This window comes from Mixophyes fleayi, chromosome 7, assembly GCF_038048845.1.
Source record: "Mixophyes fleayi isolate aMixFle1 chromosome 7, aMixFle1.hap1, whole genome shotgun sequence".
NCBI lineage: Eukaryota > Metazoa > Chordata > Amphibia > Anura > Limnodynastidae > Mixophyes > Mixophyes fleayi.
The window spans coordinates 58235045-58295992 of NC_134408.1; the positions used below are offsets into that span (position 1 = coordinate 58235045).

At 40.9% G+C, this 60948-nt stretch overlaps 1 protein-coding gene across 4 annotated transcripts; it reads left to right on the plus strand.

Moving 5' to 3' along the window:
• Window positions 1-35930: 35930 nt before the first annotated feature.
• Window positions 35931-55714, plus strand: EEF2KMT (eukaryotic elongation factor 2 lysine methyltransferase). 4 transcript variants are annotated; one of them, XM_075179853.1, is made up of 9 exons: window positions 35931-35992; window positions 37111-37244; window positions 38289-38345; window positions 39562-39642; window positions 41252-41353; window positions 42633-42766; window positions 52399-52700; window positions 53673-53822; window positions 55295-55714. In XM_075179853.1, exons 2-9 carry the CDS (start codon window positions 37140-37142, stop codon window positions 55399-55401), a joined length of 1038 nt encoding a protein of 345 aa, XP_075035954.1. In that variant the 5' UTR covers window positions 35931-35992; window positions 37111-37139; the 3' UTR covers window positions 55402-55714. The 4 variants fall into 4 exon arrangements, with proteins under 4 accessions (XP_075035954.1, XP_075035953.1, XP_075035956.1 ...); XM_075179852.1 differs by having other exon boundaries at window positions 35949-36031; XM_075179855.1 differs by lacking the exons at window positions 35931-35992; window positions 37111-37244 and adding an exon at window positions 36014-36031.
• The last annotated feature ends 5234 nt before the right edge of the window (window positions 55715-60948 follow it).

Genomic DNA, 60948 nt, shown 5'->3' on the forward strand with positions numbered 1-60948 from the left:
TTGGGTGTATATTACACCCAAACATTATTAGTGAAAATTAGGAAAAATACAGTTTAATCCCTGATAGGGCCTCCACCATCCTTTGCATGTTAATAGTAGGATTGGTTGGAGTTATGGTCAAGGTCACACATTTTTTTGACAAATCCTTCAAACCAGCCCAGATGTCAAACTGTTGTGGTCTGCCACCTGCGTCATCCCTGCTTGTGTTTGGAAAGTGCATATTGGTGCCAGAACCTCACGTGCCACACTGCTGCAGGACTTACACAATCAACCGCATCCTCATCGTCGGATACCCAAATCTCCCCCACATCCTCTTCTACAGACAAAGTGTCATCCTCACTTGGTGTATCACCGGCTACACTCAGGCTGTTCAGGCACACATCAGCAGAACTGCTGAAAGGGCCCTACTTTATGGGTACACTAATAGAATGCTCACAATTAGACATCCCACTGTTGGATGGCCTCTACACAGGGATTGGTGTCATTTCTGATTCAGAGCAAACATTATCCTCTAATGCCTTACTGTTATCTGGCAGCTCGGCTTTGACCCGTAACAGTAGTTGTGCACCACTTGTAGGCTCGGTAACATTTTTGGATCTGCCACTAATTGCCAAAGGTGAAGGCCTCATTCTCTCTTTGCCACTGCGTGTGTAGAATGGCATGTTGGCAAAAAAAAATTATCGGCACTTAACTTTTGCTCAGTAACGCTTCTTTTTCGCTTCAACACAGTAAATTTTTTGGGGGGTTTTGGTTTTTTGGACTGATTTCGAAACATTGTGTAGTTTGACATTGCCTTGCCCAGATGACATACCTGGAACACTAACATCAGGACTGGTGACAGAACCTGGTTGCTCATTTTGATCATATGTGGACTGCTTTGAATCCATTCTGAGCGCAAAGCACTTGTAGTGGTAAAAATTATTTTGTAGATACTGCTGACAGATATGACTTTTGACAGTCAGAAATATATATGCACAATTATGGGGGACACCCCAAAAGCACTGATGAGTGCTAAAAATTATTTTGTAGATACTGCTGACAGATATGACTTTTGACAGTCAGAAATATATATGCACAATTATGGGGGACACCACAAAAGCACTGAGGAGTGCTAAAAATTATTTGGTAGATACTGCTGACAAATATGACTTTTGACAGCCAGAAATATTTAGGCACAATTATGGGGGACACCCCAAAAGCACTGAGGAGTGCTTAAAATGATTTGGTAGATACTGATGACAGATATGACTTTTGACAGCCAGAAATATTTATGCACAATTATGGGGGACACCACAAAAGCACTGAGGAGTGCTAAAAATGATTTGGTAGATACTGCTGACAAATATGACTTTTGACAGCCAGAAATATTTATGCACAATTATGGGGGACACCCCAAAAGCACTGAGGAGTGCTAAAAATGATTTGGTAGATACTGATGACAGATATGACTTTTGACAGCCAGAAATATTTATGCACAATTATGGGGGACACCCCAAAAGCACTGGGGAGTGCCAAATATTACAAAAATAAAATAAACCTCTATCCTCCTCTCTTTTCTAGCGATTTTTGTTACAGCAATTGGAATAAGAATATTGTATTCTCTGTCTAGCTCTAATCAGCCTGTGACTAGACCCTGCTCTCTCCCTCTGTCAAATGGCGATGGATTGCTGTGGAGGCAGGTATTTATAATCTTGAAGTATCGCTAGTAACGAGCCACGAGATCCCACAACGTCACAATGACGTTCGGCTTTGAATTGGATTCGGAGCGGGCGGGAGAGTACCGAGCTACTCAGCTCGGTACTCGGATACCCAAAGTTCGGGTGGGTTCGGTTCTCGGGGAACCGCACCTGCCCATGTCTAGTTTTAAACCACTACTAAGCTGTGTCAAAACAGGGTACAGACTTTTTTGGTGCAATAAGCTTTCTCATGTGCAAGCTTATCTTTAGGCATATAAATCTGCAAATATGTGTTTGTGAATTAATTCCTTAGAAATAGTTGGCATGGCTCAGAGGAGCTGTTTAAATCAATGTGTTTTGTTTAGGTTAAACTATCCAGAAGGGGCTGGTGGATGAGAGCCTGGATCCATTGTAGCACCTTGTATCATTTATGGCAGGTTGCAAACGTGAAAGCCTTTGAAAATATCTCTATCAAGACAATGAAATCTAACACATGTCTGGGAGACCCCAGACATGCTGACTGCAGAGACAAGGTTATTTGTTAATGACAAATGCAAGTCGAATAGGGTCACAGGAAAATATATCATTTTCTCCAATATCATACTTACCAGAGGCATGTGTGGTATGCAGATGAAGGGGAACATATGACCTGTTGTGTGGAGGTAAAATCATGTTTGTAAGTCATACTGGTGAAAAGTTAGGAAAGGGTAACAAAAACCTGACTTAAACAGTGTTTCTCCAGCAGAGTCATAAAACCCTTTGCATTTTCACTCACATCACAGGAAGGGGGGCTTTGGGCTCTGCAGCTTGGTTTTAAAACTGCACTGTGACTATAAGGAATTGTTCACTTTTGGGCGTTAATCTGATATTGAAGAGTGTCCCATTTTTCCTGCTTCTCCTAGCACCAGAAACTTTATTATAAGTGAGTTATCAATTCTGGGTTTTATCCTTTTTATTTTATAAGAAACAATTTGTATGCCTTTTATTACCTGTTTTATCTTAAGCATTGTGGATGTATTTTCCATATTAAATTACACTTAATAAGTTCAAGTCTCTGTGTTCTTACGAATTCACTTTGGTTAAGACGATACATAATTGAAACTAGGAGAACATTTGTGGTTTATGTTAACTCTGATTAAAGTAAATTGTGCTAGATTAATTCTGGGGAGAACCGAAGGCTTCCTAAATAAGAGTGTCAGCTCTTCATAAAAAAAACCTTGGTGGTGGCATAGTTGGTACCACAAAGCTAGTGTATGGCATAGATAGGGAAGGATTTAATCATTTTAGACAGACCAGGTGGTTGTTTTTTCGTTAACCCTGTGTCACACACGCATTACGCAGGCTCAGGTGAGTGCTGTTCGTAACAAGCTTACCATCATCACTGCACCACAATCCTGTGTGGTCTGGTTCACATCATCTCTGCTTGCCAGCTGGAGACCTTCTGTGAAGTACAAACTTTTTGCATAGAGATTAACATTTGTTCATTGTTCTTTGATGTATAATGGTATTATATCCCCCTTCTGTTGGTCTCCCTACCTGTAATTCAAGGACCCCATAGATGCTTAGTGGGAACGGTACTAGCCCTACATTATTTTGTGGTTTAAGACCTTAACCACCAAGAAATGATAATCATCTAAGGGATGCCCGCCCAAATCCAAATTACTACTGGACCGACACCGCTGGATGCACCTCTATTCAATTAGGGGGTCACAGTACCTACAGATGCAATATTTTTCAGACAATGGCCCCTCACACTGTCTCCGAGCTCCAAAGTTAGCAGACCTTTTCTTTACCCCTGAACTGAATAAGGCAACAGGCTGTACTGATGTTTTAACGAATTCTTCTTCATCTCCACCTCATCAGTATCACTATCGGATCCAGACTCCATCATCTGACCACCATTGCAAGAATAGAATGTCCTGGAAAGAATAAAAATAAGAAAAGCTCTAGAAAAAGAATAACAGAAATACTGCCACTCTAAGCTGGGATTATAGCTGTTGCAACGTTCTTGGCTCGGGTGTTAGTAACTGCAGTCTTTAGGTGTCCCAGAACAGATTCAAGTGACAGTAATGGGTGTCAGCCTCAGCTTTATCTTGTACCTTCTCCGGATTGTTGACTTCTCTGCAGTGGGTGCAATGGATTCAAGTGTCTCTTTCTGCTACTTTCAGAGATGTAGTGCTAGTCATCAACACTTGGTACGGGTCTTCCCACCAGTCTAATAAACAACCTAAGCATAAGGAAATGCGGATCATGACATATTCCTCAGGTTCAACATAGTGACAGTAAGTGTCTGGCATACCCGGTGACATTATTTTTAGTTTCTGTTGTTGCTGTCTTAACTGCTTGCTCATCTTTATGAGGTATGAAACAGTCACTTCATTGTTACATTTTAAATCATCCTGTGGACCTATCATCAAATGAGCTTGTCAACCAAAAGGGGACAAATTAAAAGGTGGTCTGGGAGTGGTTCGGATGCTATGGAGGACTAGTGGCAAAGCTTCTGGCCACACCAATCAGTTTCAGCCATTACCTTACTCAAATTTGTTCTTAATAGTACCGTTTACCCTTTCCTCCTTCCCACTGCCTTGTGGTCAGTAAGGCGTATGAAGTTTGCTAACAATTTCCATGAATTTACACGTGTTCTGAAAGATATCACCAGTAAAATTAGTACCCCTATCACTTTCTGTAATTCTAGGGATACCATATCTGCATGCAAATTTCTGGGAAAAATTTTTAGCAGTAAAAACAGCAGTATTAGTGGCAGGCAGAAATGCCTCTACCCAGTTAGAAAATAAATCAGTACATACTAATATATATTTGAGATTCCTGCAAGGTGGTAATTAGATAAAGTCAATTTGTATTACCTGGAACGGTCTGTCTGTAGGAGGGATATGGGATGGCTCCATTGGTATTGTCTTTGCAAAATTTTTGCTCACACAAGTAAGACAAGACATTGCCTTCTTACTAGCTTGAGAAGAAAAGTCTGGTGCACACCAGTATGGTCTAAACAGCTTACACATACCTTCTTTATCCAGATGAGTCAGACTGTGTGCTGCCTCAGGTAGGCCTGGGAAATATGCTCTGGGAGCCACAGGCCTACCTTGTCCATCACTCCAGAGTCCAGAAGACTCTTTTCTACACCCCTTCGCATTCCAGACCGCTTTTATCTGTAGGGAACACAAATCTTGTATTTCAATAAATTTTTGTGTGCTTGTTGTTTGGAAAACCATCATATTGTCAGTTGTTATGTTTACAGTTAAACCAGCTGCCCATATAGGAGAAAGCAAAGAGGTACTGACAGTCAGGATCAAGGGAAACAGAGAAGAAGGCAGAACAGAGATCAATTACCGTAAAATGACTGGCAGATGGTGGAATCTGCATAAGGATGACAGCTGGATTGAGTACTACAAGGAATTGACTCTCAACTAATTTATTAATTCCCCTTAAGTCTTGCACTAGTCTGTAGCCCCTCCCCACATTCTTATTCACTGGGAAAATTGGACTGTTAGCTGTGCTGGATGTACAAATTAGAATTCCTTGTTGCAACATGCTTTCAATCACAGAATAAACACCTAATTCTACCTCCGGTTTAATGGATACTGTGGTTTTTTTGGAGCTTGCCTGACACTTTTTAGATGAACCATTACAGGGGCTACATTTGCCATCAATCCAGTGTCCTGTCCATCTTTGGTCCATAGGGGACCTGGTATTTGCGATAACATTTCCTCTTACTGAGATGGACATTGATCTAGAACGGTAGATTGCAGAATTATACTTAGTCGGGTGTCTAGTATGTCCTGCACTTCATGCACAAACTTTCCTGGAATATCCAGAAATACACCAGGGGTGCAGTAAATAACACATCCCATTTTGCATAACAAATTTCTTCCCAGTAGTTTAGTAGAAGCCATTGCAGCCAGAAGAAATTAATGTTTGGTATGCAGGGGTCCAATAGTAACCTCTGCAGGTTTAGTCAAAGGGTAATGTAGCACTCTTCCCGTTACTCCCATAGCTGGAACAGTTTTGTTAGTGACCTGTAAACTTAAGGGAGATGTTGTCACTGACCTGGCCGCCCCTATATCTACAAAAAAAAATTGTGTTACCCCAGATACATCAACTGTCACTTTGGGTTCTTCCTTAAGATTTTCAGTTAATCTAACTGGTTAAGAATACAGTTATGACCTATCCCCTAATGATGGTCATTGTTCTCCCACAGAGCATGTGCTGCTACAATGTGTGCGGGCAACTGATGGAAGACCTCAGAGACAGGTGTACCTATCCTATGTTGGTACCCATATGACTCTCTTCTAGTTGGGTCAAATCTCTTCTATTGTCCCATATTCCCCTCTTACTGTCTCCCTACAATTCTTTGCTATATGTCCCTCTTTAGAGCATTTAAAACACCACACTATCCTTTACCGTTTTTGTTCCCTTTATTATGTGTTGTGGGTCTGCGGTCATGTATGTAGTCCTTCTAGTGCTTGGATACTTACCATCATTAACCTTTTGCTCTGATCATCCATTAGTACTGTAACAGCTACTTCCCTGTGATGCACATCATCTTTTATGTCTGATACCCCAGTATATCTGGTCATTGCTATCGGGGCTATGGAAAAATAATCTGATGCAGGTTCACCATCCTTCTGTTTAATAGTGAAAATTTTGATCTGGTTCTCTACTGTAATACCCCATTCATACTGCACCAAAATCCCGGGTTTTTGCCGGGGCGAGCTCAAACGACCCGGGTCTTGGTGCAGTATGAATGGTACAAGTCAAAAATCCCGGGTCTAAATACCCAGGTCTTCAACCCGGGATTTATCGAGGGGTAATTCCCGGGTCGGACCCGGGTTGCCTGCACTATGAATGGTGCAACCCGGGTTTTTCAACCCGGGTTGCACAGAAAACAAGCTGATTGGCTGTCTGACCTGCAATGCTCACAATATTTACATTAACTGCATACATAAAACCAGGAAAAAAAAACTTGAGAGGAAAACAACAGTATGGACTGAAACAACTACTTCTATCATCCACACTATAAGAAACAAACGAAAGAGAAAGGTCACACATACTTTACATAGGTGACTAAAGTAAAGTACGGAGCGGTGAGCAGTACAGAACGGAATTGGTGGAAACACTGAAGAAATGTCTGATTGTTTACAAATGATACAATGGAACAATAAAAAATTAAATATCTTATAAGATACACTCACACACCTTTATGGACAAAACAGCAGAAAAGCAGACTATTACAAAAAAAATAATGTTTTCAGCCAATGAAAACTGCTCTGGTGATGACTCCCACAAATTGCCAGGGCACAGACTTGTGCAATATGAATGGGGTCAACCCGGGAAATTCCCGGGTCCGAGGTGCAGTATGAATGGTGTTTCTGAGCTGGGACGCTCCGAGCCCCGGCAAAAACCCGGCTTGAAAAACCCGGGATATTGCCGGGGCGGCAGTATGAAAGCGGTTTTAGAAAGTATACACCCAATTGGGAGGGTATATGTTTGATATTGGTTTGAATATCTTCATTTGTTAAGGACTTATCTTCCTCCAACATATAATTCCTAATAAACTTTTGTAAGTCAGTATGGGGAGGAAGACAGGCCTTCAACATTACTCACCAATCATTATTAGTTGGTTCATGAGCATTACCCAAATCTGCAACAAATTTCTGACATTTGGACACATCTTTCTTTGGCGCTGGGAAATTAGACATAACTGAATGCAGTTCAGACCTAGCCCATGGACAATGCATTGCTAGATGTTTTATGGGAACTACATGATCTTTGCCTGCTCTCCCATTAGGAACTGCTATCGTACGGACTGGATGCAAGTCCACTAAATTACTACATTCAGGACTAATTGATGGAAGCACTGTTTCAATACAATGGATGTTCCTCACAATATTGATTTCTAAATCGATCTCACCGGTTTCAGCCACTGCCCCTGCTGGTGGGACCGCTCCCTTACTTTGTTTACATGGCACTTATTGTATATTAATGGCATGGGCAATGGCTGAAATAACAGTCATTCATATCATCCATTGTTCTCATATCCAAAAAATACCTTACTGCCTGTAGACCCTGTTCATGAATTATGTTTCAGTATAGGGACTCTACATCAAAAGAGGCCAGTCTCGTTGTTTCATTAATGACGATTTTGTTGATTTTCACCAGTACATCCGAAGTGTCCCTTACGTAGGAGTCAAGACTTATAGCAAATTATCGTAATTGTGTATCAATAAATTTGCTGGCATTTTCGGTAAGGTTACCAATACCGGAAACTATTGGTCTGCCGGGTAAGTTTTGTTCATTCTTGTGCATGGGTTCATATGTAGCCATTAGTTCCTAAATACGCCTAGTGTGATATATCAAATCTACATGCGAACTAAAGAGTACTCTCCTCACTAGAGTAACCTGGAGGATACAGGCTGAATAGCGGTGCACATTTAACATAGTAACATAGTAACATAGTTGATTAGGTTAAAAAAAGACACCAGTCCATCAAGTTCAACCTATTTTGGATCTCCTGCGATCCTGCACTTATATTTGAAATTAATCCAGAGTAGGCAACCGCCCATCTGTTTCAATTTTGAAAATTATCCCAGACTCAATATTGCAATCCAATTTTTACCCTATATCCACTACTATCCTTTATTTTAAATTAACGGTCGTATCCCTGGATACACCTTTCCACTAAAAATTTGTCTAACCCCTTCTTAAACATATCTATTGAATCTGTCATCACAACCTTCCCTGGCAATGAATTCCATATCTTGACTGCCCTTACTGTAAAGAACCCCTTCCTTTGCTGGTTGTGAAATTTCCTCTCCTCTAACCTTAGGGGATGACCACGAGTCCTGTTTATGGTCCTTGGGGTAAAAAGTTCCCATGAAAGCTCTCTGTATTGACCCCTAATGTATTTGTACATAGTAATCATATCTCCCCTTAGGCGCCTCTTTTCTAAAGTAAACATGCTTAAACTGGCTAACCTTTCCTCATAACTTAATGACTCTATACCCTTTATCAATTTTGTCGCCCTTCTCTGAACCCTTTCTAGTTCCAAATTATCTTTTTTATAGAGTGGTGCCCAGAACTGTACTGCATATTCAAGATGAGGTCTTACCAACGATTTATACAGTGGCAAAATTACACTGTCTTCCCTTGCATCTATGCCCCTTTTTATGCATGCCAATACTTTGTTTGCCCTTGCAGCTGCTGCTTGACATTGAGCACTATTGCTAAGTCTACTGTCTACGAGCACTCCCAAATCCTTTTCCATTATAGATTCTCCCAAATTAATTCCATTTAATTTATAGATTGCGTTCTTGTTTTTGATCCCTGAATGCATAACCTTACATTTATCTGTGTTAAACCTCATATTCCATTTAGCCGCCCAATCCTCCAGTTTATTTAAGTCCCTCTGTAGAGAAGCTACATCTTGCTCTGATTTTATTACCTTACAGAGTTTAGTGTCATCTGCAAAAATAGAAACTTTACTCTCTAAACCATCACCAAGGTCATTAATAAATATATTAAAAAGGAGTGGTCCCAGCACGGAACCTTGAGGAACTCCACTTAAGACCTTTGACCAATTAGAAAATGTTCCATTTATCACAACTCTCTGTTCCCTATTCTCTAACCAGTTTTCGATCCAAGTACAAATTTTGATTTCTAGACCCAGTTCCCTTATTTTGTAAACCAACCTCTTGTGTGGCACTGTATCAAAGGCCTTTGCAAAATCTAAGTAGACCACATCTACTGTCCTGCCCATGTCTAAGTTCCCACTAACTTCCTCGTAGAAAGTAATTAGATTAGTTTGACATGACCTATCCCTCACAAATCCATGTTGATTCCCACTAATAATTTTATTGCGTACCAAGTAATCCTGAATACTGTCCCTTAAAATACCTTCCAGTAGTTTCCCCACTATTGATGTCAGGCTTACAGGTCTATAATTCTCTGGTTGTGATCTCGTCCCCTTTTTAAACAACGGCACCACATCTGCTATTCGCCAGTCCCTTGGTACTGAGCCTGATGAGATTGAATCTCTGAAAATTAAGAATAGCGGTCTAGCTATTTCCGAGTTTAATTCCATAAGGACCCTTGGGTGTATGCCATCTGGACCTGGAGCTTTATTTATCTTAATATTCTTCAGTCGCCTTTGGACTTCTTCCTCTGACAACCAAGTATTAATTAATGGCATGGTTTCATTTCCATTTTTATGTATTACTCCTGCCATTTGTTCCTCTCTGGTAAATACTGAAGAAAAGAACGTGTTTAATATCTCTGCTTTTTCCTTAGTATCATTTATCAATTCACCCATCTCACTTCTTAGTGGTCCTATATTATCTTTTTTAATCCTTTTGCCATTTATATACTTAAAAAACTTTTTGGGGTTTGTCTTACTTTCTTTTGCAACGTGCCTTTCATTTTCTAATTTAGCCAATCTAATTTCCTTTTTGCATGTTTTATTACATTCCTTGTACCTATGGAAGGACTCCTCTGACCCTTCAGACTTAAACAATTTAAATGCACGCTTCTTCCTTTGCATTTCTTCCCTTACCTTTTTATTTAGCCACATTGGTTTAGACTTAATTCTTTTACATTTATTTCCCATAGGAATGAACTTATACGTGTATGTTTCCAACAACATTTTAAAGACAGCCCACATTTCTTCCGTATTTTTTCCTTCAAAGGCTTTGTCCCAGTCTATGCTCTTTATAGACTCCTTTAGCATATTAAAATTTGCCTTTTTAAAGTTTAAAGTCCTAGTTGATCCCTTATACTGTTGTTTCTGGAAACTAATTTCAAATGAGACCATATTATGATCACTGTTTCCCAAGTGCTCCTTTACTTGAATATTTGATATTACGTCTACATTGTTTGTTATTACTAGGTCCAGTATAGTCCGGTTCCTAGTTGGTTCCTCAACTAATTGGGACATGTAATGGTCTTTTAGCGTGCTCAGAAACCTATTTCCCCTAGCTGTACCGCAGGTCTCAGTACTCCAATCAATGTCCGGATAATTAAAATCCCCCATAATTAAAATTTGACCTAGTTGTGTAGCCTTTTCAATTTGCTGTAGAAGTTGGGCTTCCTCAATCGTACTAATATCTGGCGGTTTATAGCATATCCCTATCAGAAACTTCTCTGAACTTTTTCCTCCGCTGGATATTTCCACCCACAATGCCTCTATATTATCACCAATATTCTCGTATATAACTTCCTGAATACTTGGTTTTAATTCTGGCTTAATATAAAGACATACTCCTCCTCCCCTTTTATTTACCCTATCCCTCCTGAAGAGAGAATAGCCTTCCAAGTTGACTGCCCAGTCATGTGTATCATCCCACCAGGTCTCAGTAATACCTATAATATCATACTGCTCATTCATTGCTACTAGTTCTAACTCCCCCATTTTACCTGTCAGGCTTCTTGCATTTGCAACCATACACTTAAGTCTATTGCCTCCCTTAGGTATTTCTTTTTGCTTTAAAAAGGGCCGCTCCTTATCGGCTATGCTTCCCTTTCCCCCCTCTCCACCCCCTTTACTCTTGTTAAATTCCTCCTTACTACTCTCAATGTCTATCCCATAAATACTTGCTTGCCCCTCCCCCCCGGAGCCTAGTTTAAAATCTCCTCCAACCTTCTAACCATCCTCTCCCCTAGCACTGCAGCCCCCTCCTCATTCAGGTGCAATCCATCACGACAATAAAGATGGCAACTGACCGAGAAATCAGCCCAGTGCTCTAAGAATCCAAAACCATCCTTCCTACACCAATCTTTTAGCCACGCATTAACCTCCCTAATCTCCCGCTGCCTCCCTGGACTAGCGCGTGGCACAGGTAGTATTTCTGAAAATACTACCTTGGATGTCCTTGCCTTAAGTTTGCGACCTATGTCCCTGAAATCATTCTTTAGGACACCCCTTCTTCCTCTAACTCGGTCATTGGTGCCAACATGCACCAAAACCGCTGGGTCATTCCCAGCCCCTCCCAACAATCTGTCCACCCGATCCGCAATATGCCGAGCCCGAGCACCCGGGAGACAACACACTGTTCGGCATGCACGGTCCCGGTAACAGATTGCCCTATCTACCTTCCTAATAATTGAATCCCCTACCACCACAATCTGCCTGGGTCCCTGAGTAACTTTGGTCCCCTCTGTGCTGGAGAGACCATTCCCCTGGTTGCTAGAGGAAGCAGTGTCATCCAACTCTACCAATTCTGAACTGCCTTCCACAGTATCTTCATCCAATCTGGCAAATCTGCTGGGATTGCCTAGCTCAGAACTGGCCTGCCTCTTCCTCCCTCTGCTACCCCTAGTTACTGTTACCCAGCTGCCTACCTGTGCATCCTCCTCTGTCTCTGCTCCACCCTGCTCAGATAACGCATCAACATTTAAAACTATATATATGCGCGATACTGCACCTTGCTAATTTATTATACTAAAAGGCTATACATAAAGCCTGTTATTCTTATAGGAGAAATCTATGGAAGCTATATAGTAATATTTGCAAATGTGTGAATTAAGCAAATTTTGTTTTCCCACAGCACCTGTATATATTTGATACAGTTAGTTTACATAAGCCTTTGCTTTATTGGAGAAAGATAATAAAAGGCTCCATATGGGACAATTGCAGATATAGTACTAATCATATCTTTGTTAAACTCTCATAATATTTTCATTCCCCTGTATTACTTTAATTGCTGTATGACCTACCCTACAGATCAAAAGGATTTTCCAAGCATTAATTGTAGGGTATTACCTTTAGATGTGTATCATAAATATAGAACATTATCATACTGAATACTTAAGCCCCTGCTATGAAATCTATATATCATTATAGGGAGGACGGCGCGTTCTAGCAGTATTTCTGCTTGTTTTATCAGTTATTGTTAATTCTGGTTATTCATTTCATTTACACTTTTTAACATTTCACTACTCTACATGCGATTATATATTATGACATTATTTTTAATGCATATTAATAAACTTTAAACGTTTTATACTACTCCATTATCCTTCGAGATACACATGTTTGCTCTCTGTGAATCTGTATGTCTAGTATTTTGTGTGGGTGCACCACTTCTAGGCTGTTGGATTTACAATAGAAATTATTTCAATAAATTTAATCCATCCCCTGGAATATGTTGGATTTTCCTGGTGCGATATATGTGTTCCTTTTAAAAATTGGTAAATTTTAGGGGTGCTTATTATATATCTGCACAGGATCTACTATTCCTCATAAAGGGACTATATAATAATATTTGAAGAATTGGACCCATGGCAACCTTTAGTATAAGTAATGATCTCTTAAAAAGACAAGAGAAATGGCAAGGAAACGCAGATGATGAATTTTTCTGTGACACATTTAGCTATAATAACAGAAATGGCGATTGGACACAATTATTGAATGATTTAAAGAATATAATGTACAAACAAACAATGTTTTTTTGGAACAAGACTATGTTCAATAATTACCTTAAACAGAAAATGATCCCAAGGGGTCTAAGACCAAAGATATACCCGGTATTTGAGTTAGTTAATGAGGAATTGAAGAAAAAGTGGGAAGAGGTCCTGATTAAATGCTCTAACGATCTGATTAATATACTCATAGAACATGACAGTATACTTCTACAATCCTAGTCAGTGGAAATTACATCTTTGGGAGAAAAATTAAAGCAATATGAGGGTATAGAAAAATTTCAGAAGTCATATGACAAATTTAAGCAGGATCTTGATCAGTCTGAAGGAATGATCATAGATAAAAAATGTCATAAATTTGCTAGAGACGTAAATGACTATCAGAATAATAGAGTATTTAGATGGAATATCTCAAAAATCAAAAAATCGGGATTGGGATATAGTACTTCGGAAATGGAATCGTCCGGTAATGAAACCTCTGACCAGTCCCCAACGACCAGGGATAATCAAACTTCTATGCATGATTTTTTAGATTTCAATCCAAGGCGAAGAGAGGGAGGAGGCACAATAAATACAGGAAAATACGGAGGGGGGGAAGGGATACCAGACCAAAAAAAAAGGAAGACTTTGGAAGAACAAGATTTCCCGGTATTGCAATTACCCCCCAGGAGACACAATAGGAGACCACGTTACTAAGTGATAATATGAAAATAGTTAATCTGTCTAATATACAAATCACCCTGGACCAAATTTCCATTTTAGAAAAGGGTTTATCTTTCTCACCCTCAAGAAATCTCAACAGATTTGAGTGGGAGAAAGACCTTAAACTTTTCTTGATAAAGTCACTTTTAAAAAAATTCTTTCTCTCGAAAACAAAAGAACAGGCGACCTCTCCAGATTTGTTTGTTAATCCAGAAAATTTAATGTTAGATTCAGCTGAAGGGTGGCACTTCAAATTTTGGAGGAGCTTGATACATCAAATTTTCTCCCATCTCCAGATAATGAACCAATTGAGGATAGTATACCACTCAGGCATAAAAAAAAATCCATGTTTACTCCTGACATTGCTATTTGAAACCAGGTTAAAACATATAAAGATCTTGTGTCGAGGGATCTGGACCATTTGTACCAACGAAAACAGCATCGATTTAGAGCCAAATATAATCTTACTGAGGGGGAATGGAAAGCACTTAAAGAATTGTAGAAATGGGAGAATATAGTGATAAAGCCGTCTGATATTGGCGGAAACATTGTCTTATGGCCCAGATCTCAATATGTAAAGGAAATTTACCATCAGCTGAATGATACTGGCTGTTACAAACGCCTTATTTTTAATCCGACAGCCAATTTTCAGCTAAGATATGACAGACTAATACATTATGCACATGCAAGAGGTACCATCTCACGCTCTGATTTAGACTTCTTGGTAGTACATCATCCAAGAGTGGCCACTTTTTATGTTCTCCCAAAAATCCACAAAAATGAACTAAACCCACCCGGCAGACCAATAGTTTCCGGTATTGGTAACCTTACCGAAAATGCCAGCAAATTTATTGATACACAATTACGAGAATTTGCTATAAGTCTTGACTCGTACGTAAGGGACACTTCGGATGTCCTTGTGAAAATCAACAACATTGTCATTAATGAAACAACAAGACTGGCCTCTTTTGATGTAGAGTCCCTATACTCAAACATAATTCATGAACAGGGTCTACAGACAGTAAGGTATTTTTTGGATATGAGAACAATGGATGATATGAATGACTTCATTCTTAATTTATTGAGGTTTGTTCTGACTTGCAACTATTTCATTTTTGAAGATAAATTTTATCTGCAAATAAGAGGAACCGCGATGGGCAGTGCTTGCGCGCCCACATATGCCAACCTCTTTCTCGGTTGGTGGGAGAGGGAGAAGGTTTTTACTGAGGAAAACATAATGTATACTGACCATATTGTTTTATGGTTAAGGTACATCGACGATGTATTGGTCTTATGGGATGGTGAGGAAAGTTTTTTCTCTGAATTTGCTAGGGTCTTGAATTCCAATGACCTAAATCTAAAGCTTACATATGAAATACACAAGGATAAGATTAACTTCTTAGATTTAACCATTTCCAAAATACCTGATGGACACCTCAGTACTGATATTTTCAGAAAGAAAACTGCTACCAATAGCCTTCTTCATTCATCTAGCTCCCACTACCCTGCAGTAATTAGGGGTGTTCCCAAACAGGAGCTCCTCTGGATGAAGCGTAATTGCTCAGATGAACAAACTTTTATTAAAAGAACAAATTAGCTCAAAAAACGGTTAAAATCTAGGGGTTACAGTAAGCGTGTTATACGTAAGGCTGAATTGTCTGTTCACAAAAAAGATAGAGAAACTCTCATCTTTCCATCCCCTAAAAATAAAACCCAGGATTCAAAAATTCGCCTAATAGGCTCCTTTTGCTCTGAATAGCAACAGATCGCTGAGATTTTTCAAAAACATTGAGAAGTACTTAAATCAGATGATGATCTTCACAAAGCCCTGGGTGACAGAATATCTATAACATGGCGCCGCTCAAGGAATTTAAGGGATAGTTTTGTACATAGTGCCTTGTCCCCATTAACAAGAATCTCCAATAGACCCATTGGTTTCCACAAATGTGGTCGATGCCATGCTTGCCAATACATGGTTCAAACTAGGGAATATAGGGATCATTACCTTAAAATATGGATGATCAATGAATTCCTTAATTGTGACTCTCCAAACCTGATATATTGCCATACTTGCCCTTGCAATTTACGCTATATTGGCATGACTAGTAAACCCCTGAAATGAAGGGTGTTAGAACATGTAGGAAATATCAGAAGGGCAGAAAAGGACATAAAAAATCTTAAACAAACCACAACGGTAGCAAGGCATTTTGTTAAGTGTCATCAAGGTAAGCCATTAGGACTCCAAGCATTTGCTATGGAACAAGTCCATATGGGTTTGAGAGGTGGCAATCTTAATTTGGAACTCCTCAAAAGAGAAACGAGGAGAATTTTTCTGATGGATAGTTTGACTCCGAGGGGTCTTAATGATCATAAAAACTTCATGGTATTTTTATGATTGGTGGCTACAGAATGTAGTGATTAGGTCACGGTGGGATATTCCTTTTTATCTATACACTTTAGTATTATAATCAAGTCTTGTAAACTCTTTAAATTCGATATGATTAATGTTTCATGAGATAGTTATCTCATAGGCAGGTTTCTCACTCATATTTTTATTGCACTTTGGTAATATATGACTTATCTTTGAGCATTTATTGTGCTCTCTTACAATGTATACATATTTTTAGTTTTTGAAATAACAATTAGTATTATTATATTTTGATGTTGTGTTTTATTCATAATTTTGTTTCTTTTTTGCACTTTTGATATTTGGCAGGTTTATTTCACATTCTATTATTTTTGTTTTGGTATTTCATCTATATATGTTTATTATTTTAATGTATTGGAAGACTTTTACATATAACCCATTGTATCTGCTTTCCACATAAAATTATATATAAAAAATTATATTAATAATAGGAGTTCTAATTATTAAGGGGTTATAATACACTTCCTCATTTACCATACTTACCGTGTTTTTCTGAAATATAATACACTTCCTCATTTACCATACTTACTGTGTTTTTTCTGAAATATATGATCCCTGTATGTATGGATCCAATGAAACTAAGTCTGAAGAATTATGGTACTTAGTAATGTCCTGGTGGATTAGATTGTATCTTCTTTTTTCATAAAAGCATTACTGATACTGTCTGGCATTACCACAGAAAGAAGCATCCAAACTGTATTTAATAATGATTATTTTGAGAATAGTATTATACCATTCTATGATTCTATGTTCATATAAGTTGAACGCTATCAAACTAATACAAGCGGATGTTCTGCGTTGCGATAAACGGTTGCTAAGCGTGACATCATGTAGTGGGAGGTTCCCAAACTATAAATAACCTATCGTAGGGCCAATTCGGGTTGCCTTGAGAAAGCTTAGATTAGTGAAATGCGCAACAGCGTCTCACGCGCCGTCTCTCTCTCTACAAACATTATTGTCTATATAAAAGATGTTTAAGGGTTTATACAGCTATAGGAAAAGACTCTTAAATTGGTTTATTTCTTTATATATCCTGGTTCATATGTAGCAATTAGTTCCTAAATACGCCTAGTGTGATATATCAAAACTACATGCGAACTACAGAGTACTCTCCTCACTGGAGGTTACAGGCTGAATAGCGGTGCACATTTAAAACTATATATAGGCGCGATACTGCGCCTTGCTAATTTATTATACTAAAAGGCTATACATAAAGCCTGTTATTCTTATAGGAGAAATGTATGGAAGCTATATAGTAATATTTGCAAATGTGTGAATTAAGCAAATTTTGTCTTCCCACAACACCTGTATATATTTGATACAGTTAGTTTACATAAGCCTTTGCTTTATTGGAGAAAGATAATTAAAGGTTCCATATGGGACAATTGCAGATATAGTACTAATCATATCTTTGTTAAACTCTCATGATATTTTCATTCCCCTGTATTACTTTAATTGCTGTATGACCTACCCTACAGATCATAAGGATTTTCCAAGCATTAATTGTAGGGTATTACCTTTTGATGTGTATCATAAATATAGAACATTATCATACTGAATACTTAAGCACCTGCTAAGAAATCTATATATCATTATAGGGAGGACGGCACCTTCTAGCAGTATTTCTGCTGGTTTTATCAGTTATTGTTAATTCTGGTTATTCATTTCATTTACACTTTTTAACATTTCACTACTCTACATGCAATTATATATTATGACATTATTTTTAATGCATATTAATAAACTTTAAATGTTTTAAACTACTCCATTATCCTTCGAGTGTCCCAGATACACATGTTTGCTCTCTGTGAATCTGTATGTCTAATATTTTGTGTGGGTGCACCACTTCTAGGCTGTTGGATTTACAATAGAAATTATTTCAATAAATTTAATCCATCCCCTGGAATATGTTGGATTTTCCTGGTGCGATATATGTGTTCTTTTTAAAAACTGCAGAAAGAGGCAGAGCAGAAATCTACTTAAGATTACACATTCTTATAGCACTTTTTGTAGCAAGCAAAAAGATATTACACCTGGCATCATATGTCTAAAATAATTGGGACAATAAATCTGTCATGATTTTAGCCTTAGAAAGTAAATTTCAATTAACTATTTACAATGTTATCTAAAATAAATTCTCTTCTTGTATCTACTATTTAATGTTTCACACACCTCCTGGAACATTGCCACGTACTTATTATTTTTCCTAAAATGTAATACATTATATTTGAAGCATTCATAAGATACAATACACATTATTAAATGATTTCTATATTCTAATTTCTCAAAACTGACACACATTCTCTCTCATACTCGTTGGCACACACATTTCTCATATACACTGACACGCAATCTCTCTCATACATACTGACACACAATCTCTCATTCACACTGTCACACAATCTCTCTCATACACACTGACACACATATTTCTCCTACACACTGACACACAATCTCTTTCATACACACTGACACACAATCTCTCTCATACACACTGACACACACACATTTCTCATACACTTACCTTTTCCTGTAGTGCTTCCTCCATGGCAGTGTGGGTAGGGGGCGTGTCTGTACTCTGATTGGCTGAGCGACTGTATCAGTCAATCAGAGCACAGCAGAGGCAGTGAGGAGTTTCTGCATGAGCAGGGAACTCCTCTGCATTACTGAATAGCACAAGCTGCTCCTACTCTGCTTCCACTGTGGGGGCGCTTGTGATTGCAATCTGGCCCCGCCCCTTAGGGAAAGGGGGTGGGGCAGTGCAGCTTACTGGGGTTCTCACCGGTATCCTTGTGGGACAGTCTGACGCTGCATGTCTTCCTGTACCCTCATCTTCAGGTGGCAGCAGTCTCAGTACTACGCCAACTAATTCATTGCCCGCTACTCCACAGTGTAGTATTGGACGAATCAGAGGTGGAAGACAGCAATCCACAAGCCATGACAATGCACCAGAGCCCACTGCCAATAAAATAAAAAAATAAACAAATTTGAGTTAATAAACTTGGCAAAAAATAGAAAGTGTCTAGATTCACCTGCCCACCTCTCACATATAGCTACTCACACTATAAGGTTTTATCCAACTAAAACCAATATCAAAATCCAAGTAAAACATAAAGTAGTGCAAATTGTGCTTGTGGAAACAAACAAAACATTTAACAGAAATATAAATAAATCAATTAAACAGTGTTGTATTTACTGTGTCCAATATTGCAATAATATAAGTCCCAATGTAGTATCTCTCCTCTTGATATGAATAACACTCTTTTTCTTTTACCCTTGATGTGACGTGAAAATTATTTAAAATAAAGAACATAATAGTGCAATCGGCATAGGCAAGTTTCTTATTGTTTCTTTATATCCAATAAGACTTATGGGCATAAGCACAGATGAAATACTGACAATGGGTTTTGTTCTTATCTACCACCCTTTTGTGTGACATATACTGTCTTCCTTCACATAAAACTTGTGTGTAATAATTTTTCCAACTCCCTATCACACAATAGTCATGTGAAGTACTTTAAAGACATTTTCGTCTTTTGTCAGAAAAAACAATATGGATGTTTAGATTTCTTAATTAGAATCTAAGAAATAAGAACATGCTTCCGACTTTCTCCTTATTAGCCTTTTGATCTTAAAATATCAATTAAGTAAAGAGTTCTCTGCAGTCTGTTATTGCAAAGTGCTGGCAAATGTGTGGAACAGGATTCAGCCCAATCTGTGTGCAATCTATGGCCCCCAAGATATTAGGTAATCCTGAAAGCCTATAGAAAGCTCCCTTCAAATCATGCCAATCAGAATCCGGGTGGGGGAAGCAAATACAGGTAGACACCAGTTTGAGGACATAACACTAATGTTAAGTGCCTTGAGAATGTTGCCTGTGTGAGCCCTACAACCTGTGAGCCCACAGAATGGTATAAACCAGTTGCAAAAAATAATAACAACACATTAATTGTTGCCTCCCAGTTAAAGTATGGGAGCGACATGTTAATGGCTTTAAATTAGGGTGTAAATGCTCATACAGCTGCAGGAGATTTGCTCTGTTGAGTCTAAACATTTTAATAATCTACTGCTCAGAGAAAGAGTGCAGACTCAAACGTAATCTAAAATCATGTGGCCTGTTTAGCCTAATAGGAGCCTGGTACTGGGGATGTTCCTTTCTGTGCTGACTCAAAAATCTCATTTTCCTTCAAAAGACCCCACAAAAAATTCCCAATCAACTCCATTTTCATCCATCCTCAGATTAATTACATTTTGAGGCCCTTTTCATATACATCAATAGCCTGCATAGACCAAAGCAGCGTGTTGATGCTGGTGTTTTTTTTTTGCCAAAATCACGGCAATATGGAAAATCACAGCTTCATACATATGGCGACTTACATTGATAGAGTGGCCAAACATCCTTCCAAATCAGAACTCATGCATTGTTTAAACCAATTAAAAATGTTGCACTGCTGAAGCAAACATGAATTTCCTTTTCCATGTAAAGGGCCTTTAACCCTAAAGTAAAAGTTGTTTTATATAAAGGAGCTACTGCATACTTGACAACTTTCTAAAGTTGGCTTCCGGGAGCCTGCCGGGGTAGGTGGGTGTGATGGGGGCGGGGATCAAAAATGTGCGCCATTTTGGACCTGCCCCCGTGACGTAATGACGCAAACGCGTCATTTTACGGCAGGGGCGGGGCCAAACACTGCGATTCCCGGTGAATTGCAACGTTTTGGACGTAATTCTGTCCACTTCCTAGTGAAGTGGGCAGATGTGGGAGATTGCCACACTCTCCCGGGAGTCCATGAGACTCACACGAAATGCGGGAGTCTCCCGGACATTCCGGGAGAGTTGGCAAGTATGAGCTACTAATGACATTCAAAAATATATATGCAAAAGTTTCAGGACTGAACATATTTTAGATACATATGTGAATGTAGACAGAGTAGACTTCAGCCAATAACCCCATTAAAGGACATTACAGCTGGTCTGTAATAGCTGATAACGTAACTGATTGCACACAGATACACACCAATACAATGTGAATGTCACTCACCGGACCGTGAGTGCCTCTACGCTGGTGCGTGGCTCCCTAGCCTTCCTGCCGGCGCCTATCTTGAACCACGGCCGTCCGCCATCCTGATGGACTGTGCATGCGCAGCACCCAAGAACTCTTGTGATTGTTGCTTTTAATCTAATTGGTTGATCAGGCAACTCTCCCTATTTAAGGCACCTGTGCTCATTACCTCATTGCCTGATCTTGAGTCTCATTCCCTGTGAGTCTCTGAAGGTGTCTCCTGTGTTCTACTAGTGTCTTCAGTTTCCTGCTGATTCCTGTTCTACTCATCGCTGGATTCCATACCCGCTACTCTCTCCTGTGTTCTACTAGTGTCTTCAGTTTCCTGCTGATTCCTGTTCTACTCATAGCTGGTTCCCATACCCGCTACTGTCTCCTGTGTACTACTAGTGTCTTCAGTTCCTGTGGATTCCCTGTGCTACTCATCGCTGCCTGTGTCCTCAGCTGGACTCTGATTACCGGATCTACTCACCTGTGGTTCCTACACTCGTCTCTGCCGTTCAGCGTCTCTGCAGTCCCTGCATCTTCCTGTGGACAGACTGTTCTACTGAATAGCAGTATGCCTATCTGTTATTGACTTTCTACGTTTACTCTGCATATCCGCTAGGACAAGTTTCCCCTCTCAGCAGTGGTATCCATACCCGCTATAGACTGTTATTGTTACGCTGCATATCTGTTTGGAACTAACGGTACTACTCAGTCGTTATATGCATTATTGTGATTGACTATCCATTATTGGCCTGCATATTTGTGCTGAGCAAGTCTCTACCAAGCAGCGCCACACATACCGTTATAGACTTTGCTGGATACGCTGCATATCTGTTGGGATCAAGTTTCTCTGTGCTCTCAGTGTCTGCATCCTATTATCCTTTGTATGCCTCCACTCATCGACACCTGTACACATCCTCACCTATTAAGCAGTGGTACAACTTGCTGTACGCAGACCACTGACTTACCCCCTACCTACCTGCACCTGGACAAGTCTTCTCACCATAAGCAGTGGTACAACTTGCTGTACACAGACCACTGACTTCCCCGCTACCTACCTGCACCTGGACAAGTCTTCTCACCATAAGCAGTGGTACAACTTGCTGTACGCAGACCACTGACTTCCCCGCTACCTACCTGCACCTGGACAAGTCTCCTCACCATAAGCAGTGGTACAACTTGCTGTACGCAGACCACTGACTTCCCTGCTACCTCCCTGCATCTGCTCACTCCATCCTGATCTCCGTGTTCAAATCTGCCTTTCCACAATATCAGCTAGTCGCTGACTCATTGACCAAGATTGCTGCAAGTCACTGACTTTCCTATTCTTTATTGGCATTCTCTCTCCATCTGCTGTGATATATGTTCCGCTAGTCACCCTACTACCAGAGGACTGTTTTGTGAACTTCACCACTCTGGTAAGCCCAGTCATCTGGTGAATTCCTGGGCAAGACTCCTAGTGCCCGTGACAGTGAAATAATGCAAGTCTGTTAAGGAACTTTCTCACACATACATATACACTTAGTGGCTACTTTATTAGGTACACTTTCTCTAGTACTGGGTAGGACCCCTTTTACCCCCAGAACAGCATGCAGGTTGTTGGCATGGATTCAAGAAGGTGCTAGAAACATTCCTTCCAGATTCTGGTTTATATTAACATGATAACAACAGTTGCTGCAGATTTATCAGCTGCACATTCATGCTGTGAATCCCCCATTCCACCACACCCCAAAGGTGCACTATTGGATTGAGATCTGATGATTGTGGAGGACATTGGTGTACACTGAACTCATTGTCATGTCCGTTGAACCAGCTTGAGAGGGCATTAGCTTTCTGACTTTGCACATTATCCTACTAGATGGGTAAACTGTGGCGATAAAGTAATGCACATGGTCAGTAACATACTCAGACAGACTGTGCATTTAAATGAAGCTTACTTGGTATTAGAGATTATTGTGTACCAAAAAAACATCCCCCACACTTTTACACCACTACCCCCAGCCTGTACAATTGACACAAGGCAGGAATGATCTATGGATTGATGTTGTTTATTTCAAAATTTGACTACCATCTGCATATCGCAATAGTAATCAAGATTCAGCACACTAGGCAATTTTTTCCAGTCTTCAACTATCCAGTTTTGGTGAGCCTGTGCCCACCGTAGCCTCAGTTTCCTATTCTTAGCTGATAGGAGTGGAAACCAGTGTGAGCTTCCACTGCTGTAGCTCCGCCACTTCAAGGTTTGATGTGCTGGACATCCAGAGATGCTTTTCTACATACCACTGCTGTAACACATGGTTTAGAGTTACTGTCTCCTACCTATCAGCTTGAACCATCCTTGCCATTTTTCTCTGAATCAGCCATTTTCTTTCACAAACTAACCTACATCGCACCAACAATCATTCCATCAAAGACACTTGGCTCACATTTCTTCCCCATTTTGGAGTATAGTCTGAACAACAACTGGACCCCCCCTTAACCAAGTATATATATATATATATATATATATATATATATATATATATATATACATATACACATATATACTGTGTATATATATATATATATATATATATATATATATATATATATATATTTATTTGAAAATAAATAAAAAGGAATAGGGTGCCGAAATAGTGTAATATTGTTAAGATAATAACAAATTTATATCAATTTATATGTGCCAAAAAATGGTTTAACAGCTCCTCATGCACCATAGTCCATACAGATCCCAATATCATAGCACCTTAAGAGGAGAGAAAATGTGCAAAACATTAAAAAAGTTAGAACGGAGACCTTTGTGGTGTCACCATGCACTGAACCCATAGGTGAATGTGCGTACCAGAAATAAAAACTTTATAGCTTATCTGACGTAGTTCTGCAGTCCTCGTATATTCACTGCCACTTACGGACATGTAACATCAGAAAAAAGGACCCATATAGTGTAGTATTTTTAGTATACAGTTTAATACACATAACAACAGTAGGTATTGCACTCACATGGTATAAAAAAGGATAAGCTGTATTGCTGCATATGGAGTCCTGACAGAGATGGATCCTTGATTGAAATACACCAGTCAGCTCACAGTATATAGGAAAAGCTCTCAAACAGATATCCCATATATTCCAAAGATGCACCTCAACGCGTTTCGTCTATTAAAAATATATATATATATATATATATATATTTATTTATTTATTTATTGTGACACAGGCACCCCTCTGTGATGGATGCTCGAACAACTTCTTGCTGAGCAAACAATGCTTTTATTGTTACATCCCAACAAAAGAGCATATTCTTTCGTCAGGATGACACCAGGAAACCTAGCACTGACTAGACATGGTCCTCCTGTCTAAACACCTGCAACTATCTAGCATCGGTCACACTGCACATATGCACAATACAGATTTATATACACAAAACCCCTCACTTTGGTCTAATTACTGAATTAGACCACCTGTGTACAAGGACTTAACTGTCACGGCTATGAATAATTATGGATCCCCAGCCTCTACTTAGATGGTGATAGTAGAGGGTGGTGGAGACAGAACACGATGGAATTGAAGTTCTTAACTTGAGAGCATCACAGGGAACAATAACGCAAACGATGATGGTAGTGTTGTAACTTGGTATATTAATAGATGGTACAACAGCAGTAGTAATCAAAGGTATGTACAACTCAGCAGAGCTGAGCACACGGTAGTTCATAAAATACAGTAATAATAACAGAAGTTGGTAACCAATGGCAACAGCATGAGAAATAGGCAATATAACAGTTTAACGCTGAGATGGTAATTAGAACACTTGGATCCTACACGGAACACACAGCAGATGAAAGTGAACCACTGATACAGCTAAAAGTCCAATGAGAGTAGAATGCGACTTGGCTGATCCAAACAGAATAATATGATTCACTTTAGCAGGTGGTTATAGGTATCACAATAGTTCATATTAGCGGAACAGAAAACGTTATATGCTGTCCAAGAACTTGGATATAACTGGTAACATGCAATAAGGTGTTGCCTAGAAGTAGCAGCGTGATAAACGAAATCCAAACTGAGCGTGGAACTACAGGTCACAGATGATCCGGTTAACAGGGAAGCGTGAGTTCATCACCAATAGACAACAGCTGATAATGCACACAACTTGAGTTGAGGAAATGGCTCCGGGCTTGGCAATATATTCATATTAACAGTCCAGCAATAATAATCAGCAGAATAATAATAGCCGTGCCAGACATAGAACTACAGATGACAAGAAAACTTGATTGTAGTTCAATATAGAATATCGCAACATAGACAGCCGAGTAGAGTAGTACTTGAGCCAATCAATATGAGTGCAGGTGTAGCAGACAACTCACGAATAGTTCTGTGTGCAGATGAACAACGGCAAGTAACTTCAGCTTGTAGATGAATCACGAACTGGCATGCAGCGGAGCTGATGGAGAGCAATGATGACAGGTAACTTCGGCAACCGATAGTATCCAGGAGATAAACAGAAAGTCAGATATGCAGCCAGAACCCACAGCAGTGTGAGTAACATGAAGATCAGGCAATGAGTCCCTGATCACGGGAGATTGAAATAGTCCTCTGAGACCAATAGGCTTCGGAAGGAGGTCCCAATCAACATAGCAAGGAACACCTATGAAAAGGTAGTGACTCTGAAGCAAGAGCAAGCACCAACATAGTTCTTAAAGGGCAAGTCACAACGCCAGCACCTAACTATGGGACCGGCGTGTGACATTAACCCTGTAAGCAAACTTCCCCTGGAGACTGTAAGCTGAATAGCTAATTCCTCTCTTAGAGGCCTGTGGAAAACCACTCCCTTTGTCACATATTCCTCCCACTAGCATCAGTAAGTAGGCTGGTTGTGACAATTATGTATTATGCCTAATTACTGATTGCTATTTTCCCCTTGAATTCATGTATGACAATGTGTATATTGTATGTAACCTTTCAAAGTGTGCTTTGCTGACTGACCTAAGCGACCTGTGCAATTGAGAGTCTTTTGAAATTAGCCAGGCCCAGCGACAGATAAGCATCTCTGAGGATTTTGTGTATACAGAGGAAGTGGAACTGACCAGCCGGACAGAATGAGCAGAGGTGAGAATCATGCCCTCTGAGATGCCAGACATATGTCTCAGGGAGAGATAACTCACTTTGAAAGCCCTGTGCCATTCTGGAAATCTATTTGTACTGTTTGAGTGCTACCCTCCAAAGGTGGGGGTGAGAGCTATGTGATATAGGTTTAAATCATCTGCCTTACATACTAAGAGTTTCCATTTTCTAAGAGGAGACCTGTTCCTAGATCAGAAGTGTGCATTCTCTCCCAAAGTGTACTTCTCTCATGCCAAGTCTTAGACTATTTGTTAAACTCTGGTCTTAATTCTTTTTTTATTTCTGAAACTTATTTGTGCAACTTATTTTGTATGTCTTGCTAATAACTGTTTTGTATTAAGCCTTGGATACATATTTCAGATTAAATACATTTAATATAGCATATTCTCTGGGATTCTTTGTCAATTTACAAAGCCAAACGAGGCTCATAACTCCAACACCAAATCAGGCGCAAAGGGAAAGAGGCTGTAAAAAATAAACTATAAAAACATAAACTATATTCAATATATATATAATAATAATAATATAGAAATGAGAATCCCCTATAGGGAAAATCCAATCTAATTAGAGGGTCAGGCTGCTAACACAGAAAAAGGCTGCCATACCTATCAATACAGAAAAAAAACACAAAAACCATTGTCAGCACTCTGAAATCCTCTATATAACTTATGAATCATACACAATGAGCGGAATAACCTTATGGACACAAGCTGCAAAGATAATAAAAATTTAATAATTTTATAACATAAAAAAATGTTAATCAAGTATACTACATATTAATCAAGCATGATAAATATATACCATCAAGTGACATCACTAGAATATAATAATAGGAGCAAAGGTATAACCTAATATATCTAAAATATCACTAGAAAGGATCCAAGTATATGCAGAAAAAATAGATCTTAAAATTAGGGAGAAATATTCCACAATCTTGTACATAGTTTCTTGAAACCACTTACATTGTGAAGTAGTTGTAAAATCAATTATTTATAATCAGCACAACTGATAGAAAAACAATGCAATATCAAAACAAACACACATATACGGGGCGCTGGTTACCCTATATCAATCGATCAAGATGCAGCTATCTAAACGGGATCTGGATCCGTCAAAGGTATAAAAACTAATATGATAAGATAAGATAGCGCAAAACTCAAATCGATATGAAAAATTTATTACAAATACATGTGTATCAACAATAAAAATAATAAGCAAATTGCTTCAATGTACACTCTGGTTAAATTAATCAAATATCGAAGGAGACTTGACAATCATGAGACTAAGTCATTGGCATAATATCGTTACAGATGTCATAGTGAAAATATATATCACTGAAACAATATCACTTAATACTTGTAAAGTGTGTCACACAAAACATGTAGCCTGGTTCAAAAAACCCTCAGAAACTGATAAATGTCATCAGCATCATAGGAATTGGCTTCCATAAGGTTATTATTGTAGTGATTAACGCTATGCAAATGTGATTATTCCTCATAAGGATGCATCTACTATCCAATTATCAGCATGCAGTAAACAATGAAGATAAACAAATAATGCCAATTGGCAAACGTGCTTAAATGGCCTCCAATTAATACACCAATTGAGATGTAAATTCAGAGAAACCACAGAGGGCTTCCGTTTGAGTGTCAGTCTCGTTAGATTGATTTCCAGACTGATTTGAATATACACTTCGATATAGTCAATCTCCTCAGAATGTCATATGACAATTGGTAAGTCCGAGTTAATGAAAAAATATAGCATGCTGAAAAAGGAGCATATGATATCAATTAATGAACGGGTTCAGCAACCTGTATTCCCCGCTCTAGAGGCTCATGGGGATGATGTTGTAGCAAACAATACTAGGTTGTATAAGCGAAGGCATAGACATCAAACCTGCACGTCGGGCTCAGTGACCTCCAGCCAAGGCTTTAGCCGTATCAACGTCCGTTCGAGTGGATCACAGAGAGCGATGTATATACGTCGGGCTCAGTATCCTCCTCCTACAGATTTAGCCCTATCGGCAGCCGTTTCAGGTAAATTGCGGAGAGCGATGTATAATCAACAGATAGAATAAACTTGATCCAACCCCGGGATGTGGATGAAAAGATGCCACGTCTCCAAGTCTCCAGTAAGTGAAATTAAATCCACCTGATGCGCACTAGCTTGCCGTTTCCTCAGAGGCAATGAAAAGATAGAAAAACATATGGGGTTCCATAGGAGAGAGTATCCGTACTCACGCTTCTCCAACTCTTTAGAGGTTGTCCCACAGAGAAAATATCTCCAGTCTTAGGAAGTATTAAGCCTATTGAATACCGGAATCAGATACAGTGGGAGAGAACAGGTACACAATCCTCACCCGCTTTATCTCCAGTGGACTCCGATCAGCTGATTCTGTATGATGGTGCGCATCCAAATTAACTGCCCGGGCAACAATGGAAATCAGACGTTCCTAGAAGATTAGTTCTTCCCTCAGTACAGAAACATAAGAATACTGCGGTCATCTGGATCCAAGTTGCTCTCAATGATTTTTTCTGACGCGTTTTGTTCCTCCTGAACTTTCTCAAAGCATCCAATAAATCTTTATTAAATTATTACATTTTTATTATCCTTGCAGCTTGAGTCAATAAGGTAATTCCACTCACTGTTTAGAATTCACAAGTTATATAGAGAGTTTCAGAGTGCTCACATTGGTTTTGGGTTTTCAAGTGAAGCTCATGCTACATGTGTGTGTTATTTAAGTGTGTAATATTAATAAGTGGGTTTGTTGAATGTAAGGACTTCATAGTAGATCCTTTGTGGTTGCAGAAAAGGTGTATTCATTGGCAAGTGACCAAGGTAACTCCAGTCACAGTCAGCTGTTTCTGAGACAGGCTGGGAGTTCGTGACAGTGGCGCAGACTTTGCGAGGAGCGCAAATTTGTATGACAATGGATCAGCAGTTTTGTGCAAAATCCCCGGTCTATGTTCCATTCTATTTAACTAAGGTTTGACCATCTCTTGTCCAAAAACATATGTCAAATGTTTGGCCTATACCACCTTAGGTGTCCTCTCAACCTCGCCTACAAGCGTATGAATGGGTATTTTGTCTTTTGCCACTTGAGAACACTTTTCTGAAACAGCCTCTCTCTCTCTCTCCCTCTCTCTCCACTCTTGGTCCTTATTTTTGTTAAAGGATACTTATGAGCCCTTTCTAATTGTGGCTGTTCTGTGACAATGAGATAGGTTTTCTGGCATTCAGAACAAGCCCTACAAAATCTTTTTATGGCTATGTAGATTCCTTGGGTCAGTAAAAAATGCATAGATCTTGTTCCCTCTTTCTAACTTCCCCTAAGTGTCCGCCACCAACCTGAGTGTGTGCAGCTTTCAACGCTAAGGGTACATGAACTTGTGGAACTACCAACTGTTCTACCTTCCTCCCCTTCACAGCAGCAATTCTAAACAATTAATTTTTATGACCATATACGATGGGATACAGCTTGTCAAGTTGACAGGTCTTGCAATATCTCTAGCATTGCTAGGCAATTTAAAGACATGCAGTAAAGTCACATAATTTCTTTGGTCATGTGCAAAGTTTGGCACATGCAAAAGTTCTTGATAATCAGACCAGTCTATGCCCTCACCAACAAGCAAGGAGGTCTCCTATGCAACATCACCAGACAATGCTGCTTTTTACTGTGCAGGCTTCTGTGAATGGTGACATTTTTGTGGAAGTCCTGCCATGACCCCCAGGTTAGCATCCCGGGTTGGAACTTCCCAAATTCCACGGTCCAAACACCGTGGTTTTTTAAAGCAGATTCTTTAAGATCGACTGGTGAATCAGTTGCCGACACATCTGCATGGTCTTGCTCACAGAGGACCTCTTTAATCAGTGAGAAGTCTTGTCCCAAAATAAGCAGATATGGCAGCTTAGGCACTATGGCAGCCACTACCTTCACGGTTTGGCCTTTGAGTCTAATGGCCAAAAGAGTCCTTTGCAAACTCTCGGCTGTTTCATGTGTGCAGCATAGTTTGAATCTGGGCAACCGTGAGACCTTGGCTCTAGCCAGGACAGAGCTGGAGACCAGTGTTAGTTCACTCCTAGAGTCCATGACAGCCGGGACAAGCTTGTTGTTTTCCCGCACAGTCCCTTTAATTAAAGTGAGTTCACTGGTTGCGAAACTCCGGGTGAAGCAATACAGAAATACAGGCCCAGCTTGGACAAGCTCTTTAAAGTGTCCAAGTTCTCCACACTTGAGACACCTTCGCTCAGACACCCTTACAGCTGGACCTCGACAAGCAGCAGTGCTCTCTTTGAGGAATTGGACTTTGGGTTTACGCAATTACATGCTCTCATCTTTGGTGTTTACTAAGCCCCTCATAGAGAATACAAAGGCCACCGCTTTGTAACATTCCTTTGCATGCTTATCAGAAAGAGTATTTTCTTCATGGAGCAATTGTACATGCTTTAGAGCCAGATGAAGCCTCTCTAACTTGCACTCGACAAATACCTTCACAGACTCTGTTAATGTCTGCAGCTCTTACAGAATCATGACAAGCTTTTGTTTTAAAACAACAATTTCTATTTATTTCTCTGCTGCTGTATCTTTAAGAGCTCTTGTAGAGATGTCCCCAGGAGCTACGGATCCGGTGCCCGCGAAGAGGGCGAAGATGGAGGCTGCCACTGTGCCCCTGGAGGGGATGAAGATGGCTCTGGCTGCTGTGTCCATGAAGAGGGTGAAGAAAGAAGAGGAGATTTACTCACCATTCCAACGATCCAGCATTGGAAAGTAGTTCTTCCTTTCTGCAGATCTTAGCAGCGGAGGAAGTATGAGCCAATCAGGGCTCACCTTTCTCCGCTGGCCAATCAGTGGCCGGATAGGTGAGCCAATCACGGCTCACCTCTGGCCGTTCCAAAAATTGGCGCTGCGGCGAGCCAATCAGCGCTCGCGGCGGCGCCCAGTGATGACGTCACGCCGGCGGGTATATAAGTCGCCGGCCAGCGCCATCTTGCTAGGAGCGCCCCCAACCCAGAAGAGAGGAAGACAGCGCCGGAGACGCTGGAGGAAAGCCCTTGTAAGGGCTGAGAGCACCCCCGCCCATAGAGCTGCGGGAGACAGAGCGCCGAAGAGGGGAAGAAGCTCTGCCGGCTAGAGGGTCTGGAACACCCGGTGGAAGAAGGATGCGAGGCAAGCTGAGTATCCTGCGCAGAGCAGGTAAGTATACTCAGTGTAAAGTCGGGCACAAGGCCCGTGGCCACAGTCGGGCGCTAGGCCCATGGGCACTTGGTAGGGGCACAATGCCCAGGGAGCTGGGCACAAGGCCCTTAATTATAAGTAGTGGGCTTCAGGCCCAAAAGGTACATAGAGGGCACAAGGCCCTTGCAGTCAGTTAGGGAGGGCTAAAAGCCCATAGTGCATCAAGAGCACAAGGCCCTTGTAGTTAGGCAGTGGGCTAGTGCCCATAGTTAGGAAGGCCACAAGGCCTAGTCAGGCAGGGGCTAGTGCCCGTAGGTGACAGTGCACAAGGCCCTAGTTAGTGGGCTCAGAGCCCAAGATAGAGAGGGGGCTAAGGCCCATAGGCAGAGCACTAGGCTCTGGAGTCAGCTGGGCTGAGAGGCCCATGGTGTAGGGCATAAGGCCCTGGGTGTAGTCAGTGGCGTGAGAGCCCTGAGCAGAGTAGGGTGCTGTCCTGTTTGTGTGTGAGGTGAGTACACTAGGTGGAAGACAACAGTAGAGCAGAAGGCTCCTGTTAGTGCTGTAGTAACCGGCTGGTTAGCTAGCAGTTGTGTACTCGTGTGGTTAGCCTGCCATGTAACAGTTTTAATCCGTCTGTGTGCCGAATACTGCCTTGTATATTGTATTTTGGTGTGCTGTATATTTCTTTCCAGTTGCAAGACGTCAGGCCCCCATTAAAGGTAGGCTCTTGTTTCCTGATTGTTTTCCTGCATTAACCTGTACTGTGGGGACAAGGTGTAGTTACCAGCTTACACATAGTCACACACCGTAGTTTTCCCGTCCCATAGGTCCCTGGGGTTACGCTGGTTTCCAGAGGGGGTGATTGAGTATCTCATTGGCAGTGCGGCACAGCTCAATTGAGTTCTAGGGGCGGCCCGTGGTTCTGGTTGAGTGTCCTAGTCCTCAGTTCCGCGCAGGTTCTCTGGCCGTTCCGGAGTGGGATACGTGTTCCGCCTGAGCGGAGGCAGTCGTCGCAGTTTCGGTGGTGACGATCAGTGGTTCCATGCGGCAGTCGACACTCTGGTAGGTGTGCTGTTCAGGTGAGCCTCTTTTGTGCCCTGTGCAGCCGGTCCTTAGGATCTCGTGGGTGACCCCATAGCAACAAGACAGTCTTCTTGGTACGACCTGGGTGAGGGTGTTATGGAACAGCCCTCCGGAATAGACCGTGAACACCGGCTGGTGTTGACCCGTAGAGTACAGTGAGTAGGTCCCGATAGTAGACCACACCGAGTTAGTTGTTGTTATATAGTTGAGTTGCGTTACCAGCCATTAGTAGTTGTTAGGGTCTAGTCGCCTGTTGCAGTAAGTAGTTTTGTGGGTGTACATCTTAACCTCACTGGTAGAGCAGAGGGAGGCTGCGTGTTACAAAAGTGGAAGCTGCTCAAATCAATTTATAGGCCATAACAGGTGCTTGAAAGGGTGGGGTTATCCTGCAAGGAAACTACACACAACATTTTTTCCCCCAGCACACTGCAATAGCCAGCAACAGATCTGCCATTTCTACTGTAGATAAAAATGCAAAAGTCTTTGTTGCACACATTTGCAAATGTATGTTTAAGCCATCCGCCACGCCAAGGCGCTTTTGCTAATAGGATGGTCCTACTCTAAACAATGAGAGTCCCATATATTTGGGCCATACATATACCAGCATAAGACTTTTGCAACTCATCTTTCAAGGACTCAACAAGCGCCATTTGGGAGAGGGACAGAGAATGGTTAGGTGGCAGAAATAGAGCAGCAATAGAGCAGGAAGAGAGGAGTATAGAGGAGGCATTTTTCCTAATTTACTCTACAAAGTGTTTGGGGTGTCATATTCCCCCCCGTCTACAAAAAATATTTTCTGACTGCTGAAATTCTAATATACCAGCACTATATATTTCTGAATTTGCACTAATAAGTGTAGGGTGTAATATACACCCAAAGAGAAAAGGCTGCTTTTTTGTAACTTTCACTGTAAGTGTAGGGTGTAATATACACCCAATTGGCTTTTTACTTTGGATTTCAACAGCTCTTTTTAGTGCATTGTCTGGCACCCTGGATTGGTGTGTGTCTGATAAAAGCACACATCCCGGGGGGTCTGCGCTTGTTGACATTTAATAGCTGAAGAATTACCTCACTTATCCAAGAAACAGGAGGAGCAATCGATCGTTCCCATGTAGTACCTGTATAATTACCTCACTTATCCAAGAAACACATGAAGCGCTCGTTGCAATGTTTCCTAGATTTGATAGGAACTGCCGTGTGCTTGAGTCATTGCTCTGTCGCTTACCATCCAGTCAGATTGCTGCATTATTTGGCTGAAAGTGTATGAAAAGCATATTGTGACCTGTGAGAGGGTCAAAATTTAATGGAAATGACTGGAAATTAGTGTTAGTGAGGTTAATAATAATATAGGTACAAAATAATACCTAAATTATATTATTTTACCTGAAAAAATTTAATTTTGTAAAAAAATAGCAAAACCAAACCAAACCAAAACACAAAGGTAATCCAGATCCAAAACCAAAACCAAAACACGGGGGTCAATGAGCATCTCTATATTTAATACATTTCTCTGACCACCATTGCATCTGGTTGGTTGGGTGGACAGTTGTGCTTTGGCTGTCCTTTGCGATCTCACTTCTAACACCACTTGTGACACGGGCACCACTCTGGTGATGCATACACAAACAACTTCTTGCTGAGTAAACAATGTATTTACTCTGTATTTTCAACTTCTATATGTAAAGCAATATAATACTTAAAATAAGGTGGTGGAGAGTGAGAAAGTTACCTGTGATAAAGGTAGGGGCACATGGAGAGAGTGGACAGACAAAGGAACAGATAGGGAAATAAGAAAGGACACAGGGAACACATTATGCATACCTCACAACATAAAGAGTCCCAAAACCCCGGTCCAGCCAAACTTCGTCCACAAATGGCACATTTCCGTAATGCTCAGCCCACTTTCATGCTAAACCTCACCCCTTTTGCGGTCTGCAAATTGGGTTGTCCCACTAATATTGGGACAGTCGGGAGGCATGTATAGAGGTATAGGGGTATGTAGAAGGAGATACATTAGTGGAGAATATATTCAGATGGGGTACGGGGGATATAGCAGGGTGTGGGATACATTAGGGATACAGAACATATTAGGAGTATAGGGGGATATAATAGGGGTACAGGGGTATGTAAGAGTGGGTGGGGTACATTAGGGATACTTGACATTTTTATTAGGAGTATAGGGGGATATAATAGGGGTACGTAACATGTGATACATTAGGAGTATAGAATATATTTAGTAGGGGTACAGGATGAGGGGTACAGAGGTGGGATAGATTAGGTGTACAGAATATATTTAGATGGGGTACAGGGTGATATAGCAGGGAGTGGGATACTTTGGGGGAACAGGCAGAGGGCAGGAGTCCCTGTGCAGTTGGGAAAGGACTATATCTCCAATCATGCTCTGCGGTGTGGGCCAAAGTGGCGGTGATTGGCGGGCGGGCAGACCAGTGAGAGCGCTCGGTGTTGGAGGGTGCAGCAGCAGTAATAATACAGCAAGATGGTGCTGTAAAAGTACTATGGTGTGACGAGTGCCTGGATCTCTGGCGGAAGGGGCAGTCGGGAAGAGGGGTGGTGTACAGGGGCTTATCGGGGCAAATTGTAAGGCGGGCAGGACAGTTCACGGAAATCTGGACTGTCCCGCTAGAATCAGAACAGTTTGGAGGCATGCATTATGGAAAGTTGAGGGACACAAGAGGTTTGAGGGAAAATGTACACAAAAGAAACAGGAGAAATAGAAACATTGCACACATCAGGGTATGGTGAAGACACAGGAAACTTGAAGAGGTAATTGGACATAGAATAGATGGGGAAAACTGGGTCAGTAGCCTGTATTATTTAATGTGTTATAATATACTATACAGTATTCAAAAGTGTGTGCTTTTGCATTTTAAATAATATTCAATAAATATCAACTTCTAGAGGCTAGACAATAATAGATGACGTAGCAGAAATAGAGAAATATTATTGCGCATGGGACATTTCCAGGCACAAATCCCTAACTTCTGAAAATAGAGACAGCTGGTAACTAAAGTACTGTATAATAGGTGTCAATGAATGCATAATACATTGCACTAGAAACGCATATAAAACATGGAACTTTCTGTAGTTCTCCACTCTTGACTCCAAATGCTTAATACTTCCTATGTACCGCTGCAATCAGACCTATTGCACATAATATGTAAATCATCAGTGAAGTCACGCGCAATCAGAACTCTTCCTATACTCTACGGTGGTGCGTGCTGTAGAGAAAGCGAAGCTTATTGGTTATTTTCAAGACGGAGGCGGGGCCTTATGCGGCACATTTTTCCCGAGGCTGGCTGGGTAATGCTACTGTAATGGAAATGTGTTATAAGGTGGATCACTGCTAGACGGTAGGGATCACTATAAGGGTAGAAATCCTGGGGCCCTCTGTTAAGGAACAGTAATTGTCAGCGTGCTCTGCCAAACTTGAATGGCAACGAATGCTGGGACTCTTCGTTACACAAGATGAAAAACCGGTGCTATTTAGTGTTTCCAAGTGTTTTAATAACACGGAAAGTGTTGTTTCCATAACCAATACAATCATCCAGAAATAAATATTTTACAAGGAAAACTGTTTAGCGAAGCAATAGATAGCTTCTGTCATTTGGGCTAGTTCGTCTTAATTACTTATTGTTACTTATATATGTTCTGACTAATGTGCGAGAATGGTTTTTCCTAGAAAATGTATTGAGTCTGTGTCTTATATTACTTAAGAACGACACTTAATTTTTGTATTCATTGTACTTTAAAAAAATAAAATAAATAATAATTATCAATAAGCAGCTGCAAACCATTTTCACGTCCAAGCTACATAGACTACATTATATCTTGAACATTTATCGTTTTGAAACTTGCAAATAATATCATACAACAAATTTGTCCATGCTGTTTTGTAGAAATGTCATCTGACACAGCTGCATGTCTCATATAGTCATTTGTCATTGGAAAGTTCTTTGGAACTTTCAAATCGGGTGACATCAGTTCTGGGGGAACAAAGCTGCCTATCTGAGGGCAGTCAGAACCAGTACATTCTTGGGTCCAATACCCTGATTGGGAAAATTTAGAAAAAACAGAATGGAGTTTTTTCCTTATTCTCATGTTCCCTTGGACTGAACACAGGTGCAAGGTTACTTAAGTTCTAAGTAAGCGATTTTTGTAGCCAAATGGTATTTAGGCGCAGTGTGCACTCTGAAGAATGCATCAGTGCTTAACAGACCTTGCGTAGGACAGATACACCGGTTTTATTTTATTGTTTGACATTACATTGGTTCGGTTACATTGTTCCTGTTTTAAACTTTTATTTTATTGGAACCCACATCGATTGTTAATTTGATTTAAAAAAAGAATGCCCCTAAAACATTGTTGGGAAATATTTGGCTGTGAAATATGTGACCGTTACAAACATTTTTATTTTACTCTGAATATGCAGTAATTTACCGTACAGTAACCATCTATTACATGGTTCCCGTATGTGTCATTATGGACATTGCACGGGCCACTTTGTGTGACACATTCCAGCGATACTTTTTATGCTGCAGACGTATTGGATCCTTACCATGGCAGGTGAGAATTATCTTGTTTACTTTATAAGACACTGAAGACCGATGCTTGCATCTCTCAAACTTATGTGCATTTACCTTTTATCACTCAGTTAAAGCTGAAAAGTGTTTATATGTTTCTGTTCTTTCTTAATTTGCAGCAACATTCATACATCTGTTTCACAAATGTATAAGATATGTGTTTGAGGAATAAAGAACTCCAGCCATATCCCTGTAGTTACTGAGAAATGTGTTGCTTAGCACATGCATCTCCCAGCGCTGGGGTCATGGGTTTCATTCCAACCTGGGCACTATGTGTGGAGTTGTATGTTCTCCCAGTGCTTGCTTTGTTTTCCTCTGTGTGCTCTGGTTTTATTGTAATAGTTACAGCAGTCATCCAATCCATGCTCTTATCACATGATGTGTTGGAGAGCTGAAATACAAAATTCTTCTGCTTTCTGGGGAAAGAGATTTAACATTATATACTTTGTTGAGCAATATTTACATTTGGGAGGACATCTCAGCTCTTTTAGTTTAGTTGTTTGCTACTAAACGATGCTGTTAAGTTTTAGTGTGCCTTATTGTGTACAATGTGAACTCCGGGGAGGGTAAATGTATTATGCCACGTGTTTTGCAAGTCGGCGATATTCGTCAACTTTGGGGGACAAATTTAAAATGGCAGTGTCTTTAAAAACAAGTTTTGTCTTCAAAGACATTGCCGTCTTAAATTTGCGCCGCAAAGTCATTGAATATCGGCGACTTGCAAAAACCATGGCATAATACATTTACTCCTGGGAAAGTGTACAGATACAGGAGTTCAGGCACTGGTCCAAATTGTGAACCTAAATGTTCATCACATCTGTTTGACCTTACACGCATGGCTCTAGGTGTCATGGTCCTACCTTTTTTTCCATCCTGCTATATCATTTTTGATCAGATTTTAATACATGAACCTAACAAATATTTAAAATTGATGGGGCATTGTAGACCCGTAGGCTGGGCTCGGCAGAGTATGTCCATTAATGTCTTTTAAGAATGTTTAAAACTTGCAATAATTTTTTTTCTCCAGGACCTGGAGCAAGTGCTGATGCTGCAGCCATCCTTTGCTTTGAGTATTTTGGAAAAGGTAAAAGCATATTTGTATTCCTAATTGTAGTTTAAAAAAAATATACTGCAAAATATGAACCTTCTGGTGTATTACACATATTGGCAGTTTGATAAGCTTACAGCAATCCTGGCCAACATATGGTTCTCCAGGTTTTGTGAAACTTCCAGCATGTTGTACCAGTAGATAGCCAGCTGATAGCTGGCAGGGCATGCTGGGAGTTGTAGTTTCACAACACCTGAAGAGTCACAGGTTGACCAGACCTGGCTTAAAGTATTAACTGTACTTGAGTTATGGTTTGTTTTTGTTTTTTTTTTTCTTTTTAGTGCTACAGGAATAAATGAACCGCCAGATATTTGGGCCCAATTAATACGACTGAAAAATGACTGCACAAACTGGCAGTTGTGGTCCAGACACATTTTCCACCAGTCCCAATAGACATCTGATTGATCCTGATCAGATGTTAATATGGATCGGCGGTTCTGTTGGAACCACACCTGCAGTCATTTGTTGCCAATTTGGTCTAAATTGTCCTAGGCAGACTTGATTTTCAGAAATGCAGTGTGTATTAGTTGATACACCGGGGCAGGGCCAGGGGCTATCACAGCAGCTTTTGTCAGAGCTTTTTGACATGTATCAAATCCCATCAGGACACTGTTAAGATTTGGGAGGAGCTGTCTGTAGTGAAGGATGGAGGTGATAACCTTACTTTCCCCTGCAGCTTTATTAAAAGTTAATATTGAGCAATTTAGAAATCAGCAAAACCAAGGTACGCTCCTTTAAATTAACGAAATTTGTACAACTGAATAAAATCATTTGAGAAAATGTTCCCAGGAGAATTAAGTCCACTGTGTATGTGAAAAGAAAAAATAGTTTGTTGTTCTAAAAACAACAATATATAGATCACTGTGGAGTAAATTTATCAATTAGCAGTTACTTAAAACCGGTTTGCCGTCATTCTTTAAAACAACATTTTTATTGAAGGCAAAGGCCATTGGGTTTTGCCTTTTACACAATTTTAAATAAAGCCAACAAATTGCAGAGAATCGGGGGTTTTAAGCAATCGCCGATTGATACATTAACCCCGATGTGTCAGAATACACATAATAGGAGTATTTTGTGCACAACAGCTATATTGGGATAAGCTGAGGCATCTGTAGGTGATTTTGAGCAATGTATTTTACCATAAATGTTGGTGTTTAGTGGTCCTTTTAAATTTTTTTTTTTTTTTTTGCAGACCAATAATCATCCATTGTGCCAAAAGCACCCTCCATCACTGCAGTACAGAAGATTATTCTTGACTGAGCTAATAAAAAAGGTGATAATTCAGCATACTGTTACAAAAGTAATAGATGTGTTTTATCAATATTTTACATTGTATTATTAATTTACAGTAAGGAAATAGATTATTTCACAGTAGGCTAACATAAAAAATGTGGTATATGAAGGAGAGAAGACTTGCAAATTGCAACTGCTGATAAGAGTGTAATTACCAGCAATAGCTACAAAATCTGTGAGTCTTGTCTTCATTTGAAATAATGCAATTTTCTTGCCAAATTTAGATACATACATACATACACACATTACATTGGCTAAGAAGGGTTGTTTGCAAGTCAGATCTTTTGGTGACTGGCTTGCTAGTTTTCTATGTAACAGACTGTGAAATCATACTGTGCAATTTTTGGACTTGTGCGATTACAGCATAAAGATACTTGCAATCCATCGCCCCTTTCTGTGTACTCTAAACTGTCCACATCTCACTGCCTTACAGTTTGTCTTGTTGTTCCTATGCGTTGGTTAATATATGTTTTATGCTGTGTGTATTTAGGTTAATTATTCTGTAAATTAGAGAGATTATTCTTAAATGTTGCCTGGTGGCGTGTTTAATCAGACAGAAGAGAGCAATGGGTCTTGATTGAAAAATTAGCATATGCAAATATCATACTATCAACCTCTTCATGTTTAGCCAACAAGGTCATTGGCTTACAGTACCCTAGATAAGACTCCTAGGTACCTTCTCCACAACGGTCCCCAACCAACATGGGGGAGGATGCTCAGGGTTGAGTTTTGTCATATTCCCATCTATCACATTCAGGCTACTGCCCCTAATTCATCCACCACTAGCCCCACCACTGTGGAAATATTGAAGGTGATATAATCTGTGTTTTTTGACTGTGTTGGTGTTTTCATGGATTAGTGACTAGGAACTGCGCTTACATCACGTATATGCTATACCTACAAAGAATCTTATATGTCTGGTGATTGTATATCCACATGTCTGTATTGTCATCTACAGAATAAACTGCATTTTGGTTGCAACAGTCTGCTTAGGTGATTTCATATAAACCACTAGGACATGCATTCCTCACACAGGCTTCTTCTGTAAAAACTGATTATTAATTGATTCATATACAGGGTCTTGGTCAGTGAAGATACAGCAGTCATAATGGGCATGCTACAGTATGTTTTGTCATTTGAGCTTTTTACCCTGTATCAAAACAATTTTAAACAGTGTCTTATAGCTAAGAGTACAGCTATAGCTGTTTTGTGATGGTGAGAGGAGGAAATAACTAAAATTTATTTTCTAACAAGGCTGCAGAAAATCAGCATAAGGTCAATTTAATTTACCTTTGTTTCATATATGAATATATTAGGTGTTTGATGTCTTTTAAATCATCTTCGTTAGCTGCAGTGTAGATTGATCACTAATCATGCTATCATACACATTCATGAAGTATAACAGTATATTTATCTGTGTGTATACCACCACATTCCTTCGGTGTATGTGTGTGTGTATATATATATATATATATATATATATATATATATAAAAATTAGTGTGTATATTATAATATGTGTATTATAGTATATGTATATGTATGTGTATATATAATGGTAAGTAATTCTTCACTCTCTGTTCTCTGCAGCATGAGTGTACAGGAGCAGATCCCCTGGATGATTTATATAGTGCACTGGCTGAAGTCTTAAACTCAGAAGACACTCCAGTGTGCTACAAAAGTTACTGTTTAGTAAGTATTTACATTTTTAGTTTTATTGAGAGTAAAAATGGAAATGAAAGCCAAGCTCTTTCAATATTGATAACAATATTTTATACCTCTATATTATACATAGTATACAATGGAAAATAATGCCACATTTCAGATCATATATTGAAGGACAGACAAATTTAGTATGCTAGATTCTGTGAAATCTATGATCTGATATTGAATTTTTGATTTACAAGTTAAACTCATTTGTTTTAGTTCTATAATATGAATGATCTTTAAGATTGCTTTTTACATTGTTATGCTATTGGACCACATTGTTTTTATATAATAATTAATAATTGCACTTCAGCTTTAGGACAGTATCACTATTGGAAGCGTTGAGCTTCCTTCTGTTTTGGCTTTTACATACCCTCATTCATTGATAGAGATAGCTAAGCCAATATTGTTAGTTAGCCCAGGCATCGAAAGGCAATATAAGCAGAAATTATTCTGTTACTGACAATTTAGAAGACACATTTGTATCCAATTTATTTATTAATTAGGGTGTTTCTTTTAAATAATTGACATTTGTTTTGTTATTTTAGAAATAATTAGTGTTTAAAGCAATACATTTAATAGAACTGCTGCAGAAGCCAACACTGTTTTGTAACTTAAACATTGAATCGCTTGGCTGCTTCTCTTTCAGTAACCTAACGAGATGGCTGCATTGCAGTCTAATTAATCAGACTTGCTATGTTGTGTTAATGACTTAAAGGAAAAGGATCATTTGTCTGTTTCCATTTCAACTAGTGATACAAATAAGAGATTAAAACAGTTTGTAACAACTAATTGCTGATGGTAACAAACATACTATTAAAAAGTTTTACTCTTGAATGCATTACATTTTGAAATGCTCATATTTTTTATTTTTTAGATTTTGTTTTTGACCATAGATTACTTTTCATCATCATTTATTGATATAGCGCAACTAATTCCACAGCACTCGATCACATCGGTCCCTACCCCAATAGAGCTTATAGTCTACACACAGACAGACAGACTAAGCTCAATTTTGATAGCAGTCAAATAACCTACTAGTATGTTTTTGGATTGTGGGAGGAAACTGGAGTGCGTAAAACACGGTGAGAACATACAAACTCCACACAGATAAGACAATGGTCGGGAATTGAACTCATGGCCCCAGTGCTGTGAGGCAGAAGTGCTAACCACTAAGCCACCTTGCTGCCTGTACTTTTATATTGGGACAGAAGTTTGGGACACTAGAATTGCATAGGTCAAAATATTGACATTTGTTTTGTAGCCTTCGGGGGATGCTGTAACATTATCTGAAAATATTGCAATAATCTCAGAAGGGACTACCGGCCTAGTGACATGGGAAGCTGCTTTTTTCTTAGCTGAATGGGCAATTGAAAATATTGACATTTTCAAAAATCGGTAAGATATTGTGGTATCCGTTTTAATAATGTGTTTGGCAATTTTCTAAATAACATACATCTTTCCCTCGCTGGTGGCAAACAATATGACAGTAAGTGAAAATATGCAGGAAAAGATAAATTTGTGCAGGTCTCAATCTGTACAAGGTGTGGGGTCTATCTTGCCCTGTAACTAAATTCATTCTTCCACCCATATTGCTTTTTTATAAATTGCTTCCTACTGGATGCTCATCACTGGTATTAAAGTGCTACCTGACCTAATCCTATCCACCTTGTTTTAAAGTCCCTTTTATTCTTAAAGAATTCCTGTGAGCAGGTTTCTGATTGATATATATATATATATATATATATATATATATATATATATTTTCTCAATGCCTTGTAATTATTAGATTGTGATAATGTTCTGCATATATAGCTTAATCTTTACAATACTATAGAGTATACAATCAGTGGCTGTTACTACAAATGTAGTGTTTTTGTGAGTAAATAATTGTAAATTTCTTAGTAGCTAATAAACAGAGCTCCAAGTTATCCACAGACGTCTCGCCTCAATGTACCTGTAAACATGATGGGCCTCGTTTTCCGTGCAAATCGACTAGTGACAAAGAAAATTGTGTGCTGTGTCTCATACACCCCAATTTGTACAGGTGTGTCTAGATTCCACCAAGGTCAGGGCCAACGCCAGCATTTCCAGAGCACCCCTGTCAGAAGTTTGTGTATGCGGGGATTCAGAGGTTATAGTGGAAGACACCCGAGGCAAAATCATTTTTTTTTTTTTATGTGGACAGGCTGGCGGGCCCTCCTGCTGCTCTTACTGGGCTTCCCGTATTCCGCCGGCCCTGATCATTTGTGAAAGAGCAGATGTTTGCAAAGGTCAGTGGAAGGGGTTTGGCAAAGTGAGTGCATTCCTTGTAAACTACAGAGTTGGCAACTAGTTTGTTGAGATTACTTGGCATTCCTTGCTGTATGGAAAGGCGCACAGTAAATTCCTCTTAAAGGACTTTGATATCTGCCAGCTTAGAGCTGGTGCATATGGGGTATAGAGTAGGGCAGACGAATGCTGGCACTTTAACTTTTAGTTAACTAAAGCTCTGGCTCCACCCCCTCTATACCCCACCTCCTGCTAGAGGCCAGTCTAGTTCAAGTGCCCGGCGAAGCGGGCTGTGCACGGGGATGCTTAGCAGCCAGTTTTTTACTTTTTTTACTATCTTATTATTTTAATGATAGTGGAGACTGTGTCTCCCGAGTTCCGACAGCCGGCGGCTCGCTGAGCCGCGTAGTCGGCTGTAAATCAGACTCTACGCTGTGGGTTCATTCATTCTGCTCTCGATAGTGTGAGGCAGCAATGGGAGAGATCTGTGGAGCGCACAGCACGGACGGCTGTGCGCTGGCTGCGGGGGGGGGGGGGGAGCGGAGGTGCCGTGTAGGTCCTCCTTGTCTGCCTGCTCCCTCTGCCGATTATTTAACCCTCCATTGGAGCCAGACACAGTTGTTGGTGGCTGGGGTCTGTCCTCCAAGTACAGAGAGCATGCTGTCTGCACACACTGCGTCTGGAGGGTTGGCAGCAGGTAAGTGAAACTCTCTCAGCATAGTGCTGTGAGAGAGACATTAGAAATCGCAGTGGGTTCCCTGAGCTGGCTGTTTTTTCCTAAAAGCAGTCTGTTTAATTGAGTAGAGATAAGAGTTCTATTTTTAGCTCAGGGAACAGGGTAAGGCAAGGGTCACTGTCTCAGTGAGCCCTGCTAGGCTGTGGATTGGTGGAGTTGTTTGTCTGTCTTAAATGTTAGCCAGTCCAGAGCTGGGCCCTGAGGGGGGGGTGTGTTTTACTCCTCGGCACTTCCCCCGTGGTAGTCTTTCACTCCTCGTGTGTGGACACCTGAATAGGCAGCCATTTCTAAAGCTCCTGCTTCTCCCCTTTTCTATCCTGTATAATGTAAGGTAAAGGGTTGGGGGTGGTGTGTTTAGCCTTAGTATTTTTACACATTAAGGAGCTTTTGGCTGTATTGCAGGCTCACTTTCTCTTGTAGTTTGTGTGCTGCTTGTTATCTGTATTGTGTGTATTTTACTGTACTGTTTTGTCCCATCTTTGAACATGTCTGAGAGGGAAAAATCTACACGTGGCAGGGCTGGTGCTTCTATGTTAAGTTTCACCTGTGCTGTATGTCATGTTAAGTTACTGTCTGGGTAGTCAGGAACACAGGCTCTGTGTGTGTCCTGTAGGCCCACGGAGACTACTCCTGGTGAAACAGTTGCTGTCTATTCAAACACGGAGGAGCCTGCTTGGGCTCGGTCTCTATTTAATACAGTGGAACTGCTTGCTCAGAAGGTACAGTCTCAGGCTGCTCAATCTTCTGATTCTGCTTCCTTAGTTCAGGCTTTACCTGTTGTTGCTCCAGTGCAGTCTGTAGAACCAGCCTGGGTGCAGGGTCTTGCATCCTCAGTACAGGGTCTGGTAGTGGTCTCTCCCTCCTTGGAGAGGATGATGCAGTCGGTCACTCCGCCCTCCTCAAGTAAACGGAGGCGGGTGGCTGCCTCTTTTCTGGGACATGGATCTGACTCTGATTGTGGTTCCCAGGGAGAGGGTCAGTTACCGCTGGGCTCTGAAATAGATGCTGCTTCTCTGGTGGAGGTCCCAGCAGATCGTCGGAGTGTGGAAGAGTTAATTCAGGCGGTGCGTCAGGTACTTGATATTCCTGAGGACCAAGTGCCTGAGGCTTCTGCATCCTCTCTTTTTGAAAGACGCAAAAAGAGGGAGGTGGTTTTTCCGGCCTCTTCCCACTTGGAGGAGTTGCTGTTGAAATCTTGGACTTCTCCAGACAGGAAGTTTCAGGTGACTAAGCGACTGCAGTCGTGTTATCCATTTCCCCCTGAGGTTCTCGCTAAATGGGAGACGCTTCCTCAGGTGGATGCAGCTGTGGCGAGGTTGGCAAAGGTAACTACTATCCCTCTGCCTAACCAGGCCACTCTTAAGGATGGTGCAGACCGGAAGGTTGAAACCGTTGTTAAGTCCATTTTTGTGGCAGCGGGTGCTTCTTTGAGGCCTGCTTTAGCATCAGCATGGGTTAACAAAGCTGTTGATCGCTTGTCGGAACAATTGTCTGAGGGTTTGTTGGCTGGCAGGCACTCCTCTGAATTGATTCCTTTAGTGGAACAGATTCAGAGGGCAACGGATTATTTAGGTGAAGCTGCTATGGAAGCGGGGACGATGGGAGCGCACATTTCTGCCTTGGCAGTGACAGCGCGTCGGACTCTCTGGTTAAAGTCCTGGGAAGCTGACGTAGAGTCCAAAAAGGCTCTGGAGTCCATTCCCTTTTCAGGAGGTGTTCTGTTTGGTCCTCAGCTGGATTCCTTTATTAGTCAGGCATCAGGAGGTAAGAGCACTTTCCTCCCGGTCAGTGTTTCCAAGCAGAGGATGTCTAGATTTCGGGCCTTTCCTTCCGCAGGTAGGTCTAGAGGACAGTATTCCTCAGAACAATCCTCCAGAGGTCAGACATCCACCCCTAGAGGTGGTTTGCAGCGGGGACGTCAGGCCTGGTCTGCGCGTCGTCCAGCTGCTAGGCCAGCAGACAAACAGTCTGCATGACGGGGATTTTGCTCCTCCACTGTCGTCAGTGGTGGAAGCCAGTCTTCTGCGGTTCAGGGATCGGTGGTGTCATTCCACTACCGATGTCTGGATTCGGGGAGTGGTGAGCAAGGGTTACAAGATTGATCTGCTCGGTCTCCCTCCCAGACGGGTTTTCACCACGTGGCTTCCGTCATGTCCAAGAAAACGGTTTGCTTTAACAGAGGCGATTCAATCCCTTCTGTCTGCCGGAGTGATTATTCCGGTTCCTCATTCTCAAAGAGGTTTGGGGGTTTTATTCCAATCTTTTTCTTGTGACAAAACCCGACGGCTCCTTCAGACCGATTCTCAATCTAAAGGCTTTGAACATTTAGATAACACTCGGCATGGAACAGGGAGAATTTATGGTGGCTCTAGACATCAAGGATGCATATCTCCATGTGCCCATTTGGAGGGGTCATCAGACCCTGCTGAGGTTTGCGGTTCAGTCAGAGCACTTCCAGTTTCAGGCTCTTCCACAGCTCCACGAATCTTTACCAAGATCATGGCGGTGATGGCTGCTTTGCTAAGGGCCAAGGGGATTACAATCATCCCCTACCTGGACGATCTGCTTCTAAAGGCAGATTCTTCGCAGAAGCTTCTGTTACACATTCAGGTAGCAATCCAAACCCTGGAGTCGCATGGTTGGATTATCAACTTCAAGAAATCCAAGTTGATCCCATCACAGCGGATGGTGTTTCTGGGTCTTCTATTCGATACCCGTCTGAGACGGGTATTTTTTCCTCAGGACAAGATTTTAGCCTTACAGGGGATGGTGAAATCCCTGTTGATGGCAAGGAGGCCCTCCATTCATTTTGCGATGAGGCTTCTGGGCAAGATGGTATCATCATTCGCAGCGATCCAGTTTGCTCAGTTTCATGCACGGCAGTTTCAGTTGGAACTTCTGTCGCAATGAAACAAATCTCATCGAAGTCAGGTTTTTCGCCTGTCTCCGCAGACGCGCCAGTCGCTGATCTGGTGGCTACACAGGCAGAATCTCTCCAGGGGCCGCTTGTTCTCCATTTGGAATTGGATTCTAATTACAACAGACGCCAGCCTTCGGGGTTGGGGTGCTGTATGTCTTCAGGCTCAGTTTCAGGGGCTTTGGACTCAAAAGGAGTCCAAGCTTCCAATAAATGTCTTGGAACTGCGCGCAGTGTTTCACGCTCTAAAAAGTGCGCAACATTTGCTGCAGGGAAAGCCAGTAAAGATCCAATCGGACAATGTCACAACAGTGGCATATCTCAATCATCAGGGTGGCATGAGGAGTTCTCTGGCCATGAGGGAGACTCACAGGATATTTCTGTGGGCAGAAGCTCACGTTTCGGCTATCGTGGCCATATTCATTCCCGGAATAGAAAATTGGGAAGCAGACTTCCTAAGTCGGCAGACTCTACATCCAGGGGAATGGTCTCTCCATCCGGAGGTGTTTCAACAGTTGGTGATGAAATGGGGTCAACCGGATGTCGACATGATAGCATCTCGGTTGAATCACAAGGTTCCCCGCTACTGTTCCCATGCGAGAGATCCCGGAGCAGTCGCGGTAGACGCTATGTCCGTCCCTTGGAAGTACCGCTTAGTGTACCTTTTTCCTCCGATAGCCATGCTTCCTCGAGTACTGAAAAAGGTGAAGAGAGAGGGTGTTCCAGTGCTTCTAGTAGCGCCGGATTGGCCGCGCAGAGCTTGGTACACCGACGTGCTGTTCATGGCAGGAGGTTGGTCGTGGCGGTTGCCAATTCGCCCAGATCTTCTAACCCAGGGTCTCTTTTGTCATCAGGGTTTGCATCGTCTGGCTTTAACGGCGTGGCTGTTCTTAAGAGCTAAGGGGTTTTCGAGGCGGGTGGTTCAGACCATGCTTCGTGCTCGAAAGCCAGCTTCAGCCAAAATATATCATCGAGTTTGGAGGACATATATTGGTTGGTGCGAAAAGAAGGTGTATCCTACATCTTCTTTTCGCCTGGCCAGGTTACTGAGGTTCTTGCAGGACGGCTTGGATGCAGGTTTGTGCCTTAGTTCTCTTAAGGGTCAGGTGTCAGCTCTTTCAATTTTCTTTCAGAGAAAACTTGCTGTTATACCTGATGTGCAGACTTTCATTCAGGGTGTTCTTCATGTTCAACTTCCTTATATTCCTCCGGTTCCACCATGGGATTTGAATTTGGTGTTGAGGGCTTTACAGCATCCTCCATTTGAGCCTTTGAATTCAGTAGATTTCAAATTTCTTACTTTGAAAACGGTTTTTCTTTTAGCCATTTCAACGGCACGCAGAGTTTCAGAGCTTGCGGCTTTGTCTTGTAAGCCTCCTCTGCTAGTTTTTCATGAGGATAGGGCAGTTCTTCGAACTAAGCCATCCTTCCTTCCAAAGGTTGTCTCTAAGTTTCATCTGAATCAGGATATTGTCATTCCGGCTCTAACTGATTCCTCGTCTTCTGATAACGATGACACTATTCGTTATCTTGATGTGGTTCCTGCCTTGAGAATTTATGTTAAAAGATCGCAGAAGTTTCATAAAACTGAGGATCTTTTTTATTCTTTACGATGCTCACAAGAGGCTGGCCAGCTTCTAAGGTGACCATTGCTAGGTGGATTACGGCTGTTATCCGCCAAGCTTACAACGGGGCTGGGGAGCCTGTCCCTGATAATCTACGGGCGCATTCTGCAAGATCTGTAAGTGCTTCCTGGGCGGCACGCCATGGTGCCTCCAGTGAACAATTGTGTAAAGCGGCCACGTGGTCTTCTGTACACACTTTCACAAAGTTTTACAGATTTAATGTGTTTGCCTCTAGGGATGCAAGTTTTGGGAGAAAGGTGCTTCGGGCCGTTTTTTTCTGAGCGTTCCCTCCCGTGAGACAGCTTTGGGATGTCCCCAAGGTCCCGGTGTCCCCCAAGGGATGTGAGAGAAAATGGGATTTTTATACTTACGTAAAATCCGTTTCTCTTAATCTGTTGGGGGACACCGGGCACCCACCCTTAACGCTCTGGTTTTTCCTTCTGTTTGACATGTTGTTTGATTGTTAAGAGAATGTTGTGTGTGTTAAGTTTATTCTCTTTTCTTTGGTTCTCTCTATCTCCATTTCTGCAGGCTTGGTTAAACATAGACTGGCCTCTAGCAGGAGGTGGGGTATAGAGGGGGAGGAGCCAGAGCTTTAGTTAACTAAAAGTTAAAGTGCCAGCATTCGCCAGCCCTACTCGATATCCCAAGGTCCCGGTGTCCCCCAACAGATTAAGAGAAACGGATTTTACGCAAGTATAAAAATCCCATTTTTGCACCTTCATGTTGCACTTTGGTGGAAAAGAGCATTTCTAAGTACAGCTTCAGGTGCATAAAAGTGACACATAAGAAAGGCAGTTCTGATGTTTTCTCACTCAGATTAATGTAAGGTGTGAGGCTAGACTTTGCAGTATTTTAGGAGAAAGACTAAAATATTTTATGATAGGTTTGGTTAGAGGTTCAACTGTTGGGTATGGTAGGTCTTTCCGAAAGTGTAAATGTCGGTACTTAAATGCCCACACTTGCATTGTATAGACAAGTGGACAATGTTGTCAGTGTGATTAGCAACATTGTGAATGTTGCCAATCACTTTGCCAACATTAAAAGACCAATGCCAACGGGTCCAGGTTATTGCCCTTGCACACTGCAAAATTGTGGTGGCTGATCGGTTTATATCAAAAAGACACAGGATCCTCTGCACTCACCAAAGACACAATCAGGGCTGGATTAACCCGAGGTCTAACTGGGCTACAGCCCAGGGGCCTTGGGCATCCAGGGGGCCCTTGACAGTGCTCAGTGGCATTATTGATCTGTGCGGGGCGGGGGCGCCCCCTGGCCTGATCAATGTTGCTGAGCCTGTCACTGTAGTCCTTCCGCGGTGCACAGTCTCACTTTCACAAGATCTCCTCAGTAAGGAGCTTACACCGTGCCTCGGAAGGACTACAGTGACAGGACAACAGAAAGATGTAAGCGCTGGGGGGGCGGCAGGCGGCTCACGGGGGGGGCTCATGGGGGAATGAAGGCCCCCTTAGCCCAGGTGCCTCCATTCCTTTAATCCGGCCCTGGACACAATAAATGCTATTCGTGCTGTACTTTGTTCTAAAAACAAGGAATGCACCTAGGTTTAGTTTTCACTCATTTAACATTTGTGGTAAAGAATAAAAATATATATCATGGCCAAATAGACACCCAAACATCACATCCATATATGCTTGCTGAACATATCATTCCAAAATTATAAGCATTAATATGGAGTTGGTCGCCACTTTGCTGCTATAATAGCCTCCACTCTTCTTGGTCTTTCCACTAGATTTTGAACTTGGCTGCAGGGATTTGCATTGATTTAGCCACAGGCACATAACTGAGGTCAAGCACTGAAGTTTGGTAATGATGCCTAGCTCACAGTTTGCATTCCAGTTCATCCGAAAGGTGTCTAATGGGGTTGAGTACAAGGCTCTGCAGTTCGGTCAAGTTCTTCCACACTATAAACCAGAATCTTTATTTATAGATATATATTTATAATCTCTATTTAACATATAAGTATTAATATATATCTCTAAAGATATATCTTATATTCTAGATATATATATTCTAGATATATTCTATCAGGCTTGCAATTGATCAGTTTATAAAACTAAATGTCCAAAAATTACTTTTAGTCCGACCATATATGATATAAACACATTTATCACATATGCATATGATTGGCTCAAGGGGATCTATTTCAATAGGGTCCAAGAAATATATCTATGCAATAATAAATATACAATCTACACAGATAAATTATTCTTAGCTCATTGACTATGCGGAATTTATTTGTCCAAACCTTTGCAGCCTGACATAAATATATTTCTATACAATTTTACAATATGTAGATGTGTGTGTACGTACGTACGTACGTGTATATATATATAATATATATATATATATATATATATATATATATATATATGTATGTATTATTATATTTTTTTTTTAATGATCTCAAAAATAATAATAATGGTTTTGGTGAACGTAAGGACACCATAATAAATCTTTGTGGTGGCAGAAAAGGTGTATTCATTGTTAATTACCTAAGGTAACACCAGTCAAGGCCAGCTGTTCAAATTGCTGTATCTGGGACAGGTTAGGCATTCGTGACACAACCCCAGACCATTATTCCTACTCCACCAAACTTTATAGTGAACAGTACGTATTTGGAGTAGCAAGTGTTCTCCTGGCATCCGCCAAACCCAGATTTGTCTGTCAGACTGCCAGATGAAGCGTGATTCCTCCCTCCAGAGAATGCATTTCCTCTCTAGAGTCCAATAGTGATATGCATTACACCACTCCAGTAGCATTGCTCATAGTGAATGAGGCTTGTGTGCAGCTGCTTGCCCATGGAATCCCAATCCACAAAGCTCCTGACAAACAGTTCTTGTGCTGAAGTTGCTTCCAGAATCACACTTGATCTTGAATGTTGCAACTGAGGACAGACAATTTTTAACACGTTTTGTGCTTCAGCACTCGACGATCACTTTGTGTGGCCTACTGATTTGGACTTACAGTTGATCAAAACAACTCTAGCAGGGCAGAAATTTGACAAACTGACTGTTGGAAAGGTGTCCGCCTAGGACAGTGCCACATTGAAAGTCACTGAGCTCTTCGATACAACCCATTCTACTGGTATTGTTTATGTCGTTGAAATGGCCAAACACACTAATCAGAAGAAGTGATCTATTTCATCTCCATAGTTCCAACTTGGTGACTATTTAAATTGGAAATTTGCAAATAAGCATCCAGTGATCGGGTATGAAACCCTAATTGTTTATGAAAACAACCTGTGGTTTCCAGATCACAGTATAATATATTAAAATATGTTTTGTTCTGCTTTACACCAATGTGAAATGTACATAGGAATGGTTTCAGAATATTTCTTATTCTCATGTATGAATCTAAAGACCTGTGGTTTTGGATAAATACGTTATCACATTTTAGATGGTGTGTGTGTGTGTGTGTGTGTGCGTGCGCTTCATTTTAAATTTGTTCATTATGTTTTGAGAACAATTTTAGAACTTGGAAGTGGAATTGGATTGACCGGACTGGTTATATGTAAGAGCTGTTTTCCAAAGAAATACACATTCAGTGACTATCACCATAAAGTGCTCCAACAGCTCAAGGAAAATATACACTTTAATGGCTTTGTGCTGGATAAAGATCATGGTAAATTGGACAACTTTGTCCAAGAATATGAAAGTGTAAAGAATGACAGTGCGGTTCCTCTATCAGTAATTCAGCTTGACTGGGAGTCTATTACAGATCAAAAACTTTCACATCTTGAAGCTGATGTGGTTATTGCAACAGGTAATAATAATTTATAATAATAATGTATTAATAAATGTATAATTTGTTAAAATAATCATTTAAAAACAACGTCTTCTATGTAAATTAGTATTCTTAGACATTAAATTGATACCTGGAACTGTGGTTCCCCAAGTTTATAAAACTTCTCTAATTGAGCACCGGTCCCTTATGTAGGTATTCCGAAAAGCTGCACCAATGAATAAGATAATTTATAAAAGCGCAAAAGTGCGAATTCTGTATTGTGAATGTTCCTATATTGAAAAATATGTATGGTGCTTACTTGTGAATTTTGCATGTTCTGATCAGAAAACGGTGCTGAGTGTAGGCTAGGCAAATGAACCAGTTATGCATCCAGTTTGCAGGATAGGTTTATGTAAATGAGATTCAAAGAGCGCAGAGGGTACATTCAGGAGGTATTTTTTTGGGAAGATGCCAGCATTCTGTAAAATTACTTTAATGTACTGCATTATCAGAGGTTAAAGAAATCTAGGGGTAAATGTATCAAGCTGAGAGTTTCTGTTGGGTTTGAAAAGTGGAGATGTTGCCTATAGCAGCCATCAGATTCTAGCTATCATTTTGTAGAATGTACTTAATAAATAACTAGAATATGATTGATTGCTATAGGCAACATCTCCACTTTTCAAACCTGCCAGAAACTCTCAGCTTGATAAATTTACCCCCTGGAGCCATCCTATACATTTAATGGGATGCCCTTTGCACTTTCTGGGTGCACATTCTTTTGGCACAAAAGTAGGCCAATCCCCTTTTTGTAGGTGCAGTTCCAAGAATCAGAGAGTGGTTGTTCATTGTGAAATGTGTAAAGGAGTGCTCACTTACACTAATTAATGACTATTAAATAAGTTTGAGGACTGACTGCTTATACTTATGGGTTATACCAAAATGGAGGTTTGCTGCAGTCAATGTATCACGTGAGGTTATAAAACCATTAATGTTACTTTGTATTGTTTTTAGATGTCGTGTATGACCCAGAGATAGTAATATCATTTTCAAAAGTATTAAAGAAGCTTTTCCAGTGCACAAAATTTGGAAAGAACCTGGAAGTGTTTGTAGCTTCTACAATTCGTAACTCTGAAACATACAGATTGTTTCAAACAACATTAGGTAAGTTTGTTCATACCAGTTGTTCCAGTCAGAAATCTTCTGTTAACTGAACACAAACTCTTAACTACATTTATTTATTTTTTCTTTATATAACAATTCTCACATGAATTCAGCACTAAGGAAATCCTCTTCACAGTGCTGACATTTACTATTTTTGCTGTTCAATCTTTTATGTGAGAGTCCTACTACAATTTATTAAAAGTCAATTTAATGATGTAACTAAACCCTTACAAAAAAACTACAAATACCTCATCCACTGATGTGAAATTAATCTCTTCTCGTTAAATTAATGATAATGAACATTAAGGACTACTAAACACCAGCATTTTGTAGCTATAGAAATGTAGCATTAGTTCTGTGCATCTTCTTCCTTTTAAAAGATATGTAAGTGGTGTGTTCTTTTCCCACAAGTGTTTAAGATATCCTCATGAGCATTAGACATGAGTATTTAGTTTGGGTACCAGATTAATTTTGGCTCTGAATAATTTAAGTGCTGGGTCATTTAGGCTGGAACAGATATTAAAGGCTGGCATTTGGAGAGTCCTGGTTCAGTATTGGGGAGAGGAGATTGCATACGACTTTAAGTATATATACTATTGGGGTAAGGAGTTCCGTGACATGATAAATATTTGAAGATGGTTTTATGTGAGACTGTAGTCTGGGGGAAGAGGTCTTCATGGTTTGATATGTATATACTGTGAAGTAGGTGCTGTCTCTACATATGTTAGTGAGGGGCACTATGCTAGATATATGGTGTGATGTGATAGAATATATGGGCAGCATGGTAGCACTGTGGTTAACATCCCTGGCTCACAGCACTGGGGTCATGAGTTTGATTCCCAACAGGACTCTATCTAGCGTATGTATGGGTTTCCACTGGTTGTCTCCCACTCTCCAAAAACATAGTGGTGGGTTAATTGGCTCCTGCCAAAATAAATGACACACACAGACTACACATATATTATGGTTTATTTTGACATGAGATAGATATATATATATATATATATATATATATATATATATATATAAAATCCCAACACTTTACGGCTTAATATGTCCGATTAAGGCTTGTTCCACACCATCTAAAATGTAAGAAAACTATTGACACTCTTCCACTCAAACTCCAAATAGCAATGAAATTACGATGATTAAGGCAGACGCCTTAATGGATGTGTTCCTTGCGCAGTGCAGACATGGTATGCCATCACATCCTCTGGTTAATATATCCACTTCAAAACCAAGGACATACTGGAAAAGTTGAAGACTGAATAAAATATGGTGCTCAGAGCCTAGTGAAATGACACCTTAAATGGATTTGGATACTTTTTCAGCCAAGAAATGGTATTAATAAGTAGAACAAGATTATAATTCCAGGGAATTTAGCTGACTGCCATGTATTATGTCAGGAAGGATTTTATTTTTCACTCCAGCGTACTTGTATATTCTCAGTGTTGCTTTTCTTTTCCCTTTAGATGAAGCTGGCCTGAGCTGGCAAGTGATTACTAACCATAAGAAGAGGATATTTGCTTATGACACGAACTGCACCGTTGAACTTTTAAAAGTGGTTTTAAAGATGTGAATATTAAATATTTGTAGGGGGTTATTTTTGGCTATTAAATGTAAATTAGTTTTCTATTTAATGTGAGCACAGAATCAGATGGGTGTGCCTTATTTAGTTTCCACCCCATCACAATAGTTTATATAGACAAAACCTCCAACAGCACTAAAAGGACAGCCTCAATTTCAACACTCCTGAACAAGGTGTGCAGACGGACAAAAGAAAGCCTGTTTGCAGTATTATACAAAGGGCATGTTCAGAGTATGTGACACTGTAAGAATGTATATTCCTAAATTTACCAGATGTTCAATAAATGATGGGCAGAAAAACCAAATTGTTGCACTTTGTATTAGTAAAAAGCCCATATTACTTGTCACCAAATTCAGCAGCTCTTACTTTAGCCCTCATATGCATTGAAATGAATTTTAGCCATTTAACACACATAAATGTTTAAAACCTGTTAGACATGATTTCAGGTTGATAGTCTAAAACAAAAAAGTATAAGGCCTGTATACATGCACTTTCTGACCAGCGTTTGATTTGCATCTATTCTGACTCTGCCTGCAGCATTCAAAAGTGTTAATGCTCCGTAAAAAACAAGAGTTCTTTTGGCATGCTCATTAAGTATATAGTACACTATGTTGCAGTAAAGTTTTAGCATACTTTAATGAATGTGCTTGTAATGCTTTGTTGAAGCGAGGACTAATAATAAATAAGGTTTTAAATACACTTCCAATGCCTCAATAGTGCATACTGGCATATAAGGTTCAAACCTCACATCAAGGATGTAAAGCGAAACGTTTTTTTACAAACAACAATACCCAGTCATCTGCATTGCCATAAGGTTTCCAGTCACTTCACTCCAGTACTTGGGGGTAAGGGAGCCTGAATTCTTCAGGGCAAGGAGTCAACAATGTGCTGGCAACATTCCTTAGAGGTTCAGGTCCATGTTGACATGATAGCATTACAAAATTGTGGCATAAAGGGATGCACATGATCAGCAACAATACTGCAGTTGTAGTATTTAAACAATGCTCTGTTGGGCCTAATGTGTGCCACGAAAAGATTTTCCACACAATTTGCATCTGTTATTGACCTTTCATATGCATGTCACAGCAGAAATTGAGATTTGTCAGACCAGGCAATGTTTTTCCAATCTGCAGTTGTCCAGTTTTTCATTCATACGACTTGGGGACACTGCTTACCATGGAGTATAGAGCGCACAATGCTGGCAATAAGGCATGAATATTCTAATAACTTGTCTGGCCTGATTCTTCCTCTCTATGGCCCCTGTATGGAGACCCTTCAGATTATTTAGTGTCCACAGCGTAGGCATTTTTATTAGGTTTAATTATATTTTATGTCTGATATATATTTTTACTAGCGGGGATGGTGCCATCTGCACTTTCCTGCCACCGCCCCCTACTCTCCACCGTAGGTCTCCCAGTGAAGGGTTACTTGGTCAGCTGCACTACAGCGACCCAGGATCTGCATCAGGGCAGATTCGGACCTCACCAGGAGCAGCATCCTGCAAGCCCCAGTGGACACCAGCATGGCTGAGACAGCTGGCAGTGTTTCCTCCGAGCTAGCACACTGACTCTACAAGCAAGATCCTAAAGATGATGCAAACAGCATTAGACTCCAGGTAGCTGGGGAAATAGTGTTGTGGGGGGCTGTAGTAATTAAAGCCTACACAAGGGACTATTCTAGAAAGGCAAGGAGCCGCCAGTTTTGTGCTGGAGATAGTAGAGGAGGTGCTTTCTTTAATAGTAGCACTTCCCCCTTGACAAGTTTCTGAGCAGGGAAGGCGGCCATTTCCTTACTTTGACTCTAGTGCCTGGTCCCTTAATTGTGGGAAAAGTTTTTCACCGCAGTGTTGATTGTGCTTTTATGCTGCTTTGTCATACCTGTTTGCCATCACTTTACTCTTATTTTATCTCTCGAGTACTGACTTTCTTTACCAACTGGGTCGCTGTACTCACTCTTTTTGTCACTGTACTCTTAGTGAATTACATGTATATTGAGTACTGACCCTATTTAGCACTTTTATTTAAAATAAAAAGCTATAATGCTACAAAGGGAACTTCCATGAAGGGCAGTTGTTTGTCCCACGTTGGGCTCTTCGAAGGGGTCGGCAGGCTTGGAATATATATATATTCTAATGTGTGTGTATGTGTAAAAATAAATTTATTTATAGAGCTAGATCAATCTCTGTCCTACCTAGACTGTATTTTATGGGTCTTTTTTTGTTAATATGTGCTATTGGTCGGCATTGTTTCAGCAAAAAGGGACTACTTCCAGATCAAAGGGTGCTAGGGGGAAATGATCAGTAGTGTACTTCACCTGTTCAAAATGCAGACAACATCACCCAGTGGATATTCGGACCCAGATGCCTGATGCGCAACTTGCAAATCTGAGGACCAGTGGATGGGTATGTCTAGGGGAAGAACGCACCTGAAATGGTGGAGCCAAACTGGGTTGCCATTGCGGAGCTCAAAAAGGATGCAGGGCATCTGGTGCCCATAGGTAAAAACGTCCTTCCTACTCTTCCCCTAGGGGCTCCGTTTGCTGATACCCATTCTCAGGGGACCCAGACCCTACTGCAGCAGCACAGGAAACTCCCTGGATGCGTAACCTGAAAAGATCAATTCAGGGGCTGGTTGTCACAACTACCGGTTATAGTCATAAGCTGGTAGAACAGGTGTTAGAGGTCTTCGTCTCCAGCTGCCTTTCCTGTAGAGCTTGATGTGCTCACGGGTACTCGGATGCCCCCAGGTCTTATGCTCTGCATAGTACAAGCTTATGAATTAGACCGTAGCGCAGCAAGGAAATGGCAGCGCGAGGCAAACAAAGTCAGAGACAGGCCGAGGTCAAAGGGCATGAGCAGGCAGTGAAGTGGGATCCAGCAGAAAGACTGGATATCTGAGTCACGGGCAGAAGTCAGTCGCCAGCCTAGAATCACAAATCACCAATAAGCCAAAGGTCATACACAGAAAGGTCTATGCAGGAGTACAGGAACACAGGTCAGCAGCAAGGAAACGGAACCCTATAACTGGCAGGGAGGCTAAGCCCTCCCTGCCTTAAATACTGAAAATTACCAATCAGGAGCAAGGTCCATAAACAGATAATAAGCCGCAGCTGTGGAATGTGTAAATTGCTCATGCGCCAGAGCAACAGCTTGCCGGGTCGCAGCGCTAACTACGTTGATTACTTACACACGCACCTGGCTGTGTACTGAAAGCAAGGAACAGCAGGATAGTATGCAGGTTCTACTGGAGACTGGTAGCGGTGATCTGCGGGTAGATGTGCTGGAGATTCAGAAAACAGGTAGCAATAATCAGCAGAGCATTACCACAGGATAGTGGAGTAAACACAGGCTGTGTGATCTGCAGATGGATGTGCTGGAGCCTTCAGAGAACAGGCAGCAAATAGGAGCGAGGGAACAGGACATCTGAACAGGAGAGTAGACCTGACGATCTGGCAACATTGTAGAGAAGTAGATGCTTTAAATAGGCAGAACTGACAGGCAATTAGCCAAGCAAGATAATGCAGGAAGTATTGAGCAGACCAGCAAGTGAATGCAGGAAGAGAAAAACAGGTGAGAACAGTCACCATAATGCAGGTTTAGCTGGTGCAATGTGTGACACATCCGAGTACTTGAGTGACACTATCCTTGATGCAGGTCAGACTCTATCCAAAAACTCCACCCTAGCAGTAGCAGCAAAACGTCTTCTCTGGATCCGCTTCTGGAAGGTAGATGCAGAGAAAAGTCTAGGAAGACTTTTGAGAGGTCTGTCCTTTTTGGTCCTGAACTGGACAAGATCATTTCTCAGGCCAGAGAAGGGAAGAGCTCCTTTATTCCTGTTAATGCCCCAAAGACTAGGGATTGTAGTTTCCGGTCCTTTTGCTACGTTGGTAGAAGAAAGGGAACTGCCATGAGGGGCAGTTGTTTGTCCCACGTTGGACTCTTCAAAGGGGTCAGCAGGCTTGGAAGGGCAGACGTCCTGATCAATGCCATGCAAGAGGACAAATTTCTCGCCTCTGTGGATATCAAGAAGGTAAACCTAAACCTCCCAATATGGGAAAACCTCTACAGCCTTCTCAGGTTCGTGGTGGATGTGTCTCATTACCAAAAGGCACTACCCCTTGGTCTGGTTACAGAACCAAGGGTATTTACAAAAGTTATGTTGGGCTTGTAAGCTCTCTTAAGGACAAAAGGGGTGACTGTAAAACTGTCAAACTCTGTCCCTCTTCTCCTGACCCATTTGCACTTGACATTGGCAACATTGAAATTGCACAGATAGGTCACAATACCAGCAGAAATCCAGTCTTGTCCCTGCCCAGCCCATGATTTTTCTGGGTCTCCTGTTTGACACCACCTGTCAGAGGATGCTTTTACCAGAAGAGAAAATTTTGGCCGTTCAGAAACAGGTGAAGATCTTGTTGTCTCAGGCAAGTTTCCATTCTGCATTGTATGATGCTCAGTTCCTCTTGAGGAAGCAGACTTCTTGAGTCTCCATGCCATTGACCCCGAGGAATGAACCCTCCCTCCGGAAGTGTTCAATCAAATTGTGGAGAGGTGGGTTCAGCCATAGGTCAACATGATGGCTTCTTGGCTGAACCACAAAGTTTGGTATCGGTATTGTGCAAGAACCAGAGATCTGTAAGCATTCCTAGTGGATGCCATGACTGTTACCTGGTAGTCCCAGATAGTGTATCTTTTTCCCTCCAATTCCGATGCCATCTCAGGTACTGGTAATGGGCAATAGGGAGGAGGTGTCAGTAATTTTGTTGGCAGTTGACAGGCTGAGAAGATCATGGTACAAACCACCATGGAGACTACCTCTCATAGACTGTCTGTTTTTCCACTAGAACTGGCTTTGGCGGTTGAGGCCTTGATTCTGCACAAAGGTCTATCTGAGAAGGTCCATCCATACATAACCAGGGCCAGCAAACCAGTCTCTTTCAATATTCACTACAGAGAGTGTGGAAAACTTACATAGGCTGGTGTGAAAGGAGTGGTTTACCCACCGCTTTTTTTAGATTGGCTCGCTTCTTGTCCTTCCAGGAGGGCCTTGACTGGGTTGATATTCACTTCACTCAAAATTCAGGTATTGGTGTTATACATCTTCTTCCAAAGTAAACTGGCTACTGTGCCTGAAGTCTAGACCTTTTCTCAAGGGACTCTTCATGTGCAACCGCCCTTTGTTTCACTGGTAGCACCATGGAATCTGAACTTTGTCCTTTCAGAGATACAAAAGCCACCTTTTGAAACTCTGGAGTCTATTGATTTCAAATTTGTTACCTGGAATGTGTCTTTTTTTTTTTATTTACGAAAGGAGTGTCTGAATGACTACCCTGTCTATCAAGTCATCATTTCTTGTCTTTCACTCTGACGAAGGCTGTTCTGCGCACCAGAGCTTCTTTCCAGCCCTAGGTGATGTTAAAATTTCATCTTAACCACGATGTTGTTATCCCTGCATTGGACCAGGACTTGACCTCAGGCAGAGAGAACGCACTTCTGTTGTATGTGGTTAGGGCCTTGCAGATCTATGTGGACTGATCAGC

What these genes read in the sequence shown, in the direction of transcription:
- EEF2KMT (XM_075179853.1), top strand. Translation starts at nt 37,140, where the DNA reads ATGGTTCCCGTATGTGTCATTATGGACATTGCACGGGCCACTTTGTGT. An exon ending in TGATGTGGTTATTGCAACAG is followed by an intron (nt 52,701 to 53,672) that starts GTAATAATAATT and finishes TATTGTTTTTAG; the next exon opens with ATGTCGTGTATGACCCAGAG. An exon ending in ATTGTTTCAAACAACATTAG is followed by an intron (nt 53,823 to 55,294) that starts GTAAGTTTGTTC and finishes TTTTCCCTTTAG; the next exon opens with ATGAAGCTGGCCTGAGCTGG.